A 55,329-nucleotide genomic window follows, 5' to 3' on the forward strand; every position below is an offset into this window, starting at 1 on the left:
CTCGCACACCTATTATACCCTAAATATTTCTTGCTCAAAGTTATCACCAACAAATGTAGGGTTGGCAATTTAAGGGCCTGGGCCGGGCTTTGCCAAGCCCAGGACCAGGCCCATATAATGTTAAATAAGTCCAGACCCTCTCAAAGCCCATCCAAGTTGGGCGGACTTTGGGCGGGCCGGGGCAGGGCCTCGGGCCGGGCCCGGACTTTTACGAATTTTCAAATTTTTTTTTAAAAAATAAAACTATAAATTTTCAAAACATAATTATCCAATACATAATATTACAATAGGCTAAAAACTTAAATATAATTCTCTAATACATAATTAGCCAACACAAAATATAAAAATACTAACAATACAAGTACCGTACATAACATACAAATCAACCACTAATATAAAAAAAACTAATAGAGATTTACCAATTTAGGAATTTTGACATTTTGTGACAAAACCTTTGCCCTTTCCCTTTGCCCGATTTTTTTATTGTTTTGTTTAATTTTTTTTTCAATTTTATAATATATTATACATTTTTAAAAATATATATATATATATATATATATATATATATATATATATATATATATATATATATATAAAGCCGTTATCCATAATATATAATATATATATATATATATTGTATTATTTATTATATTCATTTAGGCCCTTGACTGAGCCCATATGTTATGAACTTTATTAATTATGAGCCCTTACCTATACTTTCAAGCCACGGGCCAGGCTTAAAGCCCGCGGGCCTGGGCCGGCCCGGGCTTTTCTACCAAGCCTAAGCAAATGGGATAGGAATATTTTGGTGCAAATAATACTAATCTAGGTTTGGGCCAACAAGTTAAGTTGGGATAAGTAACCAAAGGTCCACTATATAATTTTGAATAGTAACAAAAATATGTTATAGAGGTACCATTAGGATTACATTTTTAAAGCTAAAATTTTATCCCCAACCATTCATGGGATAATACATTTAATTTAAATTGTAATATTTAAATTATACATAATTAAAAATAATTACAATAAAAAATAATCAATGTTTTGTATATTATTATGATGTGTTTACTAAGCAAGAACTGGAATAGTTGGAATTAGAATGAGTTGGAATGAAAATGAGAAATTAGAATAAGAATAAGTTGTTTACTTGAGTTATATAAATCAAAATAAGAATGAACTCTATTTATGTTGATATGTTTACTTTATCATAGAATCTGAATGAACTGTTGCAAGTTATTAAAATGCCCTTTGTTAATTATTGTCTCTTTTAAAATTTGTATCTATCATACTATTAACAGTAATAAGAATGCAAATAATACTAAAATTGAAAATAATAACAATAAAGACAATAATTATAAAACTAATAAATTATAATAATTGTAATTGTAATTAAATAATAATATCATCATCATCATTGTTATTACGTTATTATTATTATTATTATTATTATTAATTAATAATAAAATATTTATGTGAAAATATTATGAAATCCATGGGTAATTTTATAAAACTTGTTTGGACTAAAAAAAGAAATAGCAAACATACAACTAGCAAGTTGCCATTCTATTATGCATTAGTAAAAAGCTAATAAATTGAAGTAAAAAGAATAACTAGCAAACATAAAATGTATACATAGATCCAAAATTATTTCCAATAAAACATAAGTTCCACCAACATAAAACTAAAAATCCTTTTATAATACATATAGAAGTTCAAGCACCATTAGTTAAATAAGTCACCTACCACATAAGTTCAAAATCCCAACATAACAACACAAGTACATAGTTTCAATATCGTAATTGATATCAGACTATATCTCACGATGAAGCATTTGAATAACATATCATTTCTTGAGGTGATTATTTAAGGTAAAGAATACATAAAGCAAATCATGGTTTAAAATCAACATAGTAGTTGCATCATATAATTTTTTCATCAGCCAAGCCTTCAATTTTGCTTATTTCTCCATATAACTTGCCTTGTAAATCAGATATATTCTTATCATTAGAAAGTACATTAATCAAACCATCTAGCTTAGGGACCATTGCTGCCAGCGACTCGACCATTGTCCCAATATTTGAGCACATGTGATCAAATGATTTGTTTTTACTTTTTCTTTTCCTAGACTTATTTATTAAATAACTTAGAACAAAATTAACTTGTTGATGAGGAGCAGTATTCATTTAAGGAGTATATGACATATCATCAATGAAATCTTCCATAAACGCTAATTATTTGACTTATCTCCTAAACTGATGCCAAATTTTTCACCTTGATGAAATTCTTCCTCATCATCATCTGCATTATCGGTGCGTTTGCTCTAGTTGCCTGATCTCAGCCATAAATATCACCTAAGTTGTAATAATGTGGAAATAGTTTATTAAATAAGCCAATTGTATCCTTTCTTTTTTATTTAAGAAAATAAAAACAATGTATCAGTAATATAAAATCAAGTAGTATAAATAACACAAAAGTTTGAAACTTTACCTTAACATATTCATAAAAAACACCATTTTCACATGTTATCATCACCTTCTCATTATCCCAACCAAAACTACTAACATATAAGATATTTTGCATAAGACAATATTTTTTCTTGAACCACTTCACTTGAGATTCAATGGGAAGAGAAACTTTCAAACCATAACCTAGCAATTTCACTTCCATCTTGATTTCTATTTATTGCAAATACCCATTTTAAAACCACAATCAGACCTCCATATATATTTCGGCTTAATTCCAATGAGTTAATCAATGAATTATTTTCAGCAGTTGTTCAAAAAATTTTGTTCATACCCCAACCTCTCGGAGTTAAAATGGGAACGAAACTCATTCTACTTATTCAAATACTGTATCAATAGTCAAACAATAATACAATCCAATATAAAAGAATAATACAATATTCAAACTCAAAGAGTCATATAATATCCAATGTAAAAAAACAATATAATATCCAATCTTAAATAACAATACAATATCCAAACTCTAAGAATAGTAGAATATCTAAAAAGTAATAGCATATTATCCAATGTCAACGAACAATACAATAACAAATGTCAAATAATAGTATAATACAATGTAAAATAATTTGAATTCTATAAGGTCATAAAAAAACCTTCGTGCTTGTCTACTTGTGTGCCATGTGTTCTAAATCTCTTAGGCCAAAATTTGTCACCAAATAATCCACTCATTGAGCATGTATTATACTCTAAGTCATGCAATATATAGAGTTAATCATTATCCATTTATGTTTCTATATCAAAAAAAGACATTCTGTGTAATGAAGTTATGTAGCATTCAAAAATCCAAAACATCATTCAATCACATTTCGAGTACTTGAGTGTTTTATATTTAATAACTCTTCTGTTGGTAGTAAGTTGGTACCTATCTATAACGTCACTCAAATGGTAACATTGTCCTCTAAAAAGTTAAAGAGAACCATCCCACTCATGTATCCACCATTAACCAAGTAATAATAACTTATTGACAAAAAATAAAATATTATTAAAAAAAGTCATGTTGGGCAAATAGATTCGGCATATGTCATCACCCATGCATTACATGTTCAGTAAAAGGAACACAAATCATAGCATGACAGTGAACAATATCTATAAACAACCACTAAATGCTTGCACAGTACTTGGCCAAGTTGAAATTCACAAGTACAAAGTCTATCACGTAGATTAACTTGTGCATCGAATGTTGAATCCCTTAAAATATACTCATATAAATTTAATTGTATAACATGGTAGGTTTAAAAAGTTTTCTCTTTTCTTTTAAAATCGTTTTCAACCCACTCTCTCAACTAAGAATTTGTCTTCATTGCCACTGCATGACACTCTTAGTACCAATCTTACAAAGCCCTTAGAATTTGATCAATTAATTGTGAATGGGTAAATGAGGATGGTCTCTTAACTTAGCATTTAAACATTCATAATTACTAATAGTCATGATGCTATAACACGTCCATCAAAATAATATCGTGCCCAATTTTGAAACCCAATGAATAAATATTTACCAATAACTCTTGATGACCCATTAATTTGTATCATTAATTAGTCAAAGTCAATAGTGCGATAAGCTCCAATAACCTTTACAAAATATAGAGTATAAACCTTGTATTTTTTTTAAACTTGCTTTTGAGGATAAATCCCATGTTATACTAGGAGTGGGCAATTCACAGTTCAGTTTGGTTTTGGTCCAAAACCAAATCGAACCATACCGAAACAGATCAATTCCAAATGATGTGAGCCAAATGAAATTTAGAATTGAATAGAACTAAACCAAAAGTTTTAGTGCGGTTCGGTTTGATTCTCCATTTTCAAATTCATTTTCAATTGTATTAAATGAATTGGATTTTATGGTTTTTACTTTTCACCGGTATTAATTAAACTGTACAATTTTTACTTTTTACCTTTTATTAACTATGTGTTTACACACTAAATGAAAAGTCCTCAATTCAAAACAAAATAGTAAAAGTCCCAACACATAACAAAGTCACAATTCATAAAACACATAAATAAAAAAATCCATTACAAACTATAAATCAATAGTAACAAAACAAGAAAACACCAAAGTTCGCAATATCACATTATCGGAAGTAAAAGCAACTCCAAAAATTTCACTAATATTGACATTTGCCAAAACTCCACAATAGCAAAAAAGCCATACCAAAACCACATCAATCATCTAAATTAACTACATTAAAGGGAGCCAAGCATCAATACTTAAACTAAATAAACAAAGTGATATTAAATAGCTAATGAATAGATGTATCAACTTTTTACCTAAATGCTCTTCAAGTTAAACAAATTTTTTCATGTTGAAATACCATGTTGGTCTGCCATTGCTAATTTATGAAGTTCTATGTGGAGAAAAATTGAACAAATTAAGTAAGGTTTAATAGTACTTAAACTATATAAAGTCATCAAACTTATAAAGGAAAAAATTTCTAAGAAATTAAAACTTAATAAATCAACTTTTCATTTTGGTGGTAGTTTTACTGCCTTAATCAAACTTTAATACATTTCATTCTAGATCTTTATTATAGCAGTAGAAATAAAAAATATCAACAAACTATTAACACAAATAAATTTAATAATATTATCTTTACACACTTGGATACATAAATTATATTTTATCTAATGTTACACTTATTTTTAAATGTTATATTTCAATGATACTTGATTTTATAATCTACCAATATTGTAATAATTTTGTAATACATATAAATGAATTGCACAATATTTAGTATATAATCACATAATGATATATGATATTGCAAATTACTCAAATAATTTGACTTCATTTAAAAAAAAATGTTTCTAAATTATTCAATATTAGTAGTATTAAAGTTGTAATTACCCAATGTTTTAATAGAAAGTGCATTGATCCTTCATGCTTTAGCAAAATTGCCACATAAATCTTGCTTTGAACAATTATGTCCATAAGAAGTATCATGGTTCACTTTGGTTAAGGGGTATAATTGTCCAAAAAGGGTGTATGTGACCATTTTTTTTAAAATAATAAAGGTCTTTTTGTGACAATTTCACAAACAGGGGCTTGTCATTATCTTTTTTCCTAATATTTACAATGCAATGTGAATAAGAATCGTAATTATAAATAACAATATTACTCGACCCCAAAGTAACGGTTGGGTGATTTCTTTATTTAGCTTGCTACCGAGTTAAATTCATGAGGGATTGTATGAGTTAAAAAGTTATATTTAGCTTCTCCCAACCATATCCCTAAAATAATAATATTAGATTAACAATGTTACTAGTTAAAAAAAAAATAATGTCACAAATGAATTTAGTTTAATCAAATTAATATTAGCCAAGTGCTAGCCATGATAGTTATTAACAACATTAAAAGAGAAAAAAGGCTTAGTTTTTGAATTATGATATCATCAATCACAATAACACTAATAGAAATAGATTAAAAATTATCATTACGTTTATAATTGTAAATTACAAGTACTTATATAAATTATTGTGACTTAAAAATAGTGAATAAATGTAATCATAAAAAAATACACATCGTTATGAATAAAGTAATTAATCTCACATAAATTTATATGAATTAACTTACACAAGAGATTTACGAGTATTATTTAAAAAATATCAAACATTAGATATTTTAGACTTGTCTAATATACAAATATTATAGGTCTACATATTTATAACGTATTGCACTGTCAAAAAATTGATAAAATATTTTGATAAAATTTTTATGTAAAACATCATTAACTTTATAATGTAATATTAAAAATTAATATTATTAATTTATTATTATTCTAATTAGTATAGAATTTTCATATAGTTTACATATATTTTAATATTATTCAGGAAGGAAAAAAAAGTAGTAGTATAGTTTCAAGTTAAATTGAGGGGGTCTTTCGTAGTATTCTAGTTTGAATTGATTAGTTTGATATTTTTTTTAAATGAGGGTGATTGTTTGATAATTACCTTTAATATTCTCTGTTTCACAATTGATAAGTGTGGCCGGTTACGTCCGCAATATGAAAAAAATAACATAAGGCAGCCGCATGACATGCCATGCTGCGCTGTATTACTATTGTTCGGCTCCCCTTCTATCGCTATATCTGAATATGATAATAAAAAAAATCAAAAAAGACAAAAAAGTTCTCTCCAACTCGGATTTGCTGCTTGAATCTTGTGAGTAGTGAGCCTTTATCTCTCTACACTCAAGTCTCAGTCTCTCACCCCAAAGGAAACTTCGGAGAGTGATCAGATAGCCCACAGTCTCTAAAACGTACCATTTCAAATATCAGTTCGGTAGAAATCGTTATTCTCATTTTTCTTGTATTTCGGCTTTTCGCCACATCTCAATCTTTGCCTTCTCATTGACGCTTCTGCGATCTCTCATTCTCCAAACAAAGTCTCAAAAGATCCAATTCCGCCGAAACGGGCGTCGTTTAAGTCTCTCGCAATTCTGAATCTACTCTAGTACGTCTTCTTATCATTTCTCAACTTCATTTTCTTGCTCATTTGCTTCTTTACTTTTTGAATCGGCATGCTCCGTTTGGTTGCCGAGAAAGTTACTTAAACTGAATCAGTGTTTTTTTTTCTTAATTAGGAATTAGACTTTATTTTGTTGATCATTTGCTTCCTTATTCTTTTGAGTCGGCATGCTCTATTTGGTTGCTAGAGAGTTAAATCAAGAGAGTTACATTTAACCAAATCAGATGCATTTTTTTTTTCTCAATTGGAATGTGATGATATAAATTTGCTGGATCCAGTACGATTATAATATCATCTCTCAATTGATAGTTAGTGTGGCGTGTGTGATGATAGAATCTAATTTCTTTAATCATTGGCAGGTCGTGGAGGTAGCGGTCGAAGTTTACGGAATTTAGTTCTGATTCTTTCTTCAATTTACAATGGAAGAGTACGCGTCTTTCTATCAATATCTCATTCTATACTTTTGTATTAAAAAAAAAAAAACATTTTGTTGGTTTTAGCAGTGAGTTTTTCTGAAAGTGGTTTTTAGTATGGTGCTTTCAGAAATAAAATATGGAGAAGCATGAATCCAAAATGCACTTAAGTGCATCATCAGAACACTACAAAATTGACTGAAGAGTGTTTTTAACTATTTGCTAATTGCAATATGCTTATAATGGTATCGAGAATGCTCCTGAAGACAGTATTACTATAAATAATGAAATAAATGGCATTTGGTGTTTTAGGGAAGATGCCTTGGAGCTTCTACAGAGATATCGACGCGACCGACGCATTCTTTTGGATTTCATACTTTCTGGTAGCTTAATTAAGAAAGTTATAATGCCTCCTGGTGCGATTACACTTGACGATGTGGATTTAGACCAAGTCAGTGTTGATTATGTCCTTGGTTGTGCTAAAAAGGGTAATGCATGTATCTTGTTTGGAATATTATCATTTGACTACTTTAGAATTACAATATATTAAACAACTACAAGAAGTATGGTAGTCTATCATTTTACTATTATATCTTTACAAAACTTATCATTTTACTATATTTCCATTGGTACCATTAGTTGACCAGTTAGTTAACCAATAAAGTACCAATTTTACTCTTGAAAAAAAACTACACAAATAGAGATATTGGATATTAAATTCATAGGCTTATAGGGATTATTTTTAGCTACTTTATCTTTTGAATTTATAATCTTGTAATAGTTTATTTGTTTTTTTAACAAAAAAAAAATCATATAAAGAGCAAAAATGCAAAATTGGTATTTTGTTAGTCAACTAACTGGTCAAATAATAGTGCTAACGGGAAATATAGTGAAATGATATGTTTTGTAAAGATATGATAGTAAAATGATAGATCATCATATTTCTTGTAGTCATTTGATAAATTGCCATTCTTAAACTAGTCATAAGATAATAACCCATATTGTTTTAATTGCTTGAGCCATAATTGTTTGTGTTTAGTTTCTATTTTCTTAGTGACTTCATTTTTGTTTATTAATGTAGGTGGAATGCTTGAACTCTCTGAGGCTATTAGAGATTTTCATGACCACACTGATTTACCCCAAATGGTGAGTTATTGGCTACTTATTAGTATTTTAATATTAACTGTCCTAGCCCACCCTCATCATAGAGGCTTCTTATTCATGATATATTGGTTAATAAAGTCTACTTTCACTGGCACATGCATTTATTTATTTATTTTGCGTCATCTATCTGTTTAAAGATCACGTGGTATGCCTTTTCCAGAATAATGGAGGCTCAGCTGATGAATTCTTTTTGGTCACAAATCCTCAATCTTCTGGTTCACCTCCAAGAAGGGCACCACCCCCCATTACTGTTTTGACTCCACCTCCAGTTCCTGTTACAACACCACCTCCTGCTTTTGCACCATCTCCTATTGTGTCGGCTGCATCTAGGTCGGAGTCTTTTAACTCTACACAAGAAAGAGAACTAACTGTGGATGACATTGAAGATTTTGAGGATGATGATGATATTGAGGAAATTAATAGTCATCAGGTTTCAAGACGGCGTCTAAATGATGCTTCTGATCTTGTGGTGAAATTACCCTCTTTTACTACAGGTAATGACATTTAACAAAGTGTGCTTAATATGTTAATTTCTACATATGCCATAATGGAGACATAAGCAAAAGAATTGGAAGGGATTCATTATTAGCTTGCATTGTGGGTAGAAATTGGTTGTGTCATTTTCTGGAAAGGTGTTACACATGGCTGTTTTAGTTTCATTTTGTCACAGCAAAGCCTATCAGAGTATGCAAATGATACTAGAATTAACATTACTTTTAAATTTTTAGCATAACCATGTCTTAGTTATCTTGGTGATTGGATGTTTAATCCTGCTTAGTTTCTTATAATGGTGGGTGATTTTTTGGGATTCAAAACAGATTTTTGGGTGCCATTGCTATTTTTTATAGCTTTGATTCTACCCTATTGTAATACTTACATTTTTTTTTTTAAGTCACTAGACACCCCACCCAAATAAAATATATTCCCTTGTAGTTGAACCCTTGAAATTTTACATCCATCACAAGAGGCCAAACCAACTTGGCTATCCCTTGGGGATAATTTTAATACTTATATTTGAATATGATTAATTTAATTATTCATAGTTTCCTATAAACCAAGTAATTGCCTCACGACTGCACTGCTTCTTCCAGCACACTTAATCCCTGTGTCTTATGAAAGTGAGGCAGACATTCATTGTTTCTTATAAAAAAATAACTGCCTTAGTCATTGGAATGCATGAAGTAGTTCGTTTGAATAACCTCACATCTACTGTGTAATGGGTTCAAACTTGTTGGGGGCTTGATTTTTCTCCTTAATAACAAAATGCTTGTATCCTCTTACAGCATATTCAAAGGTTTACTTTCATCTATCTATAAGAATGCTAATGATCAACTGAAGCTTTCTAAAACTCGTCTCCCTCATTGGATGACTTTGAATAGTTCACTTGAAAGACAAATGTCTATACTTTTTATTTCTATTTTTGTATTGCCATCTACAAATAAGTATTCCAATGATTAACATGTCCCTTTCTTTAAATATTTCTTTCTTACTAGAAGACTTTGAATAGTCCACTGGAATTACAACATGTCAATCTCTTTGCCTTTTCTTTTTTGCTTATTTTTTAATTTTTATTTTATAAGAAATAACATCATGTAAACTCAACTGTGGATTTAAGGCTTTATGAGACTCCTTTTTTCTCCGTAACCATAAAGAGGTGAGTACCAGTATAAGAAATGTGTTTGAAAGGTTCCTGCCTTCTAAACTTAGCGGTGTTGATGATATAGGTATGCATTAATGTATTGTGAATTCTCTTTCTGAGGTTATTACATGCCTCAAAAGCCATGTTATATGGTAGTTGCCTCAAGTTATCTGATGATCTGCACGAGTAAGCTCATAAGAAGCTTGAACCGGTGTTGTGAATTAAAATGCACTAGCTAAAGCTATGGATACTTGTTTGTTTTTGCTGTTTTCAGGTATTACGGATGATGACCTTCGTGAAACTGCATATGAAGTCCTTTTGGCTTGTGCTGGGGCTGCTGGGTAAGCTTATTCATTTATATATTTTTTGCATAAAATTTTCCCATCTTACTTTTATGACATTTTCCTCTTGTCATCTCATTCTGAACTACGCTGCCTCTGTTCTTATATTTCTCTTACTTATCTTATTCATTTTCTGTTATATAAACAGTGGCCTTATCGTACCGTCTAAGGAAAAAAGGAAAGATAAAAAGTCAAAGTTGATGAAGAAGCTTGGTCGTAGTAAAAATGATAATGTTGTCACCCAATCTCAACGTGCTCCTGGTTTGGTTGGTTTGTTGGAGACCATGCGTGTTCAGATGGAGGTATTCTAATTAGTTGTTTTATTGGGAAATCTACCTCTTTGTGCCGCAATTGCTGTGGTGGCAGGGATTATTTCTGTTTAGTGGATGCATAAAATCTCAACTGTTTGTATTTTACCTTATACTGCATTCTTTCTTTACCGTAAATTTTTGGCTGCTTTGTGGATTCCTAAGCCACTAAGTAATTATTTTTTCTTTTTTCCTTAACACGTTTTCAGTGTCTTATTATGAAAAGGTTAAAATAAAAAATAAAATAAAATAACTGTTTTGCAACTAGCCCTTTAAGCAGACACCAATATATTGTTGTTATTTACTCTTAGCTATCATCTCATGCGTGTTTAAGTTGTGATTTGCTATAAATTGTGATTTTCTGGTTTTCCAAGTGTTGTGGCAATTATTTTTAATTAAAAAAAAAATTGTTGTGGCAATTTCATTTCCCATATGTACTTATGGATGCAGATTTCTGAAGCAATGGACATTAGGACAAGACAAGGTCTGCTTAATGCTCTTACAGGAAAAGTTGGAAAAAGGATGGATACCCTACTTATTCCATTGGAACTGCTATGCTGTATTTCACGCACAGAATTTTCGGACAAGAAGTCCTATATACGCTGGCAAAAAAGGCAGGTATGTCTGTATCTTATCCATTTTTATCTTTTGTCTCATTTTGCCCTATGTTCTACCTTTGGTAAAAAGAGTAATAATAGATGTCCTGAATCTTGTATCCCAAATTTCATCTGAAATGATATGTCATTAATCAAGTGGTTGATAATTCTTTATAAGATCCAAGTGAGCTAATTGATTATCTCACCAACCAATTGATGAATACTACATCATTTGGGATAATTTTTTGGGATAAACAAATTTGGGATGTGTAGCACTAGTCTGGTGGAAAACTGGATGGTGGTCATGCGTAACTCGTTTCCAAGTGACATTAATAACTTGCATGAATGCAGTTAAACATGTTGGAGGAGGGGCTTATTAATCACCCTGTTGTTGGGTTCGGGGAATCTGGGCGAAGAGTGAATGAATTGAGTATTCTTTTGGCAAAGATTGAGGAATCTGAGGTATAAATATCATGGACTTGTTTTTACAAACAGTATAAAATGCTTCTCGTGATGGAATTGAAACAATAAATTTCTTTCCTTCTCGGTTAGCCATAGAATCTCTTGTTCGAAATATATATATTTGAGTATTCATATTTAAGATTTGTCTAGTTTTTGTTTTCAAATGCTACTGAAAACTGGATATTGCATGCTTTAATTGAATGATATGAATTGGAAATTCCATACCACTCTTTCACTATATTTTTGTGTCTGCGGGCTGTTATAGCCTCTTGGTCGCATAAGGCTGAGAATCAGATGCTGAAATCGACCAAAAGCATTTATAATGCTGAACGATGCAATAAGGACATGATGCCTTTGAAACTCCAGTAGTAACAGAAACTGGCATATCCAGGGGGGAAGGGAACAAAGTAATTCTGTTTGTAGTTGTCAATAACAACTACTAATTATCCTTACCCATAAAGAACAATGTGAGTTGGTGCAGTTGAGCAGCTAGCACACACCTAAAGATTATAAATTTTCGATATCTTAGAGAAATGTCTAATTGAAGAAGCTTCTAAGCTTGTTAAACAAAGGGGACAGAAATATGAACTCTCTCATGTTAATTTAGCATTAACATGCTTGGAAGTTTCTGCAGGGCTGACTTCTCAAAGCTGGAGCTCCCACTGCTTTGAAAACTTGTTCAAGGTAGCATTGACATAGCTTTGACTGTAACCTAAAGCTGGTGAAATATGCCAATCTTATCACACCTGAGGCTTTCTGATGGAGCCATAAAAAATAACTAACTTTCACCTAATATCTCCATGCTAGAACCTTATTTCTTTCGTGCAACCATTGACCACTGTCGATTGAGAAAGGACCAAATTATGCAATAAGATCCCAAGATTGAAAGAGTTTTTCCTTTTTTTGAGAGTTTCCTTCCTCCTTTTTTTACTCTTTTCCAATCTGCTAAATATTCTTAATATGTTATTTCATTTTAATAAGAAACAAGGATCTGCCTTTGATAAAAGGATATTTCAGTACTTTTAATTTAGATATAGCTTTTAAACTTTTTTATTGCTTGATCTTCTCTTCTACCATTGATGTTGTTGACAACATGTGCTTTAATTTTTAATACTTTTCCTATCAATCCTAGTTCGAAAATGGTTAGTAGATTTTTTTCCCCCTTGTCTCCTTCAGAAAGCAGTTGAAAATTTCAATTAAATATTTTAACTTCTAAGGGTGGTCTGCATCTGGCAAAATTGTCTTGTATTAAAAATGGAAGTGACGGTCTTTCCTCCACCAGCTTTTGCTATCTTCTCTCATATGTTGCCCCATGCGTGCACTGATCCAACAATTTTTTTTTTTTTTTGTTCATCTTCTTAAGTTTATTGTTATAACATATCACCACCAAACTAACTCTAGTAATAAACAAAGTTTTGTCTTAGTTACGAGCAGTATAATTTTATAGTCTTGATTGTTTTTGTTTAACTCTTGTAATGCCCCTCCCCGCTGTTCATTATTTTCTTATATTTCCGGGCTGATCATGTATAATTCTTTTCATTACTATTTAAGTTTATGCTACCACTTTTGTTAATATGGCATTTATGACTTTAACTTTTAGCATGCATCTATTCATATGTTGGAATGTTTTAGGTGTGCTTTACCAGTGCCCTTATCTTCTTTGCATTGTTTTTTCTTCTCCTTGTTATTAGTCTCTTCCATCATCAACTGGTGAACTCCAACGAACAGAATGTCTGAGATCTCTCAGAGAGATTGCCATTCCACTTGCTGAGAGGCCAGCTCGGGGTGACTTAACTGGTGAAGTGTGCCACTGGGCAGATGGTTATCATCTAAATGTTAGACTGTATGAGAAGCTTCTTCTCAGTGTCTTTGATGTTTTAGATGAGGGGAAGCTTACAGAGGTGATTAAATTTTTCTTTAAAAGATCATGGTAGCATGATGTTGAGGAAGAACATCTCGAATTTTCAAGGATTTGGAATGTCATTTATCTTTGAGCAATTTTTGCTTGAATTTTAGACTAAAGTTTGCCAGAGTGAATGATTTATTTTGTCTAAAAATTCTTGTGATCAATAGTTGGTCATGCCAAAACTCCATTTCTTATTAGAATATTAGTAATTGCTTATGCCGTCCATTATTTATTAATACAAATACTCTTAGTTTTCTTATCAAAATATAATTGCTTATGCTAAAAGTATCCATTCTTAAAATCTTTAAGTACTGTTTCGAATTTATTATCCAGCTAGGCTATCAATCAAAGAAAAATTGTCTGGATATATAAATTTTCTTCATCATTTAGAACGAAAGAAGTTTTAGCTTGATTTTGTACATTGGGAAGGGCTTTAGCTTTGATATCGCTCTTGAATTTGTTTAACCCTCTCATGCTAAATAGTTTCCTTTTAGGAGATGCCCTCATTTTCAGTTGGTCAAAACCTTTTCACATTTTGTTAATCTTTTTTCTATCTACACAATCTTTTTAGCTTTGTATCATCCTATATGTGTCTGTCTATTATTTAAAGTAAAATCAGCAAATAGTTTGGTGAAATAAGGATTGATTCATTTTACTTGCTTGTAATTTCTTTGGAGCAACTGTAGTTTGTTTTATTTCCAGGAAGTGGAAGAAATTCTTGAGCTCTTAAAGTCGACATGGCGTGTTTTAGGAATCACGGAGACAATGCATTACACATGCTATGCATGGGTGTTATTTCGTCAGGTAATACTTTCATATGTGTTTTTTTTTTTTTTTAATCTTGATTGCAAGTATCATGAGGTCATTGAAGTCACTGTTTGTATCATCCCAGTATGTTATCACAAGTGAGCAAGGAATGTTGCAACATGCCATTGACCAGTTGAAGAAAATACCGCTGAAAGAACAACGAGGTCCACAAGAGAGGCTACACTTAAAAAGTTTACTCTCAAAAGTTGAAGCAGAAGGGGGTTCGCAGAGTTTCTCTTTCTTACGTTCTTTCTTATTACCCATCCAAAAATGGGCTGATAAACAGCTGGGTGACTACCATCTGCACTTTGCTGAGGTTGGTTTCCTGCAGACCTGTCAATTTTATGGCTTACTGATTGTGTTCGATAATAGTTCTAAATCTATGTGTTTGATCTGGCATTAGGTGTACATGTGCCTGTGCTATTAATGTTCCTAGTATGCTATCTTAAATTTAATTAATCTGCATTCTCCTATTCTTTCTAGTTATTATCACTATTGGTATTGTTATCATTGTTATTACTATTGTTATCACCACCACCACCATCATCATCCTTTCAGTTTCGAGATTTCTTGTTGTTGCAATTGGATATGTATATTTTAATTTATTTTGTTGTCTCTGAAATTAAAAAACTATTGGAGAATCTTTTGTTATAATTATGACTTCGGAAGGGTTAATTGAATTCTTTCTTTTTCATTAGTACGGAGCAAATGAACTAAGTTCTAGCAGACTAATTGTATTCAGATTAAATATGTTTCATTTGACTCCATCTCTTTAACCAAAAGGCCAAGTTTGAGCTTCATGTTACGTTTAAGGCTGTTATTGCAAATTCTACAGTTTAGAAACAAAGATTTTCCATCTGCCCGGCTAGCTGTTGTTCATTGAAAAAGACATTTCTTGAGCGTAATCAGTAGAAGTTCTCTAAAAATTTGAATTTTTGAGAACAGTTTTATAGATTTGAAAAGACCATTTTGATTTAAAACATGCTTTTCATCAATAGGTTTTGAGCTCGAACTTTAACCTCAAAGTGGCAATTTGAGTTGAGTTTGAGCTTTGTTTTGAGTCTTGATCAAACTTGACTCAAGCTAAACTTTTATCTATTTACTGGAGTTCGGTTGAATAACCAAATATCCAGCTCAGTTCGACTTGTTAGCATCCGTACTCATTAAGTCGACCAAAATCTAGAGCTAATGTATGAAACGGTTTATAACCTACAATTTTGGATACTAAGTGATAATGGAATTTGTGAAGCTACATATTTTATTTGATGACTGAGAAATGCTCATGGAGTTTTGTATTAGTTGTCTATTAAAAATTTCCTAAATTTTAGTGCCGTTAGCTTGATGATTATGTCTTAAGTAAACAATATGTTTGAGCCTTAAATATGTAATTGAACACTATTTGTGTGTCTAATAGCACAAGTGTGAGATAATGTATACCATTCTTTGTCCTTCCTATTTTATTTGAAACCTTAGGTAAATTTTAAATTATTCAATAGAATATTATCAATGATATGGGGTATATATAAACTCGATACTCATAATTCGATACTTTTATACTTTTTTTGTGATGAGAGGCTTCAACCTGTTCCATTTTTTGCGCATATGTTTTTGGATATAATCACAACTCCCAAGTTATTTATTTATTTATTGTTCATAACTTTTTAACTATCATACTTTTCTTTCGTGTGCCTTTTTAAGGCCATCTTCCTAGTTATGCTATGTAGAATTATAATCGCCTTCATGAATCTTTGTAGTGCCCAGTGATGATGGAAAATGTAGTATCAGTCGCAATGCTTGCTCGAAGGCTTCTGTTGGAAGAACCTGAAATGGTATGTCGACCATACTTCTTTCTGGACATGTTATATACCTGCTGTTAATTGCTTCTTTTTTTTTTTTTGGTTTTCTTTTGCTTTTTGTTTTCTTTTGCTCGGAAACAAGATAAGTATATTAGATGTAGGGAATATACATAGAGGAGGGACAAGAAGCCCATAAAGACAAAAATCCCCAAGCCCAAGGACTGTAAATCCTGTAAGATCAAAATTCTAACCAATGAAATTACACCATAGGTGCTTCCCAATTAATCAAAATAAAGAAGGACAAATCTTTAAACTCCGGAGAGATAGAAGTCCATAGAAAAGCCCAGAATTTAACTATGTCCCAAAGAAACATGTAATCCTCCATCACTTTGTTCTAAAAGATTCTTAAGTTTCTTTTAATCCATAGAACCCAAAATATAGACATAAGTGCACAATCTCAAAATTTTTTTAAGGAGAACAGAAAAGCTTGTTGCAGGTGCTGCCCAACTCAATTTAAAAGTCTAACCAGCTTGGACCATAAGAAGAAAGCAGCTGGGCAGTGAAGAAATAAGTGGTCAATACTTTCCAAAGCATTTTTACACAAGACACACCAATCCGAGGATAAAGCATACTTGGTCTTCTCTTCTGTTTTACATCATTAGTAGTAATCTTCCTTTGAGCAACAGCCCATACCATCATATTCACCTTTGAGGAAACTTTAGCTTTCCAAATCACGGGGTGCAAAAATATGGCTTGTGTCATCTATAAGACTGAGAAAGTATGATTTGGTAGAAAAGATTCCTGATATTTCTATAGTCCTAGCTCTCTTATCTTCTTTTATGCTATGAATATGAACTCCCTCTGAAATCCCAAGCAAATCAGAACTGTGTTGAAGCTCTCTGTGATTGAAGTTTCTAATGAATCTGAAGTCCCAACTCCACTGCATTGATGAAAACCTCACCATACTAGCTATAGATCAATTATGACCTAAGGAAAGACCATACGACTGAGGAAAAGACTCACTAGGCGTTCTCTTTCCCACCCTAACATCCTTCCAGAATCTAATTTACTGTCCATTACCTATAACTAACTTAAAATTTGACAAAAAACCAGCTTTACCCTTTGATATATTTACCCAAGGGCATCTCCCGTCCTTTTTTAACATCAACAGTGTCCCACCCATTTTCATGCATGCCATACTTACTTTTATTGACCAGATGCTAAAAAAAAGTTAACTTCCAAAGGGAATGTCCATGGCCACTTACCGAGCAAGGCTCTATTTCTTTTAACCAAATTACCCAACCCTAAACCTCCCTCACAAATAGGTTGAGTCACTGTTCTCAACTTCACACCAAATGATCCCTTTTTCTCTCCCCAACTCCTTCCAACAAAAAAATCCCGCGTAGCCTTCTCTATTCTTTTAGCAACTGAAATAGGAATGTGAAAAAGAGACATAAAGTAAGTTGGCAGACTAGACAACTGATTCAATCAATGTTAACCTCCCTAGTCCCTCTTCTAGAGAGACAAGCTTTTCTTCTACCCATCCAATCTCTTCTCAACTTTTTCTAACACAGGAGCCAAAATTCCACAGCTGCGGGATTCCCTCTTAGAGGTAATCCTAAGTATTTCAAAGGTCAATCTCCACTCACACCCCACTTACGAAACAAAGTCAAGCAAATTGTTCTCAGAGATATTAACACCAGAAAAAGAGCTCTTTTTCAAATTTACTCACAACCCAGAAACTGCCCAAAATAAAAAGTCAACCCTTTAAGAAGGTTGGTAAACTTTTCCTCAACACCAGAGTGAAAAAAGATTGTATCATCAGCAAACTGAAGGTGAGAAACCATTACTTTGTCCTTCCCAATCACAAATCCTTCAATTAATCTAACATCCTGAGCCCTCTCCATCAATCTGCACAGAACATCTACCACCAAAGTAAAAAGAAAAGGAGAAAGAGGGTCCCCCTGATAAGGCCTCTAGAAGCTTGAATTTTGCCCCTCGGTCTTCCATTGAGAAAAATTGAAAAGCTAACTAATTGAAGACAACCTATCAGCCAGTGTCTGCATCTTTGTCCAAATCCTTTGGCTTCCATCACAATGTCTAAAAAATCCCAAACTACGTGGTTGCAAGCTTTCTCAAAATCAATTTTAAAATCAAGACCAGATTTTCTAGATTTTCCATAGTCCTCCACAGTTTCGTTGGCAACTAAGATAGCATCCAAAATCTGTTGATCTCTTACAAAAGCACCGTGAGCAGTAGAAACAGTCTCCCCTAACACCTCTGTGTGTCTTAAAGAAAACACTTTGGCAATGATCATATGAAGACTAGTCACCAAACTAATATGTCTGATATCACTTAACCTCGCTGGCTCATTCCTTTTCAGAATAAGGCGTATGAATGTAGAATTAGTAACTAAGTTCACAACACCAGAATTGTAAAAATCTTCAAACAAATCTTGCTTCAAAATATCCCAACAATCCTAATACACTGCCAAGGAGACCCATCAGGAGCAGGAGATTTATCTCTGCAACAATCTTGGACACCCTTCTTTATTTCATCCCCTTCAAATGGTCTCTCCCACCACAAAGCCTTCAATTCAGAAATAGAACAACAATTTAACCCTTGAAACCCTGGCCTGTTGACCTAATCTTTGGAATAAAAATTCTTGAAAAAAGTCTCTTTTTCAATGTTCTCATCTTCCACAAACAGAGTACGTGTCTAGGGTTGGCAAATTAAGGGCTTGGGCCTGGGCTTCAAACAGTAGATAAGAAGTGTAAGGCTGGGCCCGGGCCTGGGCCGGGCTTGGGCCTTTATTTATTTTTTCAATTTTTTTTTAAATTGTTGTAAACTTGAAATGAGTTAATAATAATTAAGTTGTTATAATCAACAATGAATTAAGGAAAATAAATATTTCGAAATAAAACAATAAATAAAGTAAATAAAAGTTTAAAAATTTAATTTTTTTAGTACTGGATTCTTTAATTCAAGCACTCTTTCAACTAATTAACACTTAAAAGAGAGTTTAGTATTATAATTTTAAGTTTTTTTATTCATTATTGATATATAAATTAGGAATTTAAGCTTACTTTTTTTTTCCATTTTTTTTCAAATTTCAATTTATTATTCTAATTTATAATTTTTTTTTTAAAAAATAGAGAGCTTGGGTTTGGCCCGGGCTTTTTTTCCTAAGTCCTTGTCCAGGCCCTCATGTGCGAAGCCCAGGCCAAAGCCCGTGGGAATGGGCTGGGCATTTTTGCCATCCCTATCTGGTATCCCTCTCTTTGGCCCATTGAATTTCAGTTTTTTGTCTCCACATGATGTTCTCTTTAAAGACTGCATGATCAAACTGGTTTTCTACATCATTCCTCTCTTTTCTTAATTCCTCATTCAACCTCCCCTCAGTTTCCAAATTATCCAATTCCAAAATTCTATCAAGGAACATCTGTTTTTCCCTTCAACATCTCCAAAAGTTTCTTTGTTCCAGCCATTGATATGGCATTTTACCAAATTCAACTTCCTCATAAATTTATAACCTGCCTAGTCAGTAACTGAAGTCTCTTCCCACCATTTTCTATAGCAACCTTTAAAAGAATGGTGTTGAAGCCAAACATTCTCAAATCTAATAGGGATAGGACCCCACTTTTTGAAATTGGTATCCATCCAGATAGGCCGATAGTCAAAGGCCACCCTAGCCAAGGCCTTTTACCTGAAAGAAGGAAAAGAAATCTTCCCACCCATTAGAGAACAAAAACCTGTCCATCCTGCAACAAATTGATTCTTCTCTCAAGTTAGACCAGGTAAAGGAAACATTGACCAGCCTGGATCCTTTAATTCAGCATCTCTGATGAAACTTTTGATGATCTTCATGCTGGTATTCTCCCTTACCCCAGTTGATTTTTCAGATGGAAACCGAACAACGTTGAAATCTCCCCTCACACAACAGTAAGTCAGTAAGGACTACAAGGCCACAGAGACCAGCTAACACTAGCCAAAAATCTGTCCTTTCCTTAGGTCTGCAAGGACCATAAACACTAGACAGCCACCACTCACTGCCATTATACCTCTCAATTTTAATGGGAATAGAGAACTCCCCCATTAGTCAATCAACAATGTCAACTGCTTTTCTATTCCAAATCATTGCCAAGCCACCTGATTTCCCGGAGGATGGTGCAAAGATCCATTCCTTAAATATAGTACCAAAAGTGCTGCCTACTTCCTTTTTACCAAGCATTTTTTGCTTGGTTTCTTGAATCATAAAAATATCTGGCTTTATTCTCTTCATAACATCTTTTATAATCCCTCTCTTTCTAACATCACCCAACCGTCTGATGTTCCAAGAGACAATCTTCATAAATTACTGTATATCCTTCATTACGTGTCTAAAATAATTATTGAATTCTGCAAGTTTATTCTTTGGTGGAGAAGCAAAGATTTTGCAGATCATAGCATCTTTACTTCTGGAATTTTTGTTTAATGAGTGTTGACCTTGTTACATAATTGTTGGATGGTGTTGGCAGATGAGTGTGGTTGTTTCAAGTTTTTTTGCTGTTTTGATTTCTTCCGTGGGCTTTTAGTCCAATTTGTTGTATCTATCTTTCCTAAAAAGAAAAGTGTTCTACTTGTTCCATAGTTATATCTTTACATTGTTGACTCACACTATTAACATTTTCTGCAGGCAATGCAATCGGTGTCTGTCACAGACCGAGATCAAATCGAATTGAACATCTTTTCATCCATTAAGAATTCATTTGCAAGGGTAAATCTTATCGTCAATGTTGGTGGATTATATTAATTGATAAGTTCGATTTATTTTAACTGCATGAAATTATGTTCAAAAGCCACATCATCATAGTATTCTTATTATTTAGAGTAAACTTCAATTTATCCCCTACTTAGAATAACAATATCATAGTATTCTTATTATTTAGAGTAAACTTCAATTTATCCCCTACTTAGAATAATAATATCAATTTACCCCTCAAAAATGTGAAAACATTAAATTACCCCCATTTACAGTTAAGACAACCAAAAACAATTCATCAATGCAACCCCATTTCCCCTCATCTTTTGAACAATAATGGGGTAAATTGAGGTCTTCATATTTTTGGGATTAAATTGAAGATTGTCATTGTAGTTGAGGGGTAAAAGGAAGTTTGCCCTACTATTTATTATGAATTATTTCTCATTTTCGCTCATGTAACACGTGTGCCAAAATTTAGGGTGTATATATATTTTTATATGCTTAGTTGTAATCGGTTATATTTCACACAAAAAAAAAAAAAAGTTAATAGGAGAAGGAAGCATGTTACGTTTCTGTCTCTTCTATCTGTTGTCCTATCTTAGTTCCATTGTCAACTAGTTATATTTGCAATCAATGTTACAAATATTGTCTCAAACCCGGAAACTTAACCGAGGTGATTAATGACTATTATGATTTTTAAGAAACCAAAAAACTCATTGTTGTACAAAGCTGAATCACATCAAAAAATCACCCTAAAAATGCTTCCAGTTGAGGTGAATAAAGAAAATGCCTGTACAGTCGTCCAATACATATTTTATGCAATACAAAAATGCCCAATATTTTTATTTTCAGATTTCCTGTAGTCTTAGTTATGCAACAATGAGAGGTCGAATTGATTTCCCTCATATTCTGATGTTCACTTTTCAGTGCAGATTCTGCAGGTTGTTGATAAATCAGAAATCCATGAACATCCTTTGGCTTTGCTTGCAGAAGAGACCAAAAAACTTCTAAAAAGAGATTCAAGCATCTTCATGCCTATTTTATCTAAGAGGCATCCACAAGCTACTATTGTTTCTGCCTCACTTCTTCACAAGCTATATGGGAACAAGTTGGTAAGCTAGTTTATAATTGTCATTTGGGTTCATACAAGCATATATCATTAATTTGCTGATCTTAACGAACTTTCATCCTCAGAAACCTTTTAGTGATGGTGCCGAACATTTGACTGAGGATGTGGCATCTGTATTTCCAGCTGCTGATAGCCTTGAGCAGTATATAATATCACTTATCACATCCACATGCGAAGAGGAGACTGCAGCTGTCTACTGCAGAAAATTAATGCCATACCAGGTAAGACAAGACGATGTAATTGCATGTAAGGTTTTTTATTCATTGTTTCTCTTTTCTTCTTCTTTTCTATAAATATGAAGTAAAGTATACTTTCAAATCCTGGAACTAGAGAATAGCTGTATTTCATGGGAAAGGAATTTTGGATCTGTTGAGCTAAAGTTTAAAAAAGAAAAAGGAAAGAAAAACCAGTAGTGGTAATATGCTGTCCCATAACTTGATGTTATTTGGGCATAAAGGCCATCACATCTCGAGTGGCTTGTTTGGAATACATATGTGTGTATGGCATAAAACAAGATGCTTAATGATTTTTCAATGGTATGCTTTTTACTCTTTTCACAGGGTTCTGTGCTGAATCTTCTAGCTTTAGATTGGACCAATCTGCACCTTGGATCGGTTTGATTTCTAATTATGACTAGAGGACATGGATCAAACCAATGCATGCATAGTAAAATTAAAAACGGATTTTTTTTTCACCCTTTCTGCATCGATACCCTCATTAAAATTTATAGAATCATAGCATTGCTAGTATACCTATGGTAGGGAATGCTGTAGACCCCAAAATTCTAATGATAGGCGACCACAATAAATGCTCATCTCTAGGCTGTTTACCATTGCTAGGGAATGAATGCTTTATTTGTAGTTATATCAAATGAATACATGTTTTAGGGGACCTCCTTTGAATCTTATGGTTCAATGTTTTCTTTGGTATGCTATGGTTGGTGTAGCCAACTCTCTCACAATTTCTGCTTTATCTCAAGATACCATTTTTCAACATCCAACTTCTCATTTCTATGTTTTTGTTCGCTAAATAGAAATTGTTTCAACATCCTAGTTTTCATATTTACGTAAATACAAAATATTGGATGTTTTTGTGATAGGAAAGTTCTAGTTTTTTGCTTGGTGGAAATCTGGTCCACTTCACATTATTGATCGGTCATCTTTAATAAAATGATGATAATTGAGTAAATAAAAATATCAGTGACTCTAAAGCAGCCCCAGAATGAAGGAGGCACAAGAAAAGCTCCAAGCTTTAAGCCCTTTTACATTTTGTCAAGATTGAGTCTATATCTGGAACATTGGTACTGCGTTGGATCAATTCCCAGCTTGGAAGAATTTTAAGATTAGTCTTAAAACTTATTAGTTGCAGAAGTCCACTAGGATGAATAAACTGATTTTTGTTGTCCCATAAACAATGCCCTTTTCTCTAATCCTGTCATCTTCAAATATATGATCATTTCTTTCCTATCAGATCACGCACAAAGGAGCAATGACAGCACACTTAGAACCTCAATTTTTTTTTTTCTTTTCCCAAAAGGATAATTAATTTCCACAAGCTGTTTCAAACTTTCTTGATGTAACAGCAATGGAGAGTGATTGAGAGACAAATAAATGAACTTAGAAAATATACGAAAATGTATCTAGGAGGGATGGGCAGTTTTGGTACCTGAAACTTCTCTGTCTACTGGTTTATGATACTCTCATTTGTTTGTAGCAGAGATGTTTTAGTAATTGAACACATTACACAGTCCTAGCTCTCTTTTTGGTGATTTGGCAAGAAAGAAATAGCCGTATTTTTTGTAGTGGAAAAAGAGCAAGATATTAATGGATTATGGGACAGGATTCGATTCTTTTCTTCTATTTGAGGGTCAACTTCCAAAGATTTTCAAGATTCCTCATTCTTTTTCATTTCAGCTTGATTGCAATGCAGTTTTGGGTTAATTTTTTTGGTTTGAATTCTTATTCCTGTTTCTTGGGTTTCTTTTTTCAAAGTTTTGTATAGCTTTAGTGTTCTTCACTGTTGGAAGATTTTAGTTTGTGGACCTCTGGTTCACTTACGTAATATTTATTCCATTCTAATATTCTATAAAAGGTTCTCTGTTTGTTATTTTAAAAAAAGAAAGAAAAATGATGTACACATTAGAGAGGAGTTTCCTTTTAAATGATCAGCTTTCAAAGTGGATCGTTTTGTCCATTTTGAAGGGAGGGCATTTGTTGCTTTCCCATGTGAAAGTGCACTAACTTGAGCATTAATTGAAATTAATAATCTGCATAACCTTCCTTGTGCACTGCTTTTTCTTTAAGCTGTTATAATTTATTTCCATTTGGATGCAGTCAACACTATTAGGCAACATGAACCCTCTATGCTTTGCTACAAGTACGCTGATCAGAATATAAATTTTTCATTGAAACTTTTGTGATATTTGTCAGTCACGATGTAAGATAGCAAGACTACCTTTGTAGCTTAAATTTATTTTGAGCAGGCTCTATTTTCTTGTTTGAGTCATATTTGGTTGCTTATTTGTTGTTTTCCTTATTTGTGTTCATCGGAAGTAGATTCTTTGGTTAGGCATTTTGCCACTATAAATAGGGCCTTAGTCTTCAGTATTGAATTACACTTTGAATGAATGATATGATGATGATTGAAAAAAGTTTTTTATATTACCTCTTTATTTCTTCTGAATTTTCTCTCCTTTCTCTCAATCTTTTTTCCCCCTTCTTTCACTTTCTATTTGTTTATCATGCACAAACTTTATTGTCGAAGCCCACATTTGTTATGCTACTGTGGAATACACACTCAAAATAGTCTCTTGAAAGTTTCAAACTTAAACATACTATTTTCTTTCCCTTTGGGCCAATGGCCAGCCACAGTCCAATCACCAGCATTTGTACACAAAACAAGAAGTATTGCTATTAGAACTTATTGATCTACAAGTTTGCCTGAAGGCCAACAACCAACCAAGCTTTATTTTGTCTCCACAAATGATTTCTCTGTGGTTATGGTACATTGTAAGATGTCAAAATTGAACACTGATTTTATTGGTAATCAAAGTGAGTTTGAATCTCTCACTTTATAATCTCTCCTTTGGAATTGAGCAAATGTATGTGTGCTGTTCAATTTGCTCAAATTTATTTCAGTGATCCATTCTGCAATTTAGACTTAAAATTGATGGTTTTGCAATAACATATTCCAATTGTAATTTTAATATACTTTTTGGTGTTCTGCAGCTTTTTCATTAATTATATTGCTTTTTTTAATAATTTTTTTGCAGCGTTGGGACCCAATCTCGCCTCAACAGCGGCATGCGAGTTCTATTGTTGAAGTTTATAGGATTGTTGAGGAGGTATGAGGAGTTGTTTGTTTGTGTTCTTATTGCCTATTTTCATCACATTGTCTTGCAAATGACATAATTTGTACGGATTTTTATTGGTTTCTTTTTCCTTAATACACCATTGTAGTTGTGGAAGGTATTATCAGTACAAGGCACGATGCTGAGAACATTGAATGGCTACTATAATATGGAACATATACCCTTGATGATGATAACTTTGTTCAACCAACCAGTTGCCAGAAGATCAAGGCAGTTATTTCCTAGAGGATATTATCTCTAATTTTTAGAGGGATTCGTAGCTTAAAAACTCTACCCAAAACTTGAAAACCTGACTTAAAATTTAGCGCACACAAAACTTGAAATCTGGTCTTTCTAAAAGTCAATCCCGATTTTAGGATGGTTAGAAATACATGGTCCTTATTCTTTTTCATGTCTCACTTTGTTACCTCTCATGGGGACCAATAAAGGAGATATCTACTCAAAACCATTATTATGTTCCAAGAACACTGGAGTAATACTCTATAATACTACTGAAGATAACCTAGCATAAAAATTAAATCAAACACTATTATAAACAACCCCCCACCTTCCTCGTCTTTCCCTCTTGGAGAAATATAAAGAAGAAGAAGAGGAGAGGGGGGGGGGGTGTGGGAAGAACAAGACTCAACGGTAGCGCACATGATCATCTTCAGAAAGGAGTCCTTGACACACACACAGAGAAATCCTCATGCAGTGCCTTTACAGATGTGGCTGAAGATCTTAGCTTAAAAACTCTACCCAAAACCTGAAACCTAACTTAAAATTTAGCCACACACAAAACTTGAAATCTGGTCTTTCTAGAAGTAAATCCCGGTTTTAGGATGGTTAGAAATACATGGTCCTTATTCTTTTTCATGTCTCCCTTTGTTACCTGTCATGCAAATATTTTTTTCTCCCTCTAATATTCTAGATTTTAGATTTGCATGTATATGGTAGAAACTAGACAAACTTGGTGTCAAACACTTTAATTACTCAACAAACAAGGTTGATTTGAAAATGTAACAACCTAAGGGGAGCTTTAGGAATTTAGATTGTATCCTGCTCATTTTTGTATTGGGTTGGGGCAGTCTCTTTTGAATTAAGTCAGACTTTTGGGGAATATTACTGTTTTGTATAGCTTTGACTGATTTTGGGTGGATACCTGGTTCTTCATATCAATATAAATATTCATAGTTTTCTTGTAAAAATAAATAAATAAATTGAACTTCAGGTGCTATTAACTTTGAAAGACTACATATTTATGATATAGACAATAGTTGATAACACCGACAATGAATGTAGTGTTTTTTTTTTTTTTTTTTTTTTGAGTTAGCTAGTTTGAGATCTGAGTTCCAGAAAAATGTTCAGCTGGCTATTAATTGCATTTTGGATTGGTCTTATTAATGTGAAATGCTACGTAATTTAGATGTGTGATACATTACTGCACTCTTTTTTCTAAAAATGAATGTTTGGTACTGAATAAGTTATGATAATTAAGTTTCTTATAAAATGTGAGGGGCCAAATATTATATTGTAACTGCAGACTAGAAAAAAATGAGAATTTTTTCAAATGCAAATTGTTTACGAACTCAAAAATAGTAAACCGTGATTTTCTTCCCTTTTTCAGCCATATTGCCTGATGTTATCTTCATTTATCATTATAGATTCCTAAATTAAATCTTTCCTTGAATGACTAATAACTTATTCATTATCAAACATTTTATGTGTGCCACCAAATAGGTTATTTTCCAATTTATAACTAATAACTTTAGAAGGCACAACATTGTATGTTGTTATTAACTTATTTTAGGATTATTCAACCAATTATGAAGGATTGTCTCAATCAACATACAAGTCAAATTTACACCAAAATTTGATCAGACTCCTTTACTTCAATTGCAGAATCTTTTAGTGGAGGTTCAGAATCTGACTGTTTTAAGAAGTTATTTACTAGAATTGGCTTTGATATTTTAACTCTACCAACATATCTCTTAGTCCAGTATGTCAGCTGTACTATTTATTTCTTTGTGAATGATTTTTATTGCAGACAGTTGATCAGTTTTTTGCTCTTCAAGTTCCAATGAGGTCTACTGAATTAAATGCACTGTTCCGCGGCATTGATAATGCCTTTCAAGTGTATGCAAACCATGTTACTGATAAGTTGGGTATGTTCTTTATATGCACTCTCTAAGTCGATAGATTATGTTTGATCCTTTTCCACAGAGACTTACACTTCCACTATGGGATATCATGTAGGGAGCAAGGAGGATTTAGTCCCACCTGAACCTGTCCTCACGAGATACAGGAAGGAAGCTGGAATAAAGGCATTTGTGAAGAAGGAAATACTTGACCCTAGGATTTCTGAGGAAAGAAGGTCAAGTGAAATTAACATCTTGACTACAGCTGCTCTCTGTGTTCAGTTAAATACACTACATGTGAGTGTTCTAACCTCACCTTTTATATTTTTTATTTTTTTGAGAAAAGTTAAATGTTTGTATAATACTTACGTTGCCTTTCTTTATTTCCTTTGGGTGGGGTATTTTATTTATTTATTGCTGTTCTAGTGAATTTCTGAAGTTTATGATTAGCATAGCCAATTCAGAAGTTGAAATATTAGAGTTCAACATTCAATTTTTTATGCCAGTTGTTAGTTCTTCCCACAGCTGAAGAAATTGTTTTCTTTGAAGGTGAAGACACATATAACAATGATAATGAGCAATTGTAATCTCAGTTTCCACTTTCAAAAAGTTCAGATTGTGCTAAAATTACAGACTTTTACCATACTGCATTCTACATTTTCCATATTCAGATAACAATATCAAGCTGGTACATAGTCAAACCCAGAAATGGCAGCTTCCAACTTTGTCATGGGTGAAACTGCAAAAAGACTAAACATGTGCTTGATTATTCAAGGACGAACATCTTTATGTCCTTGAGTCCCAAAATTTACTTGTATTACATCAGTTTTCTTCTGGTTTCTTAAAAGCAATTGGGCCTTCCCACCTATAACTTAAGCTTTTACCTTAGATTTCCTGAAGAATTTTTCGAGTCTGCACTTGGAATTGACAGTTAAATGTTTCCTAGAGTGGTTGCATTAGGATTTAGTGTGGCCTATAAGAGCTTGAAAGATTTTGTTGGGCTCTTATCTAATAGCTTAAACTTTTAGGTCAATCGGTAATTTAGCACGGCGTAAGAGTCAGCTTGACCAAGTGATTTCTAATTGAATAAGCTGTAATAAGTTGTGTGATTTGTTTGTCAAGTCTTTGGTAGTTGTCTTTTGGTTCACGTGCAAATGCATGTCAAGGGAGTTCTAGAAATTGAATACCCATTTCGGCCCTCACCTAGTCGCTTGAGCTTTGGGCCAAACAGTAACTTAACATGCTGATAGTGTTGGTTTTGGTTCAGACCTCATAATAGCCATAAAGATTAAAGATCATTGCACACTGATTTCCATCCATTATAAAAAATTTGCTAATGACTTATTGTTTCAATAAATTCAAAACAATTATAACTATTCTAGTAATGCATTTTATTTAAAAACTTATTTGTAGATATCTGTAGCTTAGTTATTGCTGATACAAATTATTTGTGCCATTAACAGTATGCAATTAGTCAACTGAATAAGTTGGAAGATAGCATTTTGGAGCGCTGGACAAGGAAAAAGCCCCATGAAAATTTTCTCAGTATGTATCTCTAAACTTTTGATCATTGTTTTAAATCATCCTAGTTATTTGAGTTTGGTTAAATCACATAACCATCTTGATAAGGGTATGTATAACCATAATGGCCTTTTGCAAAGTTTCCTTGTCTCTCTGAGCTGATGCTCAAAATAATAATGGGGCATAGCTTGATCTTGGCTGATGAAACTTCTGAAGTAATTATCATCGTGGTTTTTGGGCTGACAAATCATTTCTCAGATAATTATCTTATGATTTTGACTGCCTTTTGGTGATGCAGAACTTTGCATAAAATCTGCATTGCATCTGTCTTGATAACAAATTTATATGTTCTTTATAGCTTACCTAAATAATTGATGGATTGCCCTGATTATTCTCTGTTGGAAAAGTTGTACACGTTGGTCTCCTCAAAAGTTTTAACCATTACAAATTCTCCCACTGGTCCTTTTGTTGACAGAGAAATTAGTGGAGGAGAAATCTAAAAGTTTCACTAAGAATGACACATTTGATGGCAGTAGAAAGGATATAAATGCTGCTATTGACCGGATTTGCGAGTTTACTGGTACATTTGTTTATTTTTTACATTTAGTCTTATTCTTAGCATCACAAGTCTAATTTCTTGGGAAAAAAGCTTGTTCACTGGTATACCTTTTGCTTGTTGCACAGGTACTAAAATTATCTTTTGGGATTTGAGGGAGCCATTTATTGACAACTTGTATAAACCTAGTGTTTCCAAATCTAGGTTGGAATCATTAATTGAACCGCTGGATGTGGTAAGAAATGTGTGTGCTGTAAGAAATACATGTGACTACTGGCTACTGTCTTGATACTGCCCTATTTTCCTTTGTGTAGCATAAGAGCACAAAAGAAAGCATGGGACTTTAAAATTTATCCTGCTGAAGTATTATACTGCTCTCTATTAAGAAACATTAGTATTTAATCTTGAAAATGTAGGTCTCCAAGCAACACAATTTGCCTACGGTTGCTTTCTTGAATTACTGTAATTTCTTGGTCACCTGCAGCCTGAGTTACATATGATTTTGAAAATGCTAGAGGTGTAGTTTTGGACTTCCACCAATTTGCATGGTAGCAACATGAGTGCCAAGACATGAATTCTTTTTGGTGCAATAGTATTCAATTTAGTAATATATGCATAGGCAACATCTTTTACTGTGAAAAATATGGTATCTATACTGTGTTTGGTAATTTTAAACTGTCGTTACTATTTTACACTTGGACTGGAGCACTATTGTTGTCAATCTACCTGCTAGGGCTGTTGGTGCTAAATTAAAGGAAATTTTGTTGTTGGCACATGATTAATTCTAAAATCTTTAGCTAATAGATAAGGTTTGAACAAATATTTCAACCCAATGGATCTCTTCATATGTGCGACCAAATACAATACTTGGCGTGTAGATCCACCAAATACACTCAAAGAAACATGGATCTAAATACAAATGCACGTATGGATTGAACTCTGCACTATACCTTATTAACAGCACGCGGATTTATCAATGATTGAAACTCACTGTGTTAGACAGGTTCTGAATCTGATATGACTGTTGAGGAAAAAAAAAAATCTGATATGAATGTTGAGAAACCTCTAATCTATAAAGTTTAAGCCAATAGAAATGGTCTATAATTCTCTGGGTCAATCATATGATCATGTGCATTTATTAAAACTAGTATATTCTATTGAAATTAAGGTTGGGGCTAACTGCCATTCATACTGTTTCAGGAACTAAGTAAATTATGTGATGTTATTGTGGAGCCGCTAAGGGATCGCGTTGTAACTGGTCTACTTCAAGCATCCCTGGTCTGTTCCTTCCTTCACTTACAAAATTGAAAAGATTGTTGGAAGTATACATTATGGTGCTATATTCATGTATTTATTTTTATTAATTATATACATTCTACATTCATGCATTTATTTTTATTAATTATATATATTCTACATATATTTTTCAGGATGGTTTACTCCGTGTGCTATTAAATGGTGGCCCATTTCGCGTCTTCTTCCCCAGTGATGCAAAACAGCTAGAAGAAGACTTAGAGATCTTAAAGGTATTTGCAGATGGCCTCTTGTCAGATATAAATAATTGGGAGTTCAGGGTTCTTGTGTATTATAAAGATGTAGTCTCATTTAAAAGAAATCTTCATAAGCTGCTTTTAGAGATATGCTGAAAATTGAGTCTTTGCCCTCTTGAAAATGCTTTTAAGTATGATTTAATGTCACACTTAATTTTATAGGAATTCTTTATTTCTGGAGGAGATGGGCTTCCAAGAGGAGTAGTAGAGAATCAAGTAGCACGTGCTCGGCATGTAGTAAAGCTGCATGGCTATGAGGTTAGTTATTACATCTTCATTGTGAATGTTTAAGGGAACCGAAGTGATGCAAGACCAGTTAGGCTTCTTTAGGAGTTATGTTTATTTTTCCTTATTTCTGTTTAATTTAGGTTTTATTTAGCTTGTTTGAATCGTGTTTTGTAATTTATTTGGGTTAGACTTGGTTTCCTTTGTTTGTGTTGGAGTAGGATTCCTATTTCGTTACTAGAGGTAGAATTTTTTCCCCCTGTTGTTTAGGATTTAGGTAAATTTCAATTTACTCCCTAAATAAATTGTCATACTTCAACTTAACCCCCAAATTATTGAAAACATCAATATGCCCTCATATACAGTTCAAGTTTTTCATTAATGCAACCCCGTTTGCCCTAATCTTTTGAACGGTATATGGGGGTGGGTTGATGTTTTCAAATTTCAATAGTTTGGGTGGTAAACTGAAGTGTGTCAATTTACAAAGGGGGAATCAAAATTTACCCGTGATGTGGACCATTATTGCCTTATTTTCAGCTTTTAGTTGATAGACTTTGCATGAATTGATGATTATTGTAACTGTTTTCTGATACCAAAATCTCCATGATCTGGTAAGGGGTGTTGGCTTAACTCTGTTTTCGAGTTTGTCTTTGTTGTTAGATCTTATATTCCTCTACTTACAACTGATCCGTATTCTATTGTATAGAACTCTTTGTGATCTCAAGGGGTTCTTTTTTTGTTCACTATTTGTACATGTATTTCTTCCTAATACATGTTTCTTTGTTTTTTATCACAAAAAAATATAAAAATAAAATAAAAATAAAAAATAAAAACACTCCACAATCTGAAGTGTTAATTCGTGAGAACTATCATAATTTTTTTTGTTAATTTATCAAGTTATTTGATGGTTATGGTGAGTCACACAATTTAAACTAGCTGGCACGACCGATAACCTTTACTGTGGTTGAACTTATCCTCTCTCCTTTATTCTTAAAGGGAGATGTTCCCCTTGGTTGCAATTTTGCAAAATCTGGTGGCAATAATATTCAGACTCATCGAAGATAAAACATGTAAAGAAGAAGAGTCCTTTTTCCATGAAGTTTCTTGTTCTGTGTTCTAGAAATGCAGTCGTGCATAGAAATAATTTATTCCTTTTTTGTTGGTTACATAGAATTGATAATACATTTTCCGCTAGGACATTATGCAGTTCATTTAGTAGAATAACTACTGAAGAATAAGCCTGTAATTAGTCCAGTATCGTGGTAGGGTGAGGAAAAAATAAAAATCCATTTTTCCTACATAGAGCTTCTTGGTTTTACAACTAAAAAAAGGGTGTCATGAAGAAAATGCATTATTCCAGAAAGTTTGTATTTGATGAGGCTGTTGATCAATGAAAAGTCATCACTTTCACTAAAAAGGAAAAAAAATGAGGTTATTAGGATTTTATAATGGTTTTCTGAAGAGTATATTATGCATTTAATCCAATATATTATTAGGGAAGTAAATTTAGCGTTTGGGTTCGAGGTGTTATTGTTGTTAACCCTCTATTAATGTGGGATGAAATCACGGGATATCAAGTGTATGAGTTGTAAATATTCGCTACCAGGTAGAGGTATTTTACCATAAGCTTTAGTTGTGCTTAAAGTTAAGTAGAAGAAAGCAATCCAAAATATCATTATATGTTTGAAATTTTAACTTGGGTTAATTTTGGATTACTCCCGTGAAATGACAATCTTTAAAATATTCTTCAAACTATTATATACATCAATTTACCCTCCTTCGGTTCAGAGGATAAAAAAAAATTCATCAACACACCCCACTTTTGCCCTTATCTTTTGAACAAAAATGGAGGGAGTTGAGATTTACAATAGTTTTGGGATTATTTTAAAGATTGTTATTTTAAGGAGGAGGTAATACGAAATCAACTCTTTTAACTTAATGGAGCATTTATTGTGAATCTCTTATTTCAACCCTGTTTTGCACGGTTTAATTTACCGTGTGCTGTCAGGGTCTATATGGTATTGAAGTGTTGTAGCTTGGAAAACCTTATCTTTAAAACCATTACCTGCCAGACACTATCAACTTTTATTTCATAGTTAGAGTCTCCTTACTAGAAGTTATGATGAAAAAATTATTTCCTGCAGTTATAGTAACATTACTAGATGAAGTCTAGATCGTGCCTCAGTTGTCACAGAACTGAATCTTCATATTCTTTTGTTGGAATATCAACAAGCTTTACAACCCTATAAATTTTGAGAACTATTTGCAGCTTAGAGTTTTCGCCATGCTAATCAATAATCATTTGCAGACGCGGGAGTTGATTGATGATTTGAGATCTGGAAGTTCTCAAGATATGCTGGGTACGAGAGGCAAATTAGGTGCTGACAGCGAAACCCTGTTGAGAATACTATGCCACAGGAGTGATTCAGAGGCCTCCCATTTTCTCAAGAAACAATACAAGATACCCAAGTCTTCATCTTAGAGGTAATCGTGCCAAAGAAAGAAGTGGAAGGTAAATTTGTATCTTTAACTTGTGTGAATATACACTCTCAGTCCAACAGAAAGTAATTCTATTTTTCGACAAGATTTTGTCTTGAAGTACCTTTAAACATTTGTTTTATTCAGTTTTAATTTTGGTTTTTGCATTTGTACAATATGTAAGAAATTTTTCTAGTTCATCTTCAAAGTGTTTGTGCAATATGAATAGACAATTGTCATCGAAGATCTTTCTGAATCCAATGTGTAGACTACCAAGCAAGTTTGCAGCACGTTGCTATTGTTAAAGAGGTTCAAGACACTACTGTTGTGTTCTAATCTGACAATTTAATTAGCTTTTAGAGTCATCTTCATGCAGAGATTCAAAATAACAATTCCTTCGTATTTTTATATTTATGACTATTGACTGGTGTAACTTGGATGAAAAATGCTTGCCAATCTAATAATCCTAGAAGAACTCAATTTAATGAGACAAAGATGTAACAATGACTTGTCGGTGATGACATTTTTTTTTCTTTTAATTACTTATATTACAATATGAGAAGTAGTGATATTTATAATCAGATAATTTTTTAGATTATTTTATATTGAATTTATGAAGCACATTTTAAATTTTTTATGCTTGCCAATCTAATAATCCTAGAAGAACTCAATTAATGAGACAAAGATGTAACAATGACTTGTTGGTGATGACATTTTTTTTTCTTTTAATTACTTATATTACAATATGAGAAGTAGTGATATTTACAATCAAATAATTTTTTAGATTATTTTATATTGAATTTATGAAGCACATTTTAAATTTTTTATCATCTCTAATATTTGAAGGATATCAGTTCCACTCATATTTTATAAGAGAGAAAATTCTCTCTACTTAATTAACTTTAATTGAATGAGGAAAATTAAGTCTTATTTTTAATGTGTAGTGTTTTTAAAAGAATTGACATATAAAAATACAAGGTGGAATGACCTGTTAAGTGTAACTTAATGGAAACATAAATAAACAAAAGTAATTCAACACATCGAACAGACTTTGTAAATAATATTTATTACAAATATTTGTGTAATCTTGTCTTGCTTCGAAAAACAATAATTGTCTCTTAATTATATTCCTTAGCAACCACCGGCTCCCCATTTACTCGGTTATCATGATACTAAGAGTTTCAAGTTCCTCCCTTCTATGAAAATGTGAGTATCATTGTGATAAAATAGAACATATGAATGGAAAATATCTTAGAAAATAACAAGATATTTTCTAACGTAATATTTTATTTGGTACTTTTTGTGAACAAGAGTAGAAAATAGCTTTTTTATTATGTCTCGTGTTCCCGCATTTAAATTGCATCAAGGCCCATATATTTTTCTGTTTTATTTGCGCAATATTGTTATGGCGCATGTCTTTCTTATTTTCATTTAAAATTTAAATAAAAATTAAATAAAACATGGAAGCACATATATTTTATTTTATAATTTTTTCAAATAATTTATCAAATTAGATTTTATTTATTTCATTTTAAATTCTACTTTTAAAACAATTTACTAAACTTTTTTATACTCATTAAAAACTAGGTTAATTTCGTGCTATCCCTTAATGAAGTGACAATATTCAAATCACTCTGCTTACTATTGAAAACATTAATCTACTCTCAAAACTCGTTATCTTTAATTATTAACTATTGTTGACTCATGAAAGTACAAAAGTATTCCTACCCTAATAGAATATTCTTGTAACAGCTTTATCAAGTCAACAAAAATAATTGATATATGTTAAGTCATTGAAAATGTAAAAAGTTAACTATTAAAATATTAATATGTAAATTGTGAATAAAAGATTAAAAAAATAAATGTAGAAATGACTTCATGCGCCTGAAAAAGTAATTAGTTTTCCTTAATTAGGCATATTAGTTAGGAAAATTACAAGTTATGCCATCGTATGTCAAATTATGATAAATGGCATAAAATTTTACATGTGTCCAACTAGTTCAAAATTCAAATTAACTGTGCACAGCATTGCTTCATAAATTTACAAAGACCCCTGTACATAACCACGTGCCCCAAAGCATCGAAATCCAAGTATTGCTACAAAAGCTTCAACAAAGCAGTGAGAATGTCATCCTCTAGGGGAAGTTCCACCAACGTTTTTAATGAAGACGAAGAAGAGAAGTTGCAAGTGAACAGCAAGGTCATCAAGTTTAGAAACAAATCGTGTATTGACTGTGGTGAATAAGCCACAATCAAAGTTTCTGAATCTGCTGAAATACAAGTGTGTAACCCAAGAGGGGGGGTGAATTGGGATTCTAAAAATTATTTGATTCTAAAAACAAATTATCACTCAAATCTAAAATGAATTTAATGGAATAACAATTAAATCAATTACAATATAAAAAGATAAGGGAAGAGAGATTCAAACACGGAGATTTTTACGTGGCTCGGCCAACCTCGCCTACGTCAACGCCTCCAAGCTTTCCAAGCTTGAGGATTTTACTAAGCAATCCTCCAAGGCTTCAAATGCTTACACTTGACTTCCAAGGTGTCAATGAACATTTACAACAAGAGATTATCCCCAATCTCTTAACCCAAGTATATCCCAACAATGCCCAATCTCTTAACACTTACAATCACTCAAAGTAAAAAATTAAAAATTATTTTTCTCTCACACAATATTTAAGATTACAAATCAATGCCCAATGTGTGAATAGATGAAGCAAGAATGTGTTTTTAAAGCTCTATGAAGATTGTATTCTCGAATATAAGCTCAATGGTCGTGTTGTGATCAACCTTGTTTGAATTTTAATAAGCTTATTTATAGTTGGAGCTGAAAAACTAGTTGTTTTAGACTGTCTGCTCGAAAACGGTTCGCCGTTAGACATTAATGGTTAACCGTTTAGGCTGGTCAAAAGTTACCGTTGGGCCAAATTTCAAATAAACGGTTTGCCATTTAGAATTACCCGTTAGCCATTAAATTCCAGAGACCTGCAAGATAATCTTCAATTGTTAGTTCATACTAAATGGTTAAAGATTTATACGAAATAACCTTTCTGAAATTTATAGGTTAGCCATTTGTAATTAACGATTCGCCGTTTGTTTTCAGTAACCTGCAAAACAAGTTAGCCTTATCTGTTTCAGTTAACCTTTTGCCATTTCTTTCCAAGTACAATCTTTCATTCTGGATTTTATCGGTTAACTGTTTCACTAAATGGTTCACCGTTAAATTCCAGTAGCCTTTCTAGCTTTTTGTGTTTTCCGTTTTTCTTAATCGGTTAGAGCTTAGGCAATATGTTGCTCTCTGGTTTTAATCGGTTAACCATTTAAAATAAACGGTTCACCGTTTAAAATAAACGGTTCACTGTTTATTTTCATAATCACATTTTAAACCAGATTTTGTAGAGACTCATTTTCTAATTTAAAATTTAACAGTGATCAATCTTTTATGAATATAATTGAAATGATTATAAGGCTCTCGTTTATTAAGGAATAGCTCCAACATTTTAATCAAAAACCATTTAAATTTTGTTATTATCAAAATCAATATTATTAACATATTCATGTTACCAATCTCCCCCTTTTTTATGATGATAAACTTCATTCAATACTTTGCTCCCCTTTAATAAAAGTGTTGAGTGTTAGAAAATGCATATTTATAAAGGAGAAAACCGTCATTTTACATTTCAAGTCTTACTAACAACCCTTACTTTTATGTATTTAACATTCTTATGATTTAATTACGTGTGTTTTATTTTAATTAAGTAATTTATGTATTTTAGGGGCATTATAGTCATTTCACAATAAAGGAGAGATCAGACGGCAAAACGGACATCACTTTTGAACTCAGGACGGTCGAAAACCTTAGGAGGAGCATAAAAGGAAAAATGGCACTATTCACATGTACGGTACTATTCACGTGTACGATACTGTATACGTTACTGTTCACGACACTGTTCACATAGACGGATGATGATGTGGCATTGACCGATGATGTGGCATTGACTGATGAGGTGTCACGATCCTGTTGGACTAAAATTCTTATGTACTGTTGATGGTGACGTGGCAGCATATCAGTGGACGAAAAATCTCGCGTACGGTGCATGCATCACACAGGATTATTTTCAACCAAACCGCGTTACTGTTCATCCGGGTCAAACCGCGTTACTGTTCAAAGTCGGGTCAAACCGTGTTACTGTTCATCCGCGTGGTCAAACCGTGGATTGTTGACTGATGACGTGGCGCAATCCTGAGCGTCCAAACTATTTTTAATCCGATGGCCATGATTTACTCCATGTATCTATAAAAAGGGGGCCTCCCCCCCTAATTTGATATCTCTGAATCCATTTTTGGGATCCATTTTCTGTAATTCCTTCTCCATCTTGTATTTTCTTCGTATTTTAATAAATTTCCATTTTGCCCCTAGTTCAATTATGAGTGGCTAATTTTCTTTCAAGCTTGGGTTGAAGGTGAAGTCTCAACATGTGTCATGGGCTTAATTTGGTAAATTTATTTTCTCTTCCCCTCTAATTTTTGTGGATGTTTTGACTTCTCGTCGACAAATAATAATAGTCTTGTCTAGATACCGCCTTGGTTACACCGGCTCTCTAGTATAAGGTTATTATTATTTGGCACGATAAGCCCTTAGCACCATATTGATTAGAGCGTGGTTCATGAGGTGTGGATTCCCCCCTCATGATTTAATTGGCATTAATACGGATTATTTAGCCCATGATGCATGTTGATACGGATCCAGATACCCAAGTATGTCATTTCAATAGAATTATCTTCAATTTATTCTCGCCATTGCAATTCCAATTTTAGAATTTATTCTCGCCATTTTAATTTAAGTTTTAGCATATACCAAATCATTTCCACCATAAATCCAACAACCCATTTACAAAATTAATTCTATACACAATTAAAATCCACCTCCTCGTGGGATCGACACTCGTCACCATAGATCTATACTACAATAGATTCGTGCGCTTGCGAGTACATTAAAATTTGCACAACAAGTTTTTGGCGCCGTTGCCGGGGAGGTAAGTAATTTTAATTAATAGAATTAATTTTTTTGAATAATTTCTTTTATTCATTTTAAATCTCCCCATAATTATCTCCCCCTTCATCATCAAAAAGAAAAGAGAGAAAAGAAAACCGTAAATCCGTTAAAGAAAGAAGTTACTCAGTTTTGGCGAGCAAAAATTTTGGCAGAGTTTCCCCTTAAAAATGAACAAAACCACTAATACAAGATGAGATTTAAAAACACTTCCAAAATATAGTAACAACAACTCCATTATTCAACAAACCAACAACTCCATTTACCAAGAAACCAACAACTCCATCAACCAATATCAAATCAGTCAATATCAAGTCATCCAACATCAAGAACATCACAAAAACATGTCATCAAAATCCATCAAGATCATTTAGATGTAGTAGTGTATACATAAAAATACACATAGCAACACACAAACAAACAAAATATGAAATGTATGTGCGAAAATAGAACTCAAAAACTATGGAGGTGGAGAAGATGTGCTCCCCGGATCATAACCGAAATAGCAGAGAAGAGTGCACTGTCCAGCAATAAGCTCAAGCTGATGATCAATGCTCTGCTGCTGGAAGGTCTGAAAGTCAGAACGTAGCTGCTACTGGTTACAGGAGAAAGTGTCCAAACGATAGATAATCAGCTGCTGCCGCTCCGAAATCCTGCGAACATCAGCAACCAACTGCTGCATAACATCCGAAACAGGGGGCTGAACTGGCGCTGGAGGTGGCTCAGAAGAAGAGGGCTGCTCAGGAACAACAAATGGCTCAGGAGCAAGAGGCTGCTCGAGAGCCAGAGGCGGCTCAGAAGAGGAGGGAATGTCAGCATCCATCACACGCTCCTCAGAGTCAGAGTCAGCTGGAGGCTGGGGGACAAAACGGCGACGCGGAGGATGAGGATGAGCTCCTAATCTAAAATCTGGAAGCTTATTGGGAGGATAGACATCGTTGAGCATCTGATCGTCCTCTGGAGCAATCAAGGTATCCCGATTTTTGGAATTTTTAGTCTTTCTCCACTCTCCATTCTTTCTAGAAAAACCGATACTAGTCATGGCCTCTAGGTCAATCCGTCTAGTCTCCATATAACTGGTATCGAGAAGAGGCACCTCAAAGTGTCGCAGTATCTTAGTAATGATACTGCCATATGGAAGCAAGCGGTGGTTAATCGCGAGAGTACTCAACATATGCCGCACAATAACATAGCCGAGGTTAATGGGACGGCCTGAAATGAGGCTATCTAATAGGCCAACGTCCAACCTCGTAACCTCATCCGAGTGACCCTTCTTAAGTGTCACTATGTGCTGTAAAATAGTATAAAGAATGCGAACTTGGAGAGGTAAAAGTTGAGACCGAAAAGGTAGATTACAGATCTCATCAGACAAGTCTCGACGGCGACAAATATTACGGACTCTATCAACATGAATAAAATCGTCAAAAGAAAGGGCTTTCCTAGAGGTATAAATATCATGACCCTCACTAGAGATACCTAGAAAGCCAGTTAGGTCTTCATCATCAAATTCTATAGGCACACCGCCGACTTGAGTAACTATCCTATCTAGGTGAGTTGCGGAGATTTCCATGTTTGAATAAAAGACTCGCACTAAATTGGGATAAACTCGGTCATCAAAGTCAATGGCAGACTCCGAAGGCTGAAGCATATCACTAATGCTTCTACCACATACAACTAAGATACTGAAATCATCTATTTCAACATAAAAAGAGTCAAGTACCTTTCTACCATTGAAGCGATCCTCGAATCGCTTGGCCAAGGAAGGCATGGGGAAATGAATTCTTTCGAATTCAGAGACTTCCCGTGGTGGTATAGGATTCCTTGGAGGCATAGATTTTCTCCTGAGATTTCTTTGAGGGGGTGCAGCCATGGTGAATAGTAAGAAAGTTTGAAATTTTTGAGAGAGATGTGAGGAGAAGAAGATGAACCGATTATTTGTTTAGGAATAAGTAAAGGATGTGATTTTGAGGCTCAATTTGGTTGAAGAAGGGCAAGAATCAGGTAAAAATTGAAGAAACTCGAACGGCTGCACTTAGGGTTTGGATTTGGGATTTTTTTTTATTTTGGGCTTGATTTGAAGATTTGAATTGGTGAAAGTGTTCTAAAGGTGATAAGAAATGATGTTATAGGTTTGATTTGGCAAGAAAAATAAGAAAAATAAAGGTTTGAGGGCAGAGGAAGCTCCGGCTGCGCAACAATGGCCGAAACGGTGAAAGGGCAACCGGAGAAGGAGAAGAAAAACCTTTGAACAGTTTTTTATTCACGAAAACGGTTAAAGGGTAACTTCCAGAGGGTAAGGAATGGGAAACGGTGAAAGGTTAATCTCTTAATGGCTAAGGAGTAACTGCTAGAGAGCTCTCTATTTTTAAACGGTTTACCGATTGCATCAAACGATGAAAGGGTAATAAGACAGACATCATAATCTCGTTTCTTGAATAAAACGGTTCACCGCTTATTGGAAACGGTTATCCGTTTATTTTATCTATAATTTCGCACATTTGATTTAATTTTTGGCCAGCAAATAATACATTCCAAGATCATTTAATTGATCTAAAAATGTTTTATGAGCCATTTTAATGCATGATTCAAGCAATTAATTCATATAATCAATCAAGAATTAACAAAGCACTCACATCATTTGAATATCAAGCTTAAGCATTTCATAAATATTAAATCATCAAATCACCAATAAGTCAATCAATTCAATACACTCAATAGCATGAATAGAGACGTTAATGCGAAAATTTCATCATCCCAAGTTCATGCCGAATTTTTGAAAATTGTTCTTCGCCAAGAGGTTTGGTAAAAATATCAGCAAGTTATTTTTCTATAGAAATAAACTCTAATGCAATATCCCCCTTTTGAACATGATCTCTCAAGAAATGATGTCTTATTTCTATATGCTTGGTTCGAGAGTGCTGAATGAGATTCTTTGAAAGATTTATAGCACTGGTATTATCACACTTAATAGGAGTTTGTTCTAGGTTAATACCATAGTCTCTAAGTGTTTGTTTCATCCAAAGAGTCTGTGCACAACAACTTCCTGCAGCTATATATTCAGCCTCGGTAGTTGAGAGTGCAACAGAATTTTGTTTCTTGCTAAACCATGAAACAAGTGAGTGACCTAGGATATAACATGTTCCACTAGTGCTTTTCCTATCAACTTTATAACTGGCAAATTCCGCATCCGAATAACATGTTAAATCTATATGAGTTCCCATAGGATACCAAATGCCAATATCTATGGTTCCATTCAAATAACGGAAAATTCTTTTAACAACAAGCAAATGGGATTCCTTGGGACATGATTGAAATCTTGCGCACAAACATACACTAAACATGATATCGGGTCTACTTGTAGTTAAATAAAGTAAAGATCCGACCATACCTCAATACATTTTGATATCCACTTCTTTGCCTTTTTCATCTTTGTCAAGTTTGGTTGTTGTGCTCATTGGAGTGTTTTTGGTCTTTGAGTCATCAATGCCGAATCTTTTGAGTAGATCTTTTATATACTTGGCTTGATTTATGAAAATTTCATCCTCATTTTGTTTTATTTGCAGCCCAAGGAAATACTTCAACTCTCCCATCATACCCATTTCAAATTCATTACTCATGCAAGATGAAAATTCTTTACACAACAATTCATTAGTAGAACCAAAAATAATATCATCAACATAAATTTGAACAACAAGTATGTCTTTATCCTTATGTTTGACAAAGAGAGTAGTATCCGCTTTACCCATTGAAAAATCATTTTCTAACAGGAAATTCTTAAGCCTATTATACCATGCTCTAGGTGTTTGTTTTAAGTCATACAAAGCTTTAAATAACTTATAAACATGATTTGAGAATTTTTCATTTTCAAAACCAGGGGGTTGTTTTACATACACTTCTTCCATTATAAAACCATTCAAAAAAGCACTTTTCACATCCATTTGAAATAAAATGAAATCTTTATAACATGCAAATGCCAACAACATTCTAATTTATTCTAGTCTAGCTACGGGTGTAAATGTTTCATCAAAATCAATTCCTTCTTCTTGGTTGTAACCTTGAGTCACTAATCTAGCTTTATTCCTTACAACCACACCGGATTCATCCATCTTATTTCTAAATATCCATTTAATACCTATGACGGATTGATGTTCCGGTTTAGGAACTAATTCCCACACATTGTTTCTTTCAAATTGATTTAACTCATCTTGCATTGCCATAATCCAAGATTCATCATTTTCCGCCTCCGCAAAGGATTTAGGTTCAATTTAAGAAATAAATGCATTATGCTCACAAGTATTTCTAAGTGATGATCTAGTTGTAACACCTCGTAAGGGATCTCCTAAAGTTACATCCTTAGGGTGAGAAGAAACATACCTCCACTCTTTGGGGAGTGATTGAGAAGTACTTTCATTTTGCTCTACATTCATCTCTTCATGTTGCTCATCTTGATTCCCATGAGACGCATCCTTTTGATTATCTTTTGATGATTCTTTTTGTAAGTCTTCATCTACATTATTATCAACAACAACTTTCTCCGTAGAGGAGGGATTAGATTAATCAAATGTAACATGCATAGATTCTTCTACAACTAGTGTATTTTTGTTATAAACTCTATAAGCTTTGCTTGAGTTTGAATATCTAAGAAAAATACCAACATTAGATTTTGGATCAAATTTGCCAAGATTATCTTTTGTGTTCAAAATAAAACATTTGCATCCAAAAACTTTGAAATAACCAATATTGGGTTTTCTATGTTTTCAAAGCTCATATGGAGTTTTGTTAAGGTTAGGTCTAATCAACACACAATTTAAAACATAACAAGCGGTGTTGACGGCCTCGGCCCAAAAATACTTAGGCAATGAATTTTCATTCAACATAGTCCTAGCCATTTCTTAAATGAATCTATTCTTTCTCTCAACAACTCCATTTTGTTGTGGAGTTCTAGGTGATGAAAATTGATGCTCAATACCAAAATCATTACAAAAAGTCTCAAATGCATGATTTTCAAACTCTCCTCCATGATCACTCCTAATGCATGCAATACCATACCCTTTTTCATTTTGAATTTTCTTACAAAGCACTTTAAATGCATCAATAGCATCATCCTTATTAGCTAAGAATAATACCCATGTATATCTAGAATAATCATCCACTATCACAAATGCATAATATTTGTCATTTAGACTAGCATATCTAGAATAATCATCCACTATCACAAATGCATAATATTTTCCATTTAGACTAGCATATCTAGAAGGCCCAAATAAATCTATGTGAAGAAGTTAAAGTGATTTTGAAGTAGAAATATGATTTTTATTTTTGAAAGATGTTTTGATTTGTTTTCCAAATTGACAAGCTTCACAAATCTTATCTTTTTGAAAACCAATTTTTGGAAGACCTTTAACTAAATTATTTTTTAAAATTTTCGAAATCAAATCCATACTTGCATGTCCTAACCTTCTATGCCATAAACAACTATCATCATGCAATGCCAAAAAATATTTATCTAGAGTAGATGCACATTCTATGTCAATGATATAAACATTACCACATCTATTCCCAACAAATAAGATCTTGCCATCACATGAATTCTTAATAACACAACTAAATTTATCAAAGATTACTTTATAATTTTTGTCACATAATTGACTAATACTAATTAAGTTGTGTTTCAAGTTCTCAACCAAACATACATTCTGAATTAGAGTTGAGGAAACTTTACCAATATTTTCAATTCCAAGAATTTTTCCTTTTGAGTTGTCTCTAAAAGATACGTCTCCACCATTTTCAATTTTGGTGAAGCTTGAGAACCATGCATAGTTTCCGATCATGTGCCTTGAACAACTACTGTCCAAGTACCATTTATTTTTCTTCTTCTTCAAGGCCTACAAAGAAAAACTCAAGTTTTAGGTACTCAAAGCTTTTTGGGTCCTTGAGAGTTAGTAGTGATTCCTTTTGGAACCCAAATGCATTTCATACCATAATATGCATTTCTTTTTACTGGACATCTATTTTTCATATGACCATCTTGATTACAAAAATGACATACAATCTTATGATCACTTGTGGAGGTAGCTTTAATAAAATAATTCTTATAATATTTTTGCTTCAAGTTAGGCTTATACCCAAGTCCTCATTTATCAAAACCATATTTTTGTGAGTTAAGCATATTATCCAACATCTTTTGCCCATTTGTAAATTTCAAAACAATCTCATTCAACTCATTGCTCTTTTTCTTAAGCATTTGGTTTTCATTTTTCAAATCATCTATGTGTGATTCTAAATGCTCATGTGAGATGCTAGGTTTCTCATTTAATAATGCAATTTCATCATGTAATGTTTTGTTCTCTACTCCTAGGCACGCAATTCTTGCATTTAGAGATTCATTTTCATTTTTAAGCTTTGCCATTTGCTTTTTAAGACATACATTCTTTTTACCAATCATCATCAACTCATTATGCAATTCTTTAAAAACATCATACAATTCATCATAGGTGGGATCACTTACCTCATTGAGATCATCATCCCCTCATATTGCCATAAGCGCTAGGTTTGATACTTCTTGCGACCCTTCTTCATCACTTGAATCTTCATTGCTATCATCCCAAGTTGCAACCATGGCTTTCTTCTTGAGTTTGTTGATAAGTGGGCACTCTGATATGGTCAGGCTTCTTGCATTCATAGCATGTGATTACCACTTTCTTCTCCCTTTAGTTCTTGAAGTTTCTGAAATTTCTTTGCTCTCCGGTTTTCTTGAAGAATTTTCTGAACCTCCTTGCTAGCATGGCCAGCTCTTCATCATCCGGTTCACTCTCCCCATCACTATCATATTTTGAACCTTTGAGAGCAATGTTTTTCTTCTTCTCCTCATGCCCTTTTTCTACGGCCAAATCTTCTACATATGAAATGAGAGAACCAATTAAATCATCAAGAGGTAAAGTATTTAAATCTTTGGCCTCTTCAATAGCGGTTCTTTTAGCTCTCCATTCTTTTGGAAGTGACCTAATGATTTTCTTAACTTTCTCGCTATTTGAGAAGACCTTTCCTAGGGCTTCTAGGGTGTTTACTATGTCCGTAAATCTCGTATACATAGAGTACACACTCTCATTTTTTTTCATTTGGAACAACTCATATTGTCGAGTGTACCTACTAATTTTTTACTCTTTCACTTAATTTGTGCTTTCATAGACTACTTCAAGTTTGTGCCAAATGTCATTGGAACTTTCATAACTAGATACTCGATGAAATTCTTTCTTATCAAGTGCACAAAATAAAGCATTCATATCTTTGGAATTTTGAGAAACTTTTCTCTTTTCCAATTCATTCCATTCCCTTGAAAGTTTTGGAATATCTTCCCCGACTTAATTTTTATTTAGGGGCAAAAACGGACCATCACATACAACTTCCCAAATTTCATAATCTAGTGCTTGTAAATAAATTCTCATCCTAGTTTTCCAATATAGGTAGTCATTTCCGTTAAAGAACGGTGGTCTAGTTGTGAACTGTCCTTCCCTAAAGGTTGAGTCATTTTAGGTTGCCATAGATCTTTTACTCTAGACGGTTAAGTCCTAACAAGATAACCAAGCCCTGCTACCAAATGAAATACAAGTGTGCAACCTAAGAAGGGGGGTGAATTGGGATTCTAAAAATTATTTGACTCTAAAAATAAATTATCACTCAAATCTAAAATGAATTTAATGGAATAACAATTAAATCAAATACAATATAAAAAGATAAGGGAAGAAATATTCAAACACAGAGATTTTTACGTGGTTCGACCAACCTCGTCTACGTCCACGCCTCCAAGCTTTCCGGGCTTGAGGATTTCACTAAGCAAGCCTCCAAAGCTTCAAATGCTTACACTTGACTTCCAAGGTGTCAATGAACCTTTACAACAATAGATTATCCCCAATCTCTTAACCAAAGTGTATCCTAACACTTACAATCACTCAAAGTAAAAGATTAAAAATTATTTTTCTCTCACACAATATTTAAGATTATAAATCAATGCCCAATGTGTGAATAGATGAAGCAATAATGTGTTTTTAAAGTTCTATGAAGATTGTATTCTCGAATATAAGCTCAATAGTCATGTTGTGATCAACCTTGTTTGAATTTGAATAAGCTTATTTATAGTTGGAGCTGAAAAACTAGCCGTTTTAGACTGTCTGCTCGAAAACGGTTCGCCGTTAGACATTAACGGTTAACCGTTTAGGCTGGTCAAAAGTTACCGTTGGGCCAAATTTCAAATAAACGGTTTGCCGTTTAGGATTACCCGTTAGTCGTTAAATTCCAGAGACCTGCAAGATAAACTTCAGTTGTTAGTTCATACTAAATGGTTAAAGATTTATACAAAATAACCTTTATGGAATTTATAGGTTAGTCTTTTGTAATTAATGGTTCGCTGTTTATTTCCAGTAACCTGCAAAACAAGTTAGCTTTATCTGTTTCAGTTAAGCTTTCGCCGTTTGTTTCCAGGTATAATCTTTCATTCTGAATTTTATCGGTTAACCGTTTCACTAAACGGTTCACCGTTAAATTCCAGTAGTCTTCCCAGCTTTTTGTGTTTTCCGTTTTTCTTAATCGGTTAGAGCTTAGACAATATGTTGCTCTCTGGTTTTAATCGGTTAACCGTTTAAAATAAAATGTTCGCCGTTTATTTCCATAATCACATTTTAAACTAGATTTTGCAGAGAATCATTTTCTAATTTACAATTTAACAGTGATCCATCTTTTATGAATATAATTGGAATGATTATAAGGCTTTCGTTTATTAAGGAATAGCTCCAACATTTTAATCAAAAACCATTTAAAGTTTGTTATCATCAAAATCAATATTATTAACATATTCATGTTAATATCTGCTACAAATCCTAAGAGGCTTTATTACAAATGTGAGAAGCCAAGCTGCGATTACTTTAGGTGGTGGAAACCATCTAACTTTGAGTACAAGGTAATTGGAAGAGACTTGGGTAAGTTGCAAGATGAAGAAAATATCCAAAATTTCCATCATGAAAATAAGAAGCTCACAACAATGACCACCAATCTTATTGCAAAATTAGACAAGATAAAGAGCTTATTGTATACCATCATCATAATGTTGTTACAATTTATTATGTACATTTATCATCTTGGGTAGAAAATAAATAAATACGATGATTACAATGCTTAAATAAGTAGAGCACGAACATAAGTAATGAAAATGATATATTTCATTATCAAAAGTTGTAGTTCATTACATTGATAGTGTTGTTACTATATATATGTATATTGCAATGAATATTTCACAAAAAATTAGGTGAATGTCTGCACATTTTTGTTGCTGCTCCTCCTACCTTTGTCCAAAATATGAATTGCAACACACTAAAAAATTTAGGCTAAATTTCCTACTTTCCAACTGTCATATTTATTCACTGTCATAATACACTATCATAGATACGAAATTATACAAAATGACTAGCATCATTTATTAATGGTGAATATGTAATTAATGAATGAATAATGTTGTCTTATGCCTTTACCTATAGCATACTCTACAATAATAGCCAACAACAATACTTTATAAACAATTTAACACAATTCAGGAAATTTAATACATTATTACAAAGCATTTGAACTCAACAGCATGTTGAACAACCTGCAACAAATATGAAGGACTGATTTGCCCTTCGGATCTCCCTTTATCTTTGTTGTAAAAGGGGTTGATCGTGAAGTGCCTCTTGGACTAGCTATTTCTTCTGTAATTTAAATTTCTTTTGCAGGTGGTGTTCCAAATGCAGCTTCTAATGTTTGTCCAACTGGTTGTCTGTTCGTTGAACCACTTGCTAGCACTTATATTTAACCAGCAAACACAACACATCCATGAAATGTATTGTAGAAACTTATATCATGTGTATGTAATAAATTGTAAGTGCAGAAAATTTCAACTGATAGTAGAGCTTCAATTTATACTAGAAAAGCCTCTAAAGTATCTCAACTAACATGATTAAAAAAGCAAATGTGCTCCTAAACTTATTCATCAGGCAAGTATCATAACTAACTCTTAGATAAAAGGAATACTAACAAACTTAAGCCAAAATTAAATAAGAGCAATGAATAACTCAAAACTGAAGTTATAACAGTTGTTGCGCTAATTTTAAACAAAGTTACTCATGTCACATTGACATTACACCTACGCTAAAATATATTAAAAACTATCTTACATTGATAAACAAACAAAATCAATAACTTCATCTTCCAAATATTTAAACATATGTCATGCCTTTGAATATAAATGTTAAACAAACCTAATGCAGCGTAAGCACTCCCTGCAACAGTAGATGGTTGTGTTGGTGTTATTACTGGTGTCAGTATGGGTGTTGTACTTGATGGTGTAGTAAAACTGTATGGTTATGTAGGTGTGTTTGTCCCTGTCCTTGAGGCAAAAGCATTCATTCCTGAATATGATGCCCCAGAGCTTGAAACTACTGCTAAAGTCTTCTAATGCATCTAAATTTTATGAATGTAATAAAATGTCATTAGCTGATAGTGAACAATTGGTTATAATTGGGTAAAAAACATAAATTTATCAACCAAGTAGGAGTATAAGCTTTACCATCATTAATCTAGTCTTCTTGCATGCATTGGCTGGATTATGAGGACAATATCTTGTATTGCGGCCGATGCCTCTACAGTATGTAGGGATGGCAAAAATCCCCACGAGGACGTGTACTCTTGGGGATTTTCCTCATTCGGGGAGGGTATGTGGATAATTTCATACCCAATTTCTTATTCGGGGAAGGGACGGGGAAATTTTTTTACCCAATTCCTTATTCGGGGAGGGGACGGGGATGAGGTGGAATCCTCATCCCCTACCCATTTCCCCATTTTAATTTTTAATTTAATTTTTATTTTTTAAAATTACTAGTAAATAAATAATAAAATTTGAATTATAAAATTATAAATATTGGTAAAAATAAAAAATATCAATATATTTATATTATTAAACTTTTAGGCCTAATTAACTAATTAAAGTCCTAAATTTTTATTTAGGACATTAAAAAAACCCGGTAAATTCTATTAGCCAAAAATTTTGTTTTAATTTTAATATTCATTAAATGTTTTAAACTTAAATCTATTTTTATTTATTTTTAGATGTTATAATTGCCCGCTTCGAATCACAATTTTAATATCTAATTTAATCTAATATTTGCTCTTGATTTGCTCCGACTTAACTATTGTGTTGTAAAGGGAATAGTCCACATTTATAAAGTGCCACGCCACCATTGAAAAAGTTAATTTTGAATATAAATTCGATTTTATTTGTAACAATTTTGTATTAGACTATTAATTTATTCACGATAGTTTGTAAAAGAAGTTTGTATCCCTTACATGCTGCGTTACTTACTAATTTAATATATGTGACTTTTGTAATGGATATTAATGTAAGATATATTTCAAACTTTACTTTTATTTGAATTTTTTATTTTAATATGATTAACTTAAAATAGAAAACAAAAAATGTATTAGTTATTCGGGGATCGGGGACCCTTGGGGATCCCCTGTTATTATTCGGGGAGGGGATGAGAATTCTCTCAAGTAATTCTGACGGGGACATACGTAAAATATCGGGGATGGGTACGGGGAGATTGGTCCCCTCCCCTCCCCTCCCCATTGCCATCCCTAACAGTATGTGCATGAAACTGTGAATTTTCTCATGTGGGATGACGCTTCACCAGCCTCCCTTCTTCTACAAGTCTTGGGCTTGCCAGGTGGTCTAGATATATTTAGAGACAAAATTGTCATCAGCCTCTATATGTGTTCACTTAGACTTGTTTAGCAAAGGATGAATGATGCCTGAATAACATTTTAGATAAGCCTCTTTTGTGAAGCAAGTAGTAATATATGGCTCATAAGTAGCCCTTAAATAAGTAATACAAAGTATCGCATGATTGCATGGTAGACTACTAATTTACTACAGCTCACAGTCACAAGTATGCTCCTCTAAATTAACCACATACAACTTCTTATTATTAGCCATATACTACTTGTTGGTATCCTCAACTTCAACATCATCTCACTTACTGGTATAACATGACAGAACCTTCCAACCTTGAGTAATTTGTTTATCTTTTTATTAATGTAAGAAGGAACTTCAATGCGTCATCCCTGACATTTCAGCTTTCTTTCTATGATTACTTGCATCATCTTCTTCCTTATATGCTCCATCAGGGTGATTATTAGTGCTTTTCTCATATCTTCAAGCTATGCATTCCAACTCTCAGTCATGTTGTTTGTTTTATAATCACATTTGACTGATTTATCAAAAGTATGAACTCACTAGTATTTTGGGTTGATTTTCCTTAGCCAATTGAAAGCATCTGCATCAACCTTCATTATATTGTTCATTGCTTTTGTAAAATTATCCTTATTTACAATCCCGACAGCCTTCCAGTACTCGTCTCTCAACTGTACATTAGGAAACCTTTACGTTAGAATGGAAAATACATGTCTCGCACAATACCTGTCAAGGAAAAAAGAACTCAAAATGTTAATCTTGGGCTACCCCAAAGAAATGACAAAACTTCAAATTGTCCCCTCAAATTTTGACACAATTAAGTTATCCATATATCACTTCGACCACAGTTTACTAGATCATCATACAAAGCTGTAAATGTGTAGAAAAAGTTGTAAGTATATAATACATTAATAAAAGTCAAAATTTAATTATTTTTTAAGATTTTAAACACCTATTTTGTGATTCGTAAAACTCTAAGTTTAAGGCATTCAATATACCCTTTTGTCTATCTGTCATGAAAGTTAACTCCCTTGAATTAGCCAAGTACTCTTTCAAATGCCCCAGAAACCATGTCCAACTATCAATGTTCTTAGATTCATATACACATATTGCCAATGGAAAGATCTCTTGGTTTACATCAAGTATAACTACTGATAACAGAACACCCTCGAATGTTCCCTTCAAATGACATCCATCAAGACTAATAAATAGTCTGCAGTCCACCTTGAAACCATCTTTAAGCCCTGGGAAACTAATAACGCGCCTTTGAAACCTACACTTACCCACATGGGTGCCTGATTTTGTAACTTAAAGCATTGCCAGTGCACCTAGCATATGTTGTTTTATGATGTGAGTATAGTCCCAAAGGTCCTTAAAGCTCTGAACATGGTCTCCACCACCTGCTGACTCAAAAAGTTTTCTTTTGACCTTATAAGTCTTATGTGCACTGACCTCAACTTCATACATTTGTTTGATGTCAATGACTATATTTTCCACATAAAATGAAAGATCAATAGTGATTTTCTTATGCTACTTCCTGACAATCCAAGCAACTGTTGGCTTTGGATTTTTCACAATCCACTAACATATATGGACATTACAAAAACTTTTTTATTTGGAAGCATTCAACGTGTCTCTGCAATGAAGCATATACCTTGAAAAGACAATTGGATGCATAACAACGACACAGTATCCTTATTCTCTCAAATTTCACTTTTCTACCTCGAAAACTCTTTTTGAATACAGAAATCTTAAAGAACCCATGCAAAAGACTTCATCTTTCTAAAAATCATTTTAACCCTAAACTTCATTGGATCTGTACCATCCTCAAACATTTGACCCCTTAATATACGAGACCTTGTACAGAATGGATGCACATCATCTGATGATTGCATCAAACTAAAATCAACATTATCACTTTCATAACCCCCTAACAAGCCATCATCGTTATCACTGCCATCATCATCATCAAATTTACCACTACTTTCGTATCTTGCTTCTATTATTGCCATCATTTTTTAAATCAAACCATAAATGAAACTCGTCTTCAGCATGAGAATGAGGCAAATCATTCATTGATGTCTGTGGTGAATGACTAGCACTTGATGAATTTCTAGTTCGCCTTGTCTTTTTTGGCTTAGGCTTGGTCTGAACAAACTTAATGTCTACATAATTTAACTTTATTTTCTTTCCACTTCTTTTCGAAGGCTTAACAAGAGCATGTTTTTTCTTCTGCCTCCGCTGTGCAATTCTTTGAGAAGCCCTTACCTGGACAAAAGCAGCTTTTCGTTTGTTGGCATACAAATGAGATGGTTGCACTTTACCACTTCTTCTATTCATCGTATTTGACTCTTTTATAGTTGTCTCAAATGGTTCGACTTAGTCAACTTGAGATGAAAATTCAAGGTGCAATGCAAACTCATGATAAAGAGTTGGTAGTGTTTGTTCTGGTGGTGTTAACTACACAGGTTCAACCATTGGCTAGAAAGATGTTGATGTAGCAGGAGCTATTGGCACTATGGCAAGCTCTGAGACAGATTCACCCCTCTATGAATAATTATCTTCAAAAATTTAAGACATTGATGGATTTATGTTATTCACACCCAACCTAAAGTCATCATCATCATTTTCATCCCCCAACAAAAACATTACAGAAATCATTGGTCACATCATTATCTTTCTTTAGTTCAGATGTATGACTAATTGCATGTACTGGTGTTTGGTTATTTTTTGGGTTAACTATTGGAGTAGGCAATAGAGTTTGGTCATAATCTGGGTATATGTAATTAAAATCACTAACAAACTCTGTTGTCGGCTGATCTTGTTGCAGATTCGATTTCGTTGGTGTCCTAAGCTTCTGAAGAACTTGTTTTGTGGTTAATACATTGTCACATGGCATATGTTGTTTAGCTTAATGTTCAGGTGTTGTTTCAGATTGATGTATTGACTCAAGTGCAGATGGTGATGGTGTCTTAATCTTCTGAAAAATATGTTCTATGCTTAATACATTGTCACCTGGCATATGTTGTTCAGTTTTCTGTTCATGTGTTATTTCAAATTGATGTATTCAGATTGATGTATTGACTCAAGTGCTGTTTTATATTGATGTACTCAGATGCATATGGTGATCGAATGATAGGTTCAAGAGTTGGGGTTGATGGACTAAGACGATCGGATCCAAGGCTAGGGGTAGGTCTCTTGCCTCTTCTTCTCTTCCTTGGAGAACTCTTAATATTTCTACTACTAGTTTTACAAGGTGGTGGTTCAGTAAGTTGTGGTGCTTCTGCGGCAATAGTCTGAATATCATCGTCGAATAATCTCTTTCGACATACATACATCATATTCAACGGTAGCACCTCCATATAGAAGTCAATCTTATTTCATTATCATTTTTTATTGCTCCATTTTTTTCATTCCAGGGCAGTGTAACCTCAAGCACAAACCTCTCACGGGGCCATTTGTTTCTCCCAAAAGTTTGTCTCATTGCACCATTGATCACTATCACTTTACTTAAATAACCAGGATCTATAAGGCCAAGATCCCACCTTACACTAATAAAGTTAACAAAAGCTGACACCTTGAATTCTTTTTCTTTTATATCACAATACACAAACAAGCTTCAAAATCAACAATCCACACATATACTACTATCAGTCATATAAACCTCATTATGCAAATCATTCATTACAATTATTAAAATTAGTCAATAGTAAGGATAATAAAACAAAAAAACCAACCCACTCAAATTCTAAAACCATCGCTTGTACTAAGCGGCTCTTAGTCGTAACCAATAACTTACAATGCTCATCAAAACCAACAAAAATAACATAAATTCGATTTCCTTCTATGGTTTTCAATTTTCTAAAGGCATAAACAAGAAAACAATTCCTATGTTTTTTTATTACAAACAAAAATCCCCAAATTTATAAAAACCCAGGGTTTCAATAATGTTTCAAAATCAATGATTAACTTCCTGATGCAATGTCATTAACCTATCATTATCACGCCCATAAATGACATAAGTACCGACATACAGTCCAAAACAAAAGATAATGGTAAAATGTTAAAAAGTTTTTTTTTTCTCACCTCAGCTGTCGGACAAGGCTGTTTAGACTCAAATTCTCCATTGCTACTGCTTGAGTTTTCTTGCCTGAGTGAAGTCTTGCGAATTACAACTGTATGCACAAATGCTTTGCTTTTTGGCGTGAAAGCAAAGCTTTCATTTTTTTATATCACACCATGTATTTTTTTTCCTTTTTTTTCTTTTTATTTTTTATTTTTTATTTTTTTAACATTTACACCACACAATAAAACGGGGTTATGTTATGTTAAAATACTGACTGATTTGATGTTTCCTGCATATGTGTCACGTGTCCCTGTACTTAACGGTCA

General features: G+C 33.2%; 1 protein-coding gene across 1 annotated transcript; it reads left to right on the forward strand.

Moving 5' to 3' along the window:
* The first annotated feature begins 6,579 nt into the window (after nt 1-6,579).
* Nucleotides 6,580-34,409, forward strand: LOC18041227. Its single transcript, XM_024183918.1, has 28 exons — nt 6,580-6,968; nt 7,343-7,410; nt 7,709-7,884; nt 8,478-8,542; nt 8,721-9,054; nt 10,474-10,540; nt 10,689-10,842; nt 11,299-11,466; nt 11,796-11,906; nt 13,598-13,807; nt 14,515-14,616; nt 14,705-14,935; nt 16,374-16,448; nt 21,091-21,171; nt 22,089-22,268; nt 22,351-22,506; nt 23,562-23,642; nt 25,177-25,188; nt 25,557-25,628; nt 27,682-27,799; nt 27,891-28,069; nt 29,236-29,317; nt 29,769-29,873; nt 29,978-30,084; nt 31,050-31,127; nt 31,280-31,375; nt 31,562-31,657; nt 33,933-34,409. The coding sequence occupies exons 2-28, from the start codon at nt 7,403-7,405 to the stop codon at nt 34,104-34,106; spliced, it is 3,318 nt and encodes a 1,105-aa protein (XP_024039686.1). The 5' UTR covers nt 6,580-6,968; nt 7,343-7,402; the 3' UTR covers nt 34,107-34,409.
* The last annotated feature ends 20,920 nt before the right edge of the window (nt 34,410-55,329 follow it).

Source organism: Citrus clementina, unplaced genomic scaffold (genome assembly GCF_000493195.1).
Source record: "Citrus clementina cultivar Clemenules unplaced genomic scaffold, Citrus_clementina_v1.0 scaffold_5, whole genome shotgun sequence".
NCBI lineage: Eukaryota > Viridiplantae > Streptophyta > Magnoliopsida > Sapindales > Rutaceae > Citrus > Citrus x clementina.

What these genes read in the sequence shown, in the direction of transcription:
- LOC18041227 (XM_024183918.1), top strand. An exon ending in CAAAGATTGAGGAATCTGAG is followed by an intron (nt 11,907 to 13,597) that starts GTATAAATATCA and finishes CCTTGTTATTAG; the next exon opens with TCTCTTCCATCATCAACTGG. An exon ending in TTTATAGGATTGTTGAGGAG is followed by an intron (nt 25,629 to 27,681) that starts GTATGAGGAGTT and finishes TTTTTATTGCAG; the next exon opens with ACAGTTGATCAGTTTTTTGC.